Source organism: Cornus florida, unplaced genomic scaffold, assembly GCF_030987335.1.
Source record: "Cornus florida cultivar Cherokee Brave unplaced genomic scaffold, ASM3098733v1 CherokeeBrave_3.0.0_Hap2_Chr03, whole genome shotgun sequence".
In the NCBI taxonomy this organism is placed as follows: Eukaryota; Viridiplantae; Streptophyta; class Magnoliopsida; order Cornales; family Cornaceae; genus Cornus; species Cornus florida.
The window spans coordinates 66,303,312-66,375,400 of NW_026775573.1; the positions used below are offsets into that span (position 1 = coordinate 66,303,312).

The 72,089-nt window shown below is 36.0% G+C and overlaps 1 non-coding gene and 2 pseudogenes across 1 annotated transcript; 1 reads left to right on the forward strand and 2 right to left on the reverse strand.

The window, feature by feature from the left end:
• Window positions 1-269: 269 nt before the first annotated feature.
• LOC132301702 (protein NRT1/ PTR FAMILY 8.3-like) lies at window positions 270-35,709 on the forward strand (annotated as a pseudogene).
• A 27,904-nt stretch (window positions 35,710-63,613) lies between these two features.
• On the reverse strand, window positions 63,614-63,764 carry LOC132302128 (U1 spliceosomal RNA; annotated as a pseudogene).
• Window positions 63,765-65,126: 1,362 nt separating this feature from the next.
• On the reverse strand, window positions 65,127-65,287 carry LOC132302127 (U1 spliceosomal RNA). Its single transcript, XR_009480756.1, has one exon. It is a non-coding gene; the product is annotated as a U1 spliceosomal RNA (small nuclear RNA).
• Window positions 65,288-72,089: the final 6,802 nt, after the last annotated feature.

Below are 72,089 nucleotides of genomic sequence, written 5' to 3' on the forward strand. Positions count from 1 at the left end.
AAACCCAAAGACTTAGCCCTAAAAGCTTCAAAGTCTGATTCTTCCAAGTCTGAGGTTAGGTATGATAGTGATTCTGATGAAGTAATTGCTCTCATCAATAGGACGTTTAGAAATTTGATCAAGTCTGAAAAGATGAATGCATTTAAGAAAGGGGGAGAGTCAAGGTTTAGGAATAGAGATTTTTCATCTAGGGGAAGTGAGAGACAAGATAAAAGGAGAGAAGATGAGTCTAATGTTGGACATGTGGTGGTATAGGTCATACATCAACAATGTGTCCAAGTCCTAAAAATAGCTTTGTTGCTAGGAAAGAGTCCAAAGATAAAAAGAAGGGTAAAACAATGAATGTTTCAGTTTCTAAAGATAAAAATGCTTCTTTTTCTGATGATTCTTCTAATGATGATGATAATCCTCTTGCTTTTGTTGCTTTTGTGAATAATGATGCTTCTAAAAAATTGTCTTTGTCTGACACAGATGACTCAGATTTTGAGGGCATAGCAAAATCTAATGATGAAGATTGTTACAAGGAAGCAACAAAGAAGAATTATAATAAAGCCTTTAATGAATTGTATGTTACATATGTTCAAATGAAGAAAGGCTTCAATAAGCAAGCTAAAGAATTAAAAGAAGTTGAGAAGGTGAGGTAAGTCAAGTTAATTCTGCAAATGAATCTCTTGTTTCTAAATTGAAATTTCTTAAAATTGAATCGAAAAAGTCACAAGAGAAATTGATTGGATTTGAGATGATTAATGTTGGTAAGAATGTGAATGACAAAACTGGCTTAGGTTTTAATAAGGCTTCATGTAGTAAAGAGGGTAAAACTGTTTTTGTGAAACCCAATAACTTGAATGTGCCTAAAAATAAATTTGAGGTTGTTGATTCATCACATGCTAATATGTCTTATGTGTCTACTATTTTGCATTGCACTTATTGTGGTAGGAATGGACATAACCAATATTATTATTTTAGGAAGAGAAGAGAATCTTTTTCTGAATTTCATACATTTGGTTCTTATACTAAGAATAGGGTTGATGCTAGAAAGCAAAATTTTGTGAATCAACCCAAAAATTCTCATGCTAAAAATTACTCAAACACGAAAAAGGTTGAAATTGAAAAGTCTTTTCAAAAGTTGAATGTAAAGACTGTGTGGATCAAAAAGGAAGACTTGGTCAATTATGTGTCTGTTGATGCTATGGGACTTGTTCCTATTAGGTCTATGGGTGCAAACCCCCCTAACTAAGTCCTAAAGGGTTTCTATGGTCATGGACTATGCTTTGATGAATATCTTGTTTCCATTGGACCATATCTTGTAGTTTAGGATTTAGGTTGTTTTTCTTTCATGAGAAAGTGATGATCATATTTTTCTTGTCAATGCATGAGTGATAATTATTTCTCTTGAATTAATTATTTTTGAATGCAAATTGGGGACACATGATTGTTTGATGAAAAGGTTCTTGATGTGTAATCTACATGTTGAAAGACAATTTGCTTTGTTTATTTCTTTTTAGGGATGAGTCTCTTGAGTTCATATTTTTCATGTGCACTAGTCCAACTTTGAGAAATTTAATTGGAAATCATTGTGAAGTTGACTAGGTCATATTGCTGATAAAAGCTATAAAGGTTGTTGTTTTAAAAAATATATATAGAGAGCATGTGTTTGAGAAAAAAAAATGATGAAAACTTTCAGCATAAAAAGAAAAGAAAAATCAAAAGAATGCTGAAAATCTTTACTAAGGAAAAGGCTACCTATTGAGACTAGTTCAAAAGCTCATACTAGACTTTGAAGAGGAGCTAATTGAGTAAAAAGAAAGGAGAAGACAAGTCGAAATAGGGAATTGCTATCTACTCTTTAGAGTGAAAGCTGCCTAGAATAGAAAAGTTTGCTCAAAACAATTTTAACTTGATGTTTTTCGATCAATATGATTTAGACAGTTAGTCAATGTGATTTGATTGAAATTTGATGAGATTGGATTACGCGCACACACATGTGAACTTGCTAGACAAATTTCTAAATTTTTATAAAAATTGCAAGTTGAATTTCATGTTGTGATTGCATGCTTGAGAATTGATCTGATTGAATAATTTGTGAGGTCTAAAAATTGTGTTTTTAAAATTCTCTTGAATTCTTCAGAAATTTTTGGATCTCATATATGCATGAAATTGATGGAAATTGTTATCTTATATTTTTTGTTACAATATCAGAAAAATGAACAAAAATTGAAAAATGAAAAAAATCCAAAAAGATTTTCCTTTTAGTTTTTATTAGGAATTTTTGTTTTTAATTGGATGGAGATATCAAGTGTGTGATTTTGAACTTGATTAGTTCTATTTATCTAGTGGATGGAACATGTGTTATTTTGGATAGTTGTCTTTGGTTCCATTGCTACTATATATCATCATGTTTTTGTGTTTTTTGCAATATCTTATGCATGGATGATAGTTTCGATCTCTTTTCTAGTTAATTCTCCCACATTAATTCTTTTCCTTCTTTGTTGAGCTTTATTTGTCAATTTGTAACAAAAAGGGGGAGAATGTGCATAATTAAGGGGGAGAGTTTCTAGAATTGAGTTGGAGATACATATACATTGATATTCACATATTGATATATGTTAATTGTTTATCTTTCATGATTAAGCTTCATGGGTAGTTTTGTTGAGCTAATGTGCAGATTACAGGTTACTACATGTGTTGAAGCTTCAAGATGTTCAAGAAGTGTTCCATTGTATTTATTTGACAATTCATTGTAATTTGCTTTTTCTGCTTAGGTAGATTACATGTTGTTTTTAGGGTTTTGTCACGAAATTGCCAAAGGGGGAGATTGTGAGATATTGGGAAGATTGTAAAAAATATATATTCTGTAATTGGCAACTTTCGGTGTCAAAACAAGTCCTTGTCGAGTTATAATTAAAGTTACTATATCCGGATCGACAGCGACCGCAGAAAGGAAAGGTTGTTCAAAGTTACTATAACTGAGATCTTTCGAAGAAGGTAAGAACAACACATTAGGAAGAGTTCTAAAAAGGTTAGGACACATTTTATATTTGGTAAGTTTCAGAATATACCAAAAACAGCACCTAACACCTTAGGAATCAAGTCTGGCAAACTTAAACCTGTTCATGCTTCTTGGAACAGGTTCAAGCCATTTGAATTTGGCCTAGAAAACATTCCGTCATTCTTGAACCTATTCCTAATTCTTTAAATAGGTTCAAGTTTTCTACATTAGCCTCGAAATACAATCTGCCATCCTTGAACCGGTGCCCAATTCTTTGAACAGGTTCAAGAATCCTGATAACCTATGGAAAGTTTAGTTTCCTATTCCTGATTTCTTTCCTAGTTGGTCTAGAATTGTTTCAAGTCTTATGTACGAATTTTATCATATTTTTAAAGGGACTAGGATATTCTAAACTCTATACAAACCTTGTCATATACATAGGTTTATTCATGGCTTTAAGGAACATCAATTATATATTTTGAGAAAGCCTTTTGAGAGATGTTTTTATTTACGGCTTTTGCATAGAAAATTCAGATCCAATTGAGAGCCATCTTTAAGAGATATTTTTATTCAGAAAATCAATCTTATTTTACCTGATTTTATTTTTGAGAGCACACACATAAACACAAGAGTGATTTAGTAGTATTGTTCTCTATCTTATCGGAATTGGAGCATAATCGAAGATTCAAAAATTCCAAAAAAGCAAAATTCATTCGTTCTTCATCAAATTCAGATCTAAAAGAAAATAGGTGAAGCAATTACACTTTGAAGGGGTTAGAGCATTCGTGGAGTGTTATATGAGGTTTACAACTCTTAGTTCTTTATTGATCCTGGAGGAAACATGATGCCTTACATAATGAAGCAGATGATTGGAGGACAGGCAGGAGGAGGGACACAATGAGTTTGTCTCAAAGTCTGATATCTATTAGATAATTCAGATGGACCATCAGAGATCGTTAGATCCTTGCAGCCATTTCTTATACTAGAGTGGGAATGACAGAGTAGTTTCCATGGAATTAGTCGAGAGATTTTTGATTCTACACATGGGTCAGGATTCTGATTGGGATTTTTCTTGACTAATAAAATTATATCAGTTTCTTGTTTTTTTTATTTAGAACTGGTAAGATATCCGTTCATACAAATAGCACGGCTCACGAGACGGCTTAGATGGATGGATGTGGTGATTCACACTTTGTATTAAGTTTCATCTAATAGAAGTTATTGGGAGGATCATAATCTTATTAACCGATTTGGTAATTGAACCTTCGGTGCTTAGTGCAAAATTAGTTGAGTTTTAGCATGTGTAAACATAACACTTGTTATTATTAAGGAAATTGGAAAGGTCAACTTGGAGTGTTGGAGTTAACCCTGGTTAGCAAGATGGAAAATTGATACTTGGATGTCATTGGAGGTTTAGCCACTTCTTATATCAAAATGGGAGTAGGACTCGGAAGGAGTGAATGGTTGTTAGAAAGTATCGACATTGGTTGGAATTTTAATTCCATATGGATTAAGAGTCGTGGATCAAGCAAGTTCGATTGTGGACATCATTGTTAGTCGGGTTGTTTTGGCGTGTCGTGTCAGTTCTACATTGCACTGATAACGAAGTGTTATAGTATATGGTTATCTCTTATAGGAGTTAAACACTGCTATGTCAACGGAGTTTTTAAAGGTGTTGGAGCAACAACTACGCTCCGCACCTCTAGACGGAAAATTTGATCGCAATATACTATTGGATCATGGCAAATATGCTTAGGATATATATCCTAGGTTGGCATGGGTAATTGAAAACGTTACTTAGCTTTTCAGTATTATCTGTGTTATTGTTGGCACAAGGAGGTTAGTGCGACAATGTTTGGAATTTTGGATAGTATGTTTTACAGATCTCTTACTGGTTGGTCTGGTGTGGAAGCGCAATTATATAATAAGACCTTGTCTTTATTTAAGGATACATCGGAGAGAAATACTCTCTTTTATAAAGAACTGCGCGTGGTTTGGATGCGGGAGTCGGATTTTGTAAATAGTTGAACTCGTGCAGTAGAGTTCTTATCAGGAAATGGTTGGTTGGAATGTCTTCCGTGTAGGAAACAATGCGCTGTTGGAGGAAGGCCAGTTTTAAATATTAAATTGACTTTTCACGGATTTTGTTTCTCAGTTTAGGCAGTAGCCTATAGTTTAGCGTTACCAATTTGTTAAGCGCTGCATGCCTAAGAATTTTGTGCGTATATTCTATGGCACTTGGAGGACTATGGATTGGTACCCTCATATAAATATTGGGTAAGGATAATTTGTTGTGCAAAACAACCTATGTGTAGTTTGTGGTGTTTTCTTAACTAATGGAACCATAAATTTCTTAAAGGATTGGGAATTCAGTGGAGCCCATAAACAGAGGAAAAGTCTATAACGGAATGGAAATGAATTTAAAATAAAAGAATTCAGAATTTCATGAATTCCGAGGATGGAATTCCTTTTGTTAGGGGGGAAGAATATAATACCCCTAATTCTCAAAAGGATATAACTGGAATATAACTGGAATTTAGTTATTTATTTATTTTATGTGCATTTTAATTGATCAATTGATTGTTTGATTTGTGTGCATTTAAATATGATTATCTCACTATGTGTTTAATGGTTTTATTTGCTTAATTGGTAATTGTGCTTGTTTAAATTAATTATAATTGTTTTTAATTTAATTATTGGTTAATTTAAATATTTGATTATTAGTGACTTAATTGACATGTAATTTTGGTAGCTTATATAATTTATGTGTATTGTATTTATAGTTTAGGTTTAGGGTTTTATTTTCATGTAGTCGCTAACTTAAATTAGGTTTTAATTAAATCTTATAAATATATGGTTATAATCTGACTTAAGGTTGGGACGCCTATACAGATATTCTTGTATACGTCTGCTAGGGTTAGAAAACCCTATTCACGTAATAGTGTCTTGAGAGGACAAACAGAGAGGGTCCGGAGAGGAAAGCAGGGATGGTTTTGGGAAAAATATAGAGAGGCTCAAGGAGGAAGAAAAGGGGTTGCTTCTGGATGGAACCAAGAGCAACGGAGGTTTTGAACGGCAGTCGGGAATTTGACGAAAAATACAGAGCCGGTGGTTTAGGTTTCAAAGCTAAAACCGAAGGCAAGTTTCATTCTATTTCCTTCCTGTAAACTTGTGTTCTGTGCATTCTATATAGTCTTCAGGAAGTTAATTAAACTTTAAAATGGAATTTTGATGCATGCTAACAGACTTTAAACTGTTCGTATGTTTAGTTGAACTGAAATTGTGTTTCTCGCATAAATTGTTTGGTTCAGTTTTTAATTTTTGTCAAGCAACACTTGTAATGTTTGAGGAGTCTTTAGGATGGTTGGGACTTAACTGAACCCTAAGAACTTTAAAAAAATTCTGGAGCAGAGGGTTGAACTTCGCCGGAAGCGAAGAAGACAAATAGAGGAAGCATAAACTGTTTCGATTATGGTTTATGTTTTTGTCAATTAATTCATACTGGAAGTGGAGAAGTTTCTAGGATTTAAATTGAACCTTAAATTTTTTTATCAAAAGTGGGACAGAGGACTGAAACTTTGCCGGAAGCGAAGAAGGCAAACATAGGAAGCGGAGAAGGAAAAACGGAAGCTGGGTGAGTGAAGTTGGCTCCACCCTTCAAAGGAGGCGGCTCCATTGAAGTGAAGCCAGCTCCACAAGGTGTTGAGGTGGCTCCAAGGTGGGTGGAGCCGGCTCAACCTAAAATTGGAGCCGGCTCTACCTTTTGTAATTGCCGAGAAATTATTTTCAGGTAATTTTCTGAGTCCAGGGGCTTAAATGGAATTTCTGAAAAATGTTGTGGGGTTTTAAATGTTTAAAACTAACTTGTTAAAGCCTTAAAATAGTTGGTTTACACTAGGGTGCTAATATGAAGGGGCATCATAAAACAGAAACGGATAATAGGCATGCTGTCAAGGGAGGAAGAAGGTTTAAATTTGCTAGTTTACTTTAGGAATTTAAACGGACTGGTATTAAATTATTTATGGGAGGTTATATAAATAATATATATAATTTAATGATGGCCAGGAAGGTTGGTTTACTGAGTTAATGGACTTCATGACATTTTATAATAGTTTGCATGTAGTCACGGAATATGGAAGTTATTTCTAGTGGTCGTTGTAATAAATTAAACGGACTGATAGGAATGTATTTTAGGATTGGAGTGTAGGTGCTCAGTATATACTTTTGAGCATCAATATATCTTGCTTTAGATTCATAATTGAGAATTTAATGAACATCATGAAATTTATATAATAAGTTGTTTGCTCTTAAGGATTGTGGAGGGTTTAAACTACTAGCCTTGTTTAGTAAACTTAATGCACTGGTAAGAAAGTATCTTTGGGATTTCGCTTTGTTATGCTCAGTTGATACCGCTGATTATCATTGTAACATGCTATGGATGTAAATTGATCAACTATTATATTTTATGTTTTGTCAATTAGATGGATATGATGGTTTAAATTGTTTTTCAATACTTTAGCAATTTAAACAGAAGTTCTATGATTATAATCATATACTGGATGCATGATAGGATCTTAATAATATCAAATTTCTATTATTCTGGTTTCTGGATATACTTGGTCTTCATTTGAATGTGCATCATTTGTGGATCATATGCATTATATGCACCGGTATGGGACGGTGGCATATCGGAAATGGATTTGATCTAAATGCTAAGGCTACCTCTTCATACATACGGAATGGATTAACTAAAACAGTTAAATCCTACATGGATGCATGTCTTGTCAACTAAAACAGTTGAACGACATAATGGATGTTTGCTTTACTTTTCTATATTATGAAGGAAATGGATTATGAATATAAAATCATACTTGTATTTAGTCTGTGCCGTTGAATAAGCTGAACGACTATCTGGTTTTCTTACGGATGGATAGGATAGAACTTTAAATATATATCATTATGGTACCGTGATATGAGCTTAAGTCTCCTTATTACAGTTAGGGTGCGTATATCTCCTAGGATGGATAACTAGGCCTGATGATGTTTCCCTGGTAGTTCTACTCAGGTTGAGACAGATTATGTGGGCTGGTAAGCGTCCTATAGTGTGTATCTATATCTATATGGACTATTTTTAGCTATTGCTGAGCTGTCTAGGATGTATCTGCGTATCGGGTTTATGTGTGGATTGTAGTAGGATGGAACTTGCATGTGGGCCTTATCTACTCTTATTTTTCAGGTGTTCGTCAGTCCCAGGCTTTGAGCTTGATCATGATGATGCAGATACAGTCACTCACTCTTCCGACTACATAAGATTTTCTTTCTTATTTTAGTTTTGGATTTTGATTTTGTAAATTTATTTATCGTTTGGGATTATTAGGGGTCCACTAGATGAATTCCTGAGTTGTACGGATTGGAAGATTAAGTTATGTTAATGTTTATTCTTTCGAGGATGTTTCATATTAGAATTCTTTTCAGCTTTTATATTTTATCTTTTAATTCTTTCGTATTCTTGCTTGTTTACATATTAATTGTCTGATATCCCTCGGATCTGTGCTCGGAGTTGATCACCCGTGGCTCTAGAATTGAGGGGTATCACAGTTGGTATCAAAGCACTCCAGGTTCTAGTGTCCTTAGGAGCGTCTTTCGTTAGATGACTTCCGCGTTGCGTCTTTTAAAAACTTAGAGCCATTAGGATTCATCGTACTCTTTTACGTTTTATCAGGAGCAGCAGCTAGTGTCAATTATATTTCATAATTATGGAATATTTGACACTAAGAGAAGGATGGGGTCCACGGGGATAGCGATTCAGACCCAACGAAGTAAAGGAGTATGTTATCGAGTTCTTTGTCAAAAGTAGAACTTGGGATTGAAGGTTTGGTTCCGGTTGGCGCTACTTTTAGAAGTATAAGACAAGGAAGGATTAAGGCGTGTGTTTTAGGTTACCGCATGAAGGGACCTACACGATTTCAGTTGTTCTCATAAAGGAGACAACCGAGGAATATGAGTCTGAAGAGGATTCTAGTGGAGGAGAGTTCAACATACCTAAGAAAGAGGGTATTAAATCTTGAAAATCAAGGATCGCGCGAGGGTGCTTTAGCTGGCTAATAGTATAGTGAACGATACTTGTAGAGTTGGTGTGGATCGACCTACATAAAGTTAAATTTTTGTGTTACCTTAAAAGTGGTAGATAATGAGGACTCTTCAGGAGTTTAGGATCGGATGAAGTTCTTATCGGAATGCAGGAATGATTTTATATCACGTTCCGGGGTGTATGGGGATCAGGTTGTGACGGTCTAAGTGGCTTTATTAAGCTACTTTAGATGGTTTGCATTCAGCGTATAAGGAGGATGAAGGTTAAGCCTTTGGAATTTGTTGAGGCAAAGAGATTTTGTTTTGAGCTATGGTTTGAGCTTATGTTTCGAGGTTGGTTTATTACCTCCAAAACTGGAAAAGGAGATTGTGAACCAATCAGGTAAAGTTGATTTCTAAAAGAGATTTTCTTTCAAGGAGGAACAATGTTTTACATAGATTTTATTGTGTTTTATTGTGTGTGCATTATGATGTTTGACGTAGATTTTATTGTGTTTTATTATGTGTGCATTATGTGTTTTCTTTTTGTTAATTATTCAAGATCGAGAATACGGTTTTGTTGAGGACACAAGTGAGTGATCAGTCAACTACCATTTTGGAGCAATAGTGTTCATTACGCTAGGATTTTTGGGGCATATGGTCATAGGATTTGGTAAATATACCTAACTTGAGGCAACCTAAGGAACCTAGATATCCGTGGTCATAGTATGTGTTCAGGATGGGATAATTAAACCCGCGGTATGAGTCAAATAATCTAGATTCATTTAATATACTTTAAAGCCACGATTTATCGGAGGAACTGACTTTGCTAAATAGGTTCTGGGGAATTTTAAAAGGTATTCCCAAGTCAGCAAGAGGATCTTGCAATGGTTCAACTACTTATTGGAACGCCACCGACTGAGGATAGTATATGGATTAACTATTCATCAGTTTATCCTTAATCAAGAATTTTCTTTCATGAGCGGGTGTCGTTAGGAGGCGTTGCTGGAGTTGCATATCAAGGAGGACGCAAGTCTCTTCATTTGCACAAATAATATGGAAAAAAAAAAAAAAATTTAGGCCCCAGTTCGCAACAAATAGTTGTTGCTGGGAATTGTTGACTAGTTGGAGGATGGAAAGATTCCATATTCTTTTGAAGTTAGACAGGAAGACTAATCGACACTTACTTGAGTTAGAGAAGTAGGATGGTAAAGACTTAAAGGTGAGACTGAATATCTAAATATGGAAGCTGGTGCTACCAGACTAATGGTACTTTCGTTAGACAAATTGGGAGGAGGATGTAAAGACTAAGGTTCACGACTCTTAGTTCTTTATTGATCCTTGAAGGAATATGATGCCTCACATAATGAAGTAGATGTTTAGAGGACAGGCAGGAGGAGGGACACAGTGAGTTTGTCTCAAAGTCTGATATCTATTAAATAATTCAGATGGACCATTAGATATCGTTAGATCCTTACAGCCATTTCTTATACTAGAGTGGGAATCACAGAGTAGTTTCCACGGATTTAGTTGAGAGATTTCTGTTTCTACAAAAGGGTTAGGATTCGGATTGGGATTTTGCTTAACTGATAAAATTATATCAGTTTCTTTTTGTCTATTTAGAACTGGTAAGATATACGTTCATACAAATAGCACGGCTCACGAGACGGCTTAGATGGATGGATGTGGTGATTCACACTTTGCATTAAGTTTCATCTGGTGGAAGTTTTTGGGAGGATTATGATTTTATTAATCGATTTGGTAATTGAACCTTCGGTTCTTAGTGCAAAATTAGTTGAGTTTTAGCATGTGTAAACATAACACTTGTTATTATTAAGGAAATTGGAAAGGTCAACTTGGAGTGTTATAGCTGACCCTGGTTAGCAAGATGGAAAATTGATACTTGGATGTCATTGGAGGTTTAGCCACTTCCTATGTCAAAATGGGAGTAGGACTCGGAAGGAGTGGATGGTTGGTAGAAAGTATCGACATTGGTTGGAATTTTAATTCCATATGGATTAAGAGTCGTGGATCAAGCAAGTTCAATTGTGGACATCATTGTTAGTCGGGTTGTTTTGGCGTGTCATGTCTGTTCTACATTGCACTGATAACGAAGTTATAGTATGTGGTTCTCTCTTATAGGAGTTAAACACTGCTATGTCAACGGAGTTTTTAAAGGGGTTGGAGCAACAACTACACTCTGCACCTCTAGACGAGAAATTTGATTGCAATATAATATTGGATCATGAAAAATATGCTTAGGATATATATCTTAGGTTGGCATGGGTAATTGAAAGCGTTACTTAGCTTTTCAGTTATTATCTGTGCTATTGTTGGCACAAGGAGGTTAGTGCGACAATGTTTGGAATTTTGGATAGTATGTTTTACAGATCTCTCACTGGTTGGTCTGGTGTGGAAGCGCGGTTATATAATAAGACCTTGTCTTTATTTAAGGATACATCGGAGAGAAATACTCTCTTTTATAAAGAACTGCGCGCGGTTTGGATGCGGCAGTCGGATTTTATAAATAGTTGAACTCGTGCAGTAGATTTCTTATCAGAAAATGGTTGGTTGGATTGTCTTCCGTGTAGGAAGCAATGTGCTGTTGGAGGAAGATCAGTTTTAAATATTAAATTGACTTTTCACGGATTTTGTTTCTCAGTTTAGGCAATAGCCTATAGTTTGGCGTTACCAATTTGTTAAGTGCTGCATGCCTAAGAATTTTGCGCGTATATTCTATTGCACTTGGAGGACTATGGATTGGTACCCTCGTATAGATATTGGGTAAGGATAATTTGTTGTGCAAAACAACCTATATGTAGTTTGTGGTGTTTTCTTAACTAATGGAACCATAAATTTCTTAAAGGATTGGGAATTCAGTGGAGCCCATAAACAGAGGGAAAGTCTACAACGGAATGGAAATGAATTTAAAATAAAAGAATTCAGAATTTCATGAATTCCGAGGATGGAATTCCTTTTGTTAGGGGAGAAGAATATAATACCCCTAATTCTCAAAAGGATATAACTGCGATATAACTGGAATTTATTTATTTATTTATTTTATGTGCATTTTAATTGATCAATTAATATTTTGATTTGTGTGTATTTAAATATGATTATCTCGCTATGTGTTTAATGGTTTTAATACTTAATTGGTAATTGTGCTTGTTTAAATTAATTGTAATTGTTTTTAATTTAATTATTGGTTAATTTAAATATTTGATTATTAGTGACTTAATTGACGTGTAATTTTTGGTAGCTTATATAATTGATGTGTGTTGTATTTATAGTTTAGGTTTAGGTTTTTATTTTCATGTAGTCGCTAACTTAAATTAGGTTTTAATTAAAGTTTATAAATATATGGTTATAATCTGACTTAAGGTTAGGACGCCTATACAGATATTCTTGTATACGTCTGCTGGGGTTAGAAAACCCTATTCACGTAATAGTGTCTTGAGAGGAAAAACAGAGAGGGTCCGGAGGGGAAAGCAAGGATGATTTTGGGAAAAACATAGAGAGGCTCAAGGAGGAAGAAAAGGGGTTGCTTCTGGATGGAACCAAGAGCAACGGAGGTGTTGAACGGCAGTCAGGAATTTGTCGGAAAATACAGAGACTGTGGTTTAGGTTTCAAAGCTGAAACCAAAAGCAAGTTTCATTCTATCTCCTTCTTGTAAACTTGTGTTCTGTGCATTCTATATAGGCTCCAGGAAGTTAATTAAACTTTAACAAGGAATTTTGATGCATGCTAACAGACTTGAAACTGTTCGTATGTTTAGTTGAAGTGAAATTGTGTTTCTCGCATAAACTATTTGGTTGGTTTTAAATCTTTGTCAAGCAATGCTTGTACTATTTGAGGAGTCTTTAGGATGGTTGGGACTTTATTGAACCCTAAGAATTTTAAAAAAATTCTGGAGTAGAGGGTTGAACTTCGCCGGAAGCGAAGACGACAAACAGAGGAAGCATAAACTGTTTCGATTATGGTTTATGTTTTTGTCACTTAATTCATACTAGAATTGGAGAAGTTTCTAGGATTGTTACGACTTAAATTGAACCTTAAAAATCTTTAACAAAAGTGGGACAGAGGACTGAAACTTTGCAGGAAGCGAAGAAGGCAAACAGAGGAAGCGGTGAAGGAAAAACGAAGGCTGGGTGAGTGGAGGCGGCTCCACCCTTCAATGGAGGGGGCCCCATTGAAGTGGAGCCGGCTCCATAAGGTGTTGAGGTGGCTCCAAGGTGAGTGGAGCTGGCTCGACCTAAAATTGGAGCCGGCTCTACCTTTTGTAATTGCGCAGAAATTCTTTTCGAGGAATTTTCTGAGTCCAGGGGCTTAAATGGAATTTCTGGAAAAATGTTGTGGGGTTTTAAATGTTTAAAACTAACTTGTTAAAGCCTTAAAATAGTTAGTTTATGCTAGGGTAATAATCCGATGGGGAATCATAAAATAGAAACGGATAATAGGCATGTTGTCAAGGGAGGAAGAAGGTTTAAATTTGCTAATTTACTTTAGGAATTTAAATGGACTGGTATTAAATTATTTATGGGAGGTTATATGAGTAATATATATAATTTAATGAAGGCCAGGAAGGTTGGTTTACTGGGTTAATGGACTTCATGACATTTTATAATAGTTTGCATGTAGTCACGGAATATGGAAGTTATTTCTAGTGGTCGTTGTAATAAATTAAACGGACTGATAGGAATGTATTTTAGGATTGGAGTGTAGGTGCTCAGTATATACTTTTGAGCATCAATATATCTTGCTTTAGATTCATAATTGAGAATTTAATGAACATCATGAAATTTATATAATAAGTTGTTTGCTCTTAAGGATTGTGGAGGGTTTAAACTACTAGCCTTGTTTAGTAAACTTAATGCACTGGTATGAAAGTATCTTTGGGATTTTGCTTTGTTATGCTCAGTTGATACCGCTGATTATCATTGTAACATGCTATGGATGTAAATTGATCAACTATTATATTTTATGTTTTGTCAATTAGATGGATATGATGGTTTAAATTGTTTTTCAATACTTTAGCAATTTAAACAGAAGTTCTATGATTATAATCATATACTGGATGCATGATAGGATCTTAATAATATCAAATTTCTATTATTCTGGTTTCTGGATATACTTGGTCTTCATTTGAATGTGCATCATTTGTGGATCATATGCATTATATGCACCGGTATGGGACGGTGGCATATCGGAAATGGATTTGATCTAAATGCTAAGGCTACCTCTTCATACATACGGAATGGATTAACTAAAACAGTTAAATCCTACATGGATGCATGTCTTGTCAACTAAAACAGTTGAACGACATAATGGATGTTTGCTTTACTTTTCTATATTATGAAGGAAATGGATTATGAATATAAAATCATACTTGTATTTAGTCTGTGCCGTTGAATAAGCTGAACGACTATCTGGTTTTCTTATGGATGGATAGGATAGAACTTTAAATATATATCATTATGGTACCGTGATATGAGCTTAAGTCTCCTTATTACAGTTAGGGTGCGTATATCTCCTAGGATGGATAACTAGGCCTGATGATGTTTCCCTGGTAGTTCTACTCAGGTTGAGACAGATTATGTGGGCTGGTAAGCGTCCTATAGTGTGTATCTATATCTATATGGACTATTTTTAGCTATTGCTGAGCTGTCTAGGATGTATCTGCGTATCGGGTTTATGTGTGGATTGTAGTAGGATGGAACTTGCATGTGGGCCTTATCTACTCTTATTTTTCAGGTGTTCGTCAGTCCCAGGCTTTGAGCTTGATCATGATGATGCAGATACAGTCACTCACTCTTCCGACTACATAAGATTTTCTTTCTTATTTTAGTTTTGGATTTTGATTTTGTAAATTTATTTATCGTTTGGGATTATTAGGGGTCCACTAGATGAATTCCTGAGTTGTACGGATTGGAAGATTAAGTTATGTTAATGTTTATTCTTTCGAGGATGTTTCATATTAGAATTCTTTTCAGCTTTTATATTTTATCTTTTAATTCTTTCGTATTCTTGCTTGTTTACATATTAATTGTCTGATATCCCTCGGATCTGTGCTCGGAGTTGATCACCCGTGGCTCTAGAATTGAGGGGTATCACAGTTGGTATCAAAGCACTCCAGGTTCTAGTGTCCTTAGGAGCGTCTTTCGTTAGATGACTTCCGCGTTGCGTCTTTTAAAAACTTAGAGCCATTAGGATTCATCGTACTCTTTTACGTTTTATCAGGAGCAGCAGCTAGTGTCAATTATATTTCATAATTATGGAATATTTGACACTAAGAGAAGGATGGGGTCCACGGGGATAGCGATTCAGACCCAACGAAGTAAAGGAGTATGTTATCGAGTTCTTTGTCAAAAGTAGAACTTGGGATTGAAGGTTTGGTTCCGGTTGGCGCTACTTTTAGAAGTATAAGACAAGGAAGGATTAAGGCGTGTGTTTTAGGTTACCGCATGAAGGGACCTACACGATTTCAGTTGTTCTCATAAAGGAGACAACCGAGGAATATGAGTCTGAAGAGGATTCTAGTGGAGGAGAGTTCAACATACCTAAGAAAGAGGGTATTAAATCTTGAAAATCAAGGATCGCGCGAGGGTGCTTTAGCTGGCTAATAGTATAGTGAACGATACTTGTAGAGTTGGTGTGGATCGACCTACATAAAGTTAAATTTTTGTGTTACCTTAAAAGTGGTAGATAATGAGGACTCTTCAGGAGTTTAGGATCGGATGAAGTTCTTATCGGAATGCAGGAATGATTTTATATCACGTTCCGGGGTGTATGGGGATCAGGTTGTGACGGTCTAAGTGGCTTTATTAAGCTACTTTAGATGGTTTGCATTCAGCGTATAAGGAGGATGAAGGTTAAGCCTTTGGAATTTGTTGAGGCAAAGAGATTTTGTTTTGAGCTATGGTTTGAGCTTATGTTTCGAGGTTGGTTTATTACCTCCAAAACTGGAAAAGGAGATTGTGAACCAATCAGGTAAAGTTGATTTCTAAAAGAGATTTTCTTTCAAGGAGGAACAATGTTTTACATAGATTTTATTGTGTTTTATTGTGTGTGCATTATGATGTTTGACGTAGATTTTATTGTGTTTTATTATGTGTGCATTATGTGTTTTCTTTTTGTTAATTATTCAAGATCGAGAATACGGTTTTGTTGAGGACACAAGTGAGTGATCAGTCAACTACCATTTTGGAGCAATAGTGTTCATTACGCTAGGATTTTTGGGGCATATGGTCATAGGATTTGGTAAATATACCTAACTTGAGGCAACCTAAGGAACCTAGATATCCGTGGTCATAGTATGTGTTCAGGATGGGATAATTAAACCCGCGGTATGAGTCAAATAATCTAGATTCATTTAATATACTTTAAAGCCACGATTTATCGGAGGAACTGACTTTGCTAAATAGGTTCTGGGGAATTTTAAAAGGTATTCCCAAGTCAGCAAGAGGATCTTGCAATGGTTCAACTACTTATTGGAACGCCACCGACTGAGGATAGTATATGGATTAACTATTCATCAGTTTATCCTTAATCAAGAATTTTCTTTCATGAGCGGGTGTCGTTAGGAGGCGTTGCTGGAGTTGCATATCAAGGAGGACGCAAGTCTCTTCATTTGCACAAATAATATGGAAAAAAAAAAAAAAATTTAGGCCCCAGTTCGCAACAAATAGTTGTTGCTGGGAATTGTTGACTAGTTGGAGGATGGAAAGATTCCATATTCTTTTGAAGTTAGACAGGAAGACTAATCGACACTTACTTGAGTTAGAGAAGTAGGATGGTAAAGACTTAAAGGTGAGACTGAATATCTAAATATGGAAGCTGGTGCTACCAGACTAATGGTACTTTCGTTAGACAAATTGGGAGGAGGATGTAAAGACTAAGGTTCACGACTCTTAGTTCTTTATTGATCCTTGAAGGAATATGATGCCTCACATAATGAAGTAGATGTTTAGAGGACAGGCAGGAGGAGGGACACAGTGAGTTTGTCTCAAAGTCTGATATCTATTAAATAATTCAGATGGACCATTAGATATCGTTAGATCCTTACAGCCATTTCTTATACTAGAGTGGGAATCACAGAGTAGTTTCCACGGATTTAGTTGAGAGATTTCTGTTTCTACAAAAGGGTTAGGATTCGGATTGGGATTTTGCTTAACTGATAAAATTATATCAGTTTCTTTTTGTCTATTTAGAACTGGTAAGATATACGTTCATACAAATAGCACGGCTCACGAGACGGCTTAGATGGATGGATGTGGTGATTCACACTTTGCATTAAGTTTCATCTGGTGGAAGTTTTTGGGAGGATTATGATTTTATTAATCGATTTGGTAATTGAACCTTCGGTTCTTAGTGCAAAATTAGTTGAGTTTTAGCATGTGTAAACATAACACTTGTTATTATTAAGGAAATTGGAAAGGTCAACTTGGAGTGTTATAGCTGACCCTGGTTAGCAAGATGGAAAATTGATACTTGGATGTCATTGGAGGTTTAGCCACTTCCTATGTCAAAATGGGAGTAGGACTCGGAAGGAGTGGATGGTTGGTAGAAAGTATCGACATTGGTTGGAATTTTAATTCCATATGGATTAAGAGTCGTGGATCAAGCAAGTTCAATTGTGGACATCATTGTTAGTCGGGTTGTTTTGGCGTGTCATGTCTGTTCTACATTGCACTGATAACGAAGTTATAGTATGTGGTTCTCTCTTATAGGAGTTAAACACTGCTATGTCAACGGAGTTTTTAAAGGGGTTGGAGCAACAACTACACTCTGCACCTCTAGACGAGAAATTTGATTGCAATATAATATTGGATCATGAAAAATATGCTTAGGATATATATCTTAGGTTGGCATGGGTAATTGAAAGCGTTACTTAGCTTTTCAGTTATTATCTGTGCTATTGTTGGCACAAGGAGGTTAGTGCGACAATGTTTGGAATTTTGGATAGTATGTTTTACAGATCTCTCACTGGTTGGTCTGGTGTGGAAGCGCGGTTATATAATAAGACCTTGTCTTTATTTAAGGATACATCGGAGAGAAATACTCTCTTTTATAAAGAACTGCGCGCGGTTTGGATGCGGCAGTCGGATTTTATAAATAGTTGAACTCGTGCAGTAGATTTCTTATCAGAAAATGGTTGGTTGGATTGTCTTCCGTGTAGGAAGCAATGTGCTGTTGGAGGAAGATCAGTTTTAAATATTAAATTGACTTTTCACGGATTTTGTTTCTCAGTTTAGGCAATAGCCTATAGTTTGGCGTTACCAATTTGTTAAGTGCTGCATGCCTAAGAATTTTGCGCGTATATTCTATTGCACTTGGAGGACTATGGATTGGTACCCTCGTATAGATATTGGGTAAGGATAATTTGTTGTGCAAAACAACCTATATGTAGTTTGTGGTGTTTTCTTAACTAATGGAACCATAAATTTCTTAAAGGATTGGGAATTCAGTGGAGCCCATAAACAGAGGGAAAGTCTACAACGGAATGGAAATGAATTTAAAATAAAAGAATTCAGAATTTCATGAATTCCGAGGATGGAATTCCTTTTGTTAGGGGAGAAGAATATAATACCCCTAATTCTCAAAAGGATATAACTGCGATATAACTGGAATTTATTTATTTATTTATTTTATGTGCATTTTAATTGATCAATTAATATTTTGATTTGTGTGTATTTAAATATGATTATCTCGCTATGTGTTTAATGGTTTTAATACTTAATTGGTAATTGTGCTTGTTTAAATTAATTGTAATTGTTTTTAATTTAATTATTGGTTAATTTAAATATTTGATTATTAGTGACTTAATTGACGTGTAATTTTTGGTAGCTTATATAATTGATGTGTGTTGTATTTATAGTTTAGGTTTAGGTTTTTATTTTCATGTAGTCGCTAACTTAAATTAGGTTTTAATTAAAGTTTATAAATATATGGTTATAATCTGACTTAAGGTTAGGACGCCTATACAGATATTCTTGTATACGTCTGCTGGGGTTAGAAAACCCTATTCACGTAATAGTGTCTTGAGAGGAAAAACAGAGAGGGTCCGGAGGGGAAAGCAAGGATGATTTTGGGAAAAACATAGAGAGGCTCAAGGAGGAAGAAAAGGGGTTGCTTCTGGATGGAACCAAGAGCAACGGAGGTGTTGAACGGCAGTCAGGAATTTGTCGGAAAATACAGAGACTGTGGTTTAGGTTTCAAAGCTGAAACCAAAAGCAAGTTTCATTCTATCTCCTTCTTGTAAACTTGTGTTCTGTGCATTCTATATAGGCTCCAGGAAGTTAATTAAACTTTAACAAGGAATTTTGATGCATGCTAACAGACTTGAAACTGTTCGTATGTTTAGTTGAAGTGAAATTGTGTTTCTCGCATAAACTATTTGGTTGGTTTTAAATCTTTGTCAAGCAATGCTTGTACTATTTGAGGAGTCTTTAGGATGGTTGGGACTTTATTGAACCCTAAGAATTTTAAAAAAATTCTGGAGTAGAGGGTTGAACTTCGCCGGAAGCGAAGACGACAAACAGAGGAAGCATAAACTGTTTCGATTATGGTTTATGTTTTTGTCACTTAATTCATACTAGAATTGGAGAAGTTTCTAGGATTGTTACGACTTAAATTGAACCTTAAAAATCTTTAACAAAAGTGGGACAGAGGACTGAAACTTTGCAGGAAGCGAAGAAGGCAAACAGAGGAAGCGGTGAAGGAAAAACGAAGGCTGGGTGAGTGGAGGCGGCTCCACCCTTCAATGGAGGGGGCCCCATTGAAGTGGAGCCGGCTCCATAAGGTGTTGAGGTGGCTCCAAGGTGAGTGGAGCTGGCTCGACCTAAAATTGGAGCCGGCTCTACCTTTTGTAATTGCGCAGAAATTCTTTTCGAGGAATTTTCTGAGTCCAGGGGCTTAAATGGAATTTCTGGAAAAATGTTGTGGGGTTTTAAATGTTTAAAACTAACTTGTTAAAGCCTTAAAATAGTTAGTTTATGCTAGGGTAATAATCCGATGGGGAATCATAAAATAGAAACGGATAATAGGCATGTTGTCAAGGGAGGAAGAAGGTTTAAATTTGCTAATTTACTTTAGGAATTTAAATGGACTGGTATTAAATTATTTATGGGAGGTTATATGAGTAATATATATAATTTAATGAAGGCCAGGAAGGTTGGTTTACTGGGTTAATGGACTTCATGACATTTTATAATAGTTTGCATGTAGTCACGGAATATGGAAGTTATTTCTAGTGGTCGTTGTAATAAATTAAACGGACTAATAGGAATGTATTTTAGGATTGGAGTGTAGGTGCACTGTATATACTTTTGAGCATCAATATATCTTGCTTTAGATTCATAATTGAGAATTTAATGAACATCATGAAATTTCTATAATAAGTTGCATGCTCTTAAGGATTGTGGAGGGTTTAAACTACTAGCCTTGTTTAGTAAACTTAATGGACTGGTATGAAAGTATCTTTGGGATTTTTCTTGGTTATGCTCAGTTGATACCGCTGATTATCATTGTAATATGTTATGTATGTAAATTGATGAACTATTATATTTTCTGTTTTGTTAATTAGATGGATATGATGGTTTAAATTGTTTTTCAATACTTTAGCAATTTAAACAGAAGTTCTATGATTATAATCATATACTGGATGCATGATAGGATCTTAATAATATCTGATTTCTATTATGTTGGTTTCTGGATATACTTGGTGTTCTTTTGAGTGTGCATCATTTGTGGATCATATGCATTATATGCACCGGTATGGGACGGTGGCATATCAGAAATGGATTAGATCAGAAAGCTAAGTCCTACCTCTTCATACATACAGAATGGATTAACTAAAACAGTTAAATCCTACATGGATGCATATCCTGTCAACTAAAACAGTTGAACGACATAACGGATGTTTGCTTTACTTTTCTATATTATGAAGGAAATGGATTATGAATATAAAATCCTACTTGTATTTAATTTGTGTAGTTGAATAAGTTGAACGACTATCTGATTTTCTTATAGATGGATATGATAGAACTTTAAATATATATCATTATGGTACCGTGATATGAGCTTGAGTCTCCTGATCATAGTTAGGGTGCGTATATCACCTAGGATGGATAACTAGGCCTGATAATTTTTCCCTGGTTGTACTACTCGGGTTGAGACAGATTATGTGGGCTGGTAAGCATCCTATAGTGTGTATCTATATTATATGGACTATTTTTAACTATTGCTGAGCTGTCTAGGATGTATTTGTGTATCGGGTTTCTGTATGGATTATAGTAGGATGGAACTTGCATGTGGGCCTGACCCACTCTTATTTTTCAGGTGTTCGTCAGTGCCAGGCTTTGAGCTTGACCGTGATGATGCAGATACAGTCACTCACTCTTTCGACTACATAAGAGTTTCTTTCTTATTTTAGTTTTGGATTTTGCTTCTGTAAATTTATTTATCATTTGGGATTATTAGGGGTCCACTAGATGGATTCCCGAGTTGTACGAATTGGAAGATTAAGTTATATTAATGTTTATTCTTTTGAGGATGTTTCATATTAGAATTCTTTTCAGCTTTTATATTTTATCTTTTAATTCTTTCGTATTCTTGCTTGTTTACATATTAATTGTCTGATATCCCTCGGATCTGTGCTCGGACTTGATCACCCATGGCTCTAGAATCGAGGGGTATCACAGTTGGTATCAGAGCACTCTAGGTTTTAGTGTCCTTAGGAGCGTCTTTCGTTAGATGACTTCCGCGTTGCGTCTCTTAAAAACTTAGAGCCATTAGGATTCGTTGTACTCTTTTACTGTTCATCAGGAGGAGCAGCTAGTGTCAATTATATTTCATAATTATGGAATATTTGACACTAATAGAAGGATGGGGTCCACGGCGACAGCGATTCAGACCCAACGAAGTAAAGGAGTACGTTATCGAGTTCTTTGTCAGAAGTAGAACTTGGGATTGAAGGTTTGGTTCCGGTTGGCGCTACTTGTAGAAGTATATGCCAAGGAAGGATTTAAGCGTGTGTTTTAGGTTACCGCATGAAGGGACCTACACGATTTCAGTTGTTCTCATAAAGGAGACAACCGAGGAATAGGAGTCTGAAGAGGATTCTGGTGGAGGAGAGTTCAACATACCCAAGAAAGAGGGTATTAAATCTTGAAAATCAAGGATCGCGCGAGGGTGCTTTAGCTGGCTAATAGTATAGTGAATGATACTTGTAGAGTTGGTGTGGATCGACCTACATAAAGTTAAATTTTTGTGTTACCTTAAAAGAGGTAGATAATGAGGACTTTTTAGGAGTTTAGGATGATGGAGTTCTTATTGGAATGCAGGAATGATTTTATATCACGTTTCGGGGGGTATGGGGATTAGGTTGTGACGGTCTAAGTGGCTTTATTAAGCTACATTAGACGGTTTGCATTCTGCGTGTAAGGAGGATGAAGGTTAAGCCTTTGGAATTTGTTGGGGCAAAGGGATTCTGTTTTGAGCTTTGGTTTGAGCTTATGTTTCAAGGTTGGTTGATTACCTCCGAAACTGGAAAAGGAGATTGTGAACCAATCAGGTTAAGTTGATTTCTAAAAGAGATTTTCTTGCAAGGAGGAACGATGTTTTACGTAGATTTTATTGTGTTTTATTGTGTGTGCATTATGTGTTTTCTTTTTGTTAATTATTCAAGATTGGGAATACGGTTTTGTTGGGGACACAAGTGAGTGATCAGTCAACTACCATTTTGGAGGAATAGCGTTCATTACGCTAGGATTTTTGGGGCATGTGGTCATAGGATTTGTTAAATATACCTAACTTGAGCCAACCTAAGGAACCTAGACATGCGTGGCTATAGTATGTGTTCAGGATGGGATAATTAAACCAGCGGTATGAGTCAAATAATCTAGATTCATTTAATATACTTTAAAGCCACGATTTATCGGAGGAACTGACTTTGCTGAATAGCTTCTCGGGAATTTTAAAAGGTATTCCCAAGTCAGCAGGAGGATCTTGTAATGGTTTAATTACTTATTAGAACGCCACAGACTCATGATAGTATACGGATCAACAATTCATCAGTTTATCCTTAATCAAGAATTTTCTTTCATGAGGGGGTGTCGTTAGGAGGCGTTGCTGGAGTTGCATATCCAGGAGGAAGCAAGTCTCTTCTTTTGCACAAATAATATGGAAAAAAAAAATTTTTAGGTCCAATTCGCAACAAATAGTTGTTGCTGGGAATTATTGACTAGTTGGAGGATGGAAAGATTCCATATTCTTTTGAAGTTAGAAAGGAAGTCTAATCGACACTTACTTGAGTTAGAGAAGTAGGATGGCAAAGACTTAAAGGTGAGACTGAATATCTAAATATGGAAGCTGGTGCTACCAGACTAATGATACTTTCGTTAGACAAATTGGAAGGAGGATGTAAGGGCAGAGGTTCACAACTCTTAGTTCTTTATTGATCCTTGACGAAACATGATGCCTCACATAATGAAGTAGATGTTTGCAGGACAGGCAAGAGGAGGGACACAGTGAGTTTGTCTCAAAGTCTGATATCTATTAAATAATTCAGATGGACCATCAGAGTTCGTTAGATCCTTACAGCCATTTCTTATACTAGAGTGGGAATGACAGAGTAGTTTCCACAGATTTAGTCGAGAGATTTTTGATTCTACACAAGGATCAAGATTCTGATTGGGATTTTGCTTAACTGATAAAATTATAACAATTTCTTTTTGTCTATTTGGAACTGGTAAGATATCCGTTCATACAAATAGCACGGCTCACGAGATGGCTTAGATGGATGGATGTGGTGATTCACACTTTGCATTAAGTTTCGTCTGGTGGAAGTTATTGGGAGGATGATGATCTTATTAACCGATTTAGTAATTGAACCTTCGGTGCTTAGTGCGAAATTAGTTGAGTTTTAGCATGTGTAAACATAACACTTGTTATTATTAAGGAAATTGGAAAGGTCAACGTGGAGTGTTGGAGCTGACCCTGGTTAGTAAGATGGAAAATTGATACATGGATGTCATTGGAGGTTTAGCCACTTCCTATGTCAAAATGGGAGTAGGACTCAGAAGGAGTGGATGGTTGGTAGAAAGTACCGACATTGGTTGGAATTTTAATTCCATATGGATTAAGAGTCGTGGATTAAGCAAGTTCGATTATGGACATCATTGTTAGTCGGGTTGTTTTGGCGTGTCGTGTCAATTCTACATTACACTGATAACGAAGTTATAGTATGTGGTTCTCTCTTATAGGAGTTAAACACTGTTATGTCAACAGAGTTTTTAAAGGTGTTGGAGCAACAACTACGCTCCGCACCTCTAGACGGGAAATTTGATCGCAATATAATATTGGATCATGGCAAATATGCTTAGGTTATATATCCTAGGTTGGCATGGGTAATTGAAAGCGTTACTTAGCTTTTCAGTTATTATCTGTGCTGTTGTTGGCACAAGGAGGTTAATACGACAATGTTTGGAATTTTGGATAGTATGTTTTACAGATCTCTCACTGGTTGGTCTGGTGTGGAAGCGCGGTTATATAATAAGTCCTTGTCTTTATTTAAGGATACATCGGAGAGAAATATTCTCTTTTATAAAGAACTGCGCGTGGTTTGGATACAGCAGTCGGATTTTGTAAATAGTGGAACTTGTGCAATAGAGTTCTTATCAGGAAATGGTTGGTTGGAATGTCTTCCGTGTAGGAAGCAATGTGCTGTTGGAGGAAGGTCAGTTTTAAATATTAAATTGACTTTTCACGGATTTTGTTTCTTAGTTTAGGCAATAGCATATAGTTTAGTGTTACCAATTTGTTAAGCGCTGCATGCCTAAGAATTTTGTGCTTATATTCTATGGCACTTGGAGGACTATGGATTGGTACCCTCGTATAGATATTGCGTAAGGATAATTTATTGTGCAAAACAACCTATGTGTAGTTTGTGGTGTTTTCTTAACTAATGGAACCATAAATTTCTTAAAGGATTGGGAATTCAGTGGAGCCCATAAACAGAGGCAAAGTCCACAATGGAATGGAAATGAATTTAAAATAAAAGAATTCAGAATTTCATGAATTCTGAGGACGGAATTCCTTTTGTTAGGGGGGAAGAATGTAATACCCCTAATTCTCAAAAGGATATAACTGGAATATAACTGGAATTTATTTATTTTATGTGCATTTTAATTGATCAATTGATTGTTTGATTTGTGTGCATTTAAATATGATTATCTGGCTATGTGTTTAATGGTTTTATTTGTTTAATTGGTAATTGTATTTGTTTAAATTAATTGTAATTATTTTTAATTTAATTATTGGTTAATTTAGATATTTGATTATTAGTGACTTAATTGACGTGTAATTTTTGGTAGCTTATATAATTTATGTGTGTTGTATTTATAGTTTAGGTTTAGGGTTTTATTTTCATGTAGTCGCTGACTTAAATTCGGTTTTATTTAAAGTTTATAAATATATGGTTATAATTTGACTTAAGGTTGGGATGCCTATACAGATATTCTTGTATACGTCTGCTAGGGTTAGAAAACCCTATTCACTTAATAGTGTCTTGAGAGGAAACACAGAGAGGGTTCGGAGAGGAAAGCAGGGATGGTTTTGATAGAAACATAGAGAGGCTCAAGGAGGAAGAAAAGGGGTTGCTTCTGGATGGAACCAAGAGCAACGGTGGTGTTGAACGGCAGTCGGGAATCTATCAGAAAATACAGAGACAGTAGTTTAGGTTTCAAAGCTGAAACCGAAGGCAAGTTTCATTCTATCTCTTTCCTATAAACTTGTGTTCTGTGCATTCTATATAGTCTCCAAGAAGTTAATTAAACTTTAAAATAGAATTTTGATGCATGCTAAAAGACTTTAAACTGTTCGTATGTTTAGTTGAACTGAAATTGTGTTTCTTGCATAAACTGTTTGGTTCATTTTAAATTTTTAGGATGGTTGGGACTTAATTGAACCCTAAGAACTTAAAAAAAATTCTGGAGCAGAGGGTTAAACTTCGCCGAAAGCGAAGAATACAAACAGAGGAAGCATAAACTGTTCCGATTATGGTTTATGTTTTTGTCAATTAATTCATACTGGAATTGGAGAATTTTTTAGGATTTTTAGGACTTAAATTGAACCTTAAAAATCTTTAACAAAAGTGGGACAGAGGACTGAAACTTTGCTGGAAGCGAAGAAGGCAAATAGAGGAAGCGGAGAAGGAAAAACGGAGGCTGGGTGAGTGGAGTCGGCTCCACCCTTCAATGGAGGCGGCTTCATTGAAGTGGAGCCATCTCCATAAGGTGTTGAGGCAGCTCCAAGGTGGGTGGAGCTGACTCAACCTAAAATTGGAGCCGGCTCTACCTTTTGTAATTGCCTAGAAATTATTTTTGGGTAATTTTCTGAGTCCAGGGGCTTAAATGGAATTTTTGGAAAAATGTTGTGGGGTTTTAAATGTTTAAAACTAACTTGTTAAAGCCTTAAAATAGTTGGTTTATGCTAGGGTGCTAATCCAAAGGGGCATCATAAAAAAGAAACGGATAATTGGCATGCTGTTAGGGGATGAAGAAGGTTTAAATTTGCTAGTTTACTTTAGGAATTTAAACGGACTGATATTAAATTATTTATGGGAGTTTATATGAATAATATATATAATTTAATGAAGGCTAGGAAGGTTGGTTTACTGGGTTAATGGACTTCATGACATTTTATAATAGTTTGCATGGAGTCACGGAATATGAAAGTTATTTCTAGTGGTCGTTGTAATAAATTAATTGGAGTAATAGGAATGTATTTTAGGATTGGAGTGTAGGTGCTCAGTATATACTTTTGAGCATCAATATATCTTGCTTTAGATTCATAATTGAGAATTTAATGAACATCATGAAATTTATATAATAAGGTGCATGCTCTTAAGGATTGTGGAGGGTTTAAACTACTAGCCTTGTTTAGTAAACTTAATGGACTGGTATGAAAGTATCTTTGGGATTTTGCTTTGTTATGCTCATTTGATACTGCTGATTATCATTGTAACATGCTATGGATGTAAATTGATGAACTGTTATATTTTCTGTTTTGTCAATTAGATGGATATGATGGTTTAAATTGTTTATCAATACTTTAGCAATCTAAACGGAAGTTCTATGATTATAATCATATACTGGATGCATGATAGGATCTTAATAATATCTAATTTCTATTATGCTGGTTTCTGGATATACTTGGTGTTCATTTAAGTGTGCATCATTTGTGGATCATATGCATTATATGCACCGGTATGGGACGGTGGCATATCGGAGATAGATTAGATCAAAAAGCTAAGTCCTACCTCTTCATACATACGGAATGGATTAACTAAAATAGTTAAATCCTACATGGATGCATGTCTTGTCGACTAAAACAGTTGAACGACATAACGGATGTTTGCTTTACTTTTATATATTATGAAGGAAATGGATTATGAATATAAAATCCTACCTGTATTTAGTCTGTGCAGTTGAATAAGCTGAACGACTATCTGGTTTTCTTATGGATGGATAGGATAGAACTTTAAATATATATCATTATAGTACCGTGATATGAGCTTGAGTCTCCTGATCACGGTTAGGGTGTGTATATCGCATCGGATAGATAACTAGGCCTGTTGATGTTTCCCTGGTTGTTCTACTCGAGTTGAGATAGATTATTTGGGCTGGACTATTTTTAGCTATTGCTAAGCTGTCTAGGATGTATCTGCGTATCGGGTTTATGTATGGATTGTAGTATGATGGAACTTTCATGTGGGCCTGACCTACTCTTATTTTTCAGGTGTTCATCAGTGTCAGGCTTAGAGCTTGATCGTGATGATGCAGATATAGTCACTCACTGTTCCGTCTACATAGGATATTCTTTCTTATTTTAGTTTTGGATTTTGATTCTGTAAATTTATTTATCATTTGGGATTATTAGGGGTCCACTAGATGGATTCCCGAGTTGTACGGATTGGAAGATTAAATTATATTAATGTTTATTCTTTTGAGGATGTTTCATATTAGAAATCTTTTCAGCTTATTATTTTATCTTTTAATTCTTTCATATACTTGCTTGTTTACATATTAATTGTCTGATATCCCTCGGATCTGTGCTCGGACTTGATCACCCGTGGCTCTAGAATCGAGGGGTATCACAACATGAATGTCCAAGAAGTTTGGATAGATTACGCATAGATGAGATATCATCGACTTCTATATGGAATACCTCTCTTAGTCCTTGGTGGAGGAGTAAAGGGAATCAATTCCCTATGTGGACATGACAATCATTAATTCTCCTATAAAGGAAAAGTCAAGCAACTCAAAAGGTATGCCAAAAATTCAATATAAAGTCTTCTTTTGACTTATAATGGCTCAAGTACTAATTTGACCGTCGGAGTGTGCCCGGCCGGCACCACGCCGGTCGTCACTTCTCTCTTGTCTTGCAGGAAACACTCCCTACTCCGGACCGCGTAAATTTTTGCATCAACAGTTGGTACCGTCTGTGGGAATGTTTACATCCCAAGAAATCAAGTTTCGTACAAGGGAAATCGTCTTTTACCCCTTCTATCTCTAGAAATCTTAATGTCAAGTTTGGTGTTATGACAAAACTTAAAAGCAATTCAGTCCCTTTACAATCCGGCCGTCTCTAAAAGAAAGAGAACAGTGATCTTCTCTCTCCTCTTTAACAAGAAATCTGATCTCAAGATCCCCTTGAATGCAATGGGTTGACGTGAGCAGTTTTGTGTTGATGAAAAAAGACGTTTTGAACTTCAATGACTTCTATTAATCGGGTTCATGAATTACGTGGCCAAAAGCAAGGTACAATTGCTCAATCCGGTAAAATTGTTGGAAAGCCCTGCCCGACCGCTGGCAGTTGTTTCATCATCGCTATATATTAACCGGGTAAGTAAGTTTCATGCATTACGTGTATATCAAAATATATGCCTACCACTTCCTCACATGATTTAAAGAGAAACAAATTTTTATGTGTTTCCAATTGTCTGCAAAATATTGTTCATTGTAGTTCACCTGGGAACCCTTAGATAGAATACTACGCTTTGTGGATCCATTGTAATTAGGGTCGATGATGACTTGATAATTAAAGTCTCAAAAAATGAAACCCCATTCAAATTCAACCTTCCATATTTCTGAAAAAAAAATAATAATAATAATAAAGAAGAAGAGGATAAAAGTGGTTTGGAGTTGTCATATCTGAGAATGATTTTGATACTCTCTGTGTACAAAATCTCTTCCATTTCAATGGATTTTTAGATTGTATCAGTAAGAAAAAATCATAACCCTCAATATTTTCCTTTAATAATAAAACAGTCCAACTCGATCATGAGAATTTTATTCGACATCAAGCACGGACCGGAACTTAGTGGCCAGTGGGCAAGCCAAATAAGATAAACGTGGAGTCTAAAAAATATATTTAAAAAAAAAAAAAAAAAAATGATGCCAGCACAACTCCACTATAACTCACCACATGACGGGACCATTTTGGTTCAGTTTAGTTAATAGAATCTGTCAAAGAGTCCGGTTTTATTTAAGATGGGTCCCGGTCTAGCCATTCAGGTATGTTTATTTATTCAACTATTGCCCAACTATCGATTTTGGTTGCCTAAACAACCCTGAGCTTCAAAATATATTGCCCATGTAGCTTAAATAGCGGTTGTACAGTGACGCGAGGTATACCCCAAGGAAAAATAGAAGTTTGTTTGATTCCAAATAATTTTGGAAAAAGTTAATTGATTTTAGTTGAGTTGAGAACTATATCATGTTGAATGTTGAGTTTTGGCTACATAATTTGTTACTATAATACTCACTTACACCAGATGTAAGTATGTGTGTATTAAAAATATAGTATTATGTTCCTTGAACTTCATTTTAAATAATGTTCAATGGCCAAGGGAAAGACAAATAACCTTTTAGCTCAAATGATGTTCTTCTACATGAGCCTGATCACTGTTAATAGTTCTTTCCCTATCAATTTGTCATTTATGAGAGAAGCCTACTCCATTGAATATAAATGTTATAGCAAAACCTTTTGATGCGGAAAACTTGGTTACTTTGATTCTGAGTGGAGTTAAGTATCACTGGTTACAAAACGAGTATAAAATCCAAAATGAATAACTAATAATTTTTAGTTGCAGTTTATTTTCATTGTTGAGTAATACTACTTTTCAATTGCATACTTGCATTCATGTCTGTATGCAAAAGAATTTTCACAACTGATGCTCCAATAATTGCAAATGTGTTCCAAGTGATCAATTTATCGCCATCTTTGTTGTTATGTTTTGGTTCATGCCATCCTCTTATAAGTAAATTTGAGCAAATATCATGGAGAATGCATTTCATAATTGTTGTTTAAACTACACTGAACCTTCCACTTTTACATGGGAATTTTTTCATAATTGTTGTTAAAAGGATCGACCCATTAGTCTTGAAGGCGAGCTGAAAGTATATCCCTTATTAAAGGGTGAGCTAAGTGAAGCTCGTATTAATCTACTTACCTTGTTAAAGGGTGAGTTAAGTGAAGCTCATAGTAATCTACTTCCCTTATTAAAAGGTGAGCTGAGTGAAACTTATAATAATCTACTTCCCTTATTAAAGGGTGAGCTAAGTGAAGCTCATAGTAATCTACTTCCCTTATTAAATGGTGAGTTGAGTGAAACTGGTATTAATCTACTTTCATTATTAAAGGGACGAGAGGCCGACTACACCTTATTAAAGAGACCAGGGCCAACAACACATACTTCCCTCGTTAAAGGGACAAGAAAACGATTACTCCTTCCATAGAGAAGGGTAAGCCAATTAAAACTTCCTTCCTTTACTAAAGGGACGAGACAACTACTTCCCTTTAATAAGGGTGGAGGCAATAGAGGCAGACTAAAGACTCTCAAATAAAATGGCAAATCAGACACACTATCTAAATAGTGCACAGTTATTGGGGGCAGAATACGGTCTTCAAAATAGATAAGTAAAACTATCTACTACATTATATTTACAGTATCTCAATGCCTTTATTTTATTATCTACATATATGTGCACGTAAATGAGAAAACTCAGTTTGACGGAACAAAGTTCAAGGCACTACTCACGAACATACATCATTTGCTTGATAAAGCTAGTCGTGTTGTTTTTTTGGTTTATCATCATACCTTTAAAATAGTTTACCATTATCATGTGTATGTCATATACACTTCGTAAATTATTTCATCATTTGTTTGCAAAATGGATACATAAAAGAAATGATTTTGCCATGCGCTAGTCACAAGGCCTAAGTAGTTTTGCACAAGATATTGATTATGTCCAGTACATGATTCAATCTCGATTTCGGTGCATGGATTGTTTTGTAAAGGAAACATGGTGTATTGATCCACTCACCATTCTTGCATGCACTTATATATATATACACACACACACACACACTTCTAGTTATTGGATAAAAATTACATATCAAGTTTGCACAAGTCTTTTTATTCTTGAATAAATTGATGACAAATGAAAATATAATTTCAGTAGTTGATTTACAAGCCGCTTCTGCAAAAATATAACAATAGGCTTGAAAATAAGCAAGGATGGAAGCGGCTCACATTCCCTAACCTTGACAAGCAAACACGGGAATGGGGGGCAACTGATAAGGAATATTAGCTCAAGTGGAAGACTAGCCGACACGAAAGTCCAAGAAGTTTGGATAGATTACGCATAGATGAGATATCATCGACTTCTATATGGAATATCTCTCCTAGTCCTTGGTGGAGGAGTAAAGGGAATCAATTCCCTGTGTGGACACGACAATCATTAATTCTCCTATAAAGGAAAAGTCGAGCAACTCAAAAGGTACGCCAAAAATTCAATATAAAGTCTTCTTTTGACTTATAATGGCTCAAGTACTAACTTGATCGTCGGAGTGCGCCCGACTGGCACCACGCCAGTCGTCACTTCTCTCTTGTCTTGCAGGAAACACTCCCGACTCTGGACTGTGTAGATTTTTGCATCAACAACAGGTTAGTTTCTACCTTTTCCTCAGCTTCTCTCTCTATACATATACTTGAATGTTTTGTAACTGTACTTGCTATTCACGTAGATCAAATCTTTAGTGCTTAAATGATATACAGATATACAAGTGGTCATGGAAGAAGATTTAAGTCTTTTATCTGTAAAATTGAGAAATCAGACTCTGTTTTTACTTCATTTTACTGAGAATCAGTCGGTTCTTTTGTTTTACTTGACTTTAGCACATTTGGTTTATTTTTTTAATGGGTGCATACATTGCAATTTGAATTGAAAGTCTGGAGTCCCCCCATAGGAGAGGAGAAAACTTGTATAACTAGCATGAATTTTGATCTTTGATTGAAGAAGCAATAATTTAGGGTTCTAACTATGTTGTAGGGGATAAAGGCGGATGGAAACCTATGTTGAGGCTTGAAATGAGAGTTGGTGTTTAGGGCAGATTTCTTGTTTTGAAGCACATTATTGGAGTGGGTTCAAACTAGGAAGTGAAAAAAAAAAAAAAAAAACAAAAAAAACAAAACAAAAACAAAAACCATTGACCCTCGGTGTATTACATTGAAAACATACAAGGCTCTACATGGAACTATTTCCTGGAAGATCATATTTGCTTTATACTTGTGTCGCTGCTCTTTGTAAAAATGTGGTATTTTTCTCCATCGAGATAGTAAAGCGGGGGTGGGATAGAATTGGAGGAGAGTCGTTGCAAGCAGAAAAGAGTGTGGCCACTTCATATGGGGGAATTGATGTAAAATCTGAATTTTAAAAAGCTTCAAAATTTCTTATACCTCATTGTGCTTCTATCAGCAGATAGAAGAGAATGTGATTCATTCAACTATATAGTTGTAGGTGCTGAACAAATTCTGTAGATGCGAAAAATTATATTTATTCTCACGCTTGGAGGAGCATATTAAGCAGATCATTTGCTTCTTAAATACCATAATATATATGTGCCTTCTTGTTGACCAAAGGATTTATATATATATATATATATATATATATATATATATATATATATATTTATATAAGTTAGATTTTTGGGATGGGGATGAGGATGAGGATGGATGTGAAAATTACCATACAAGAGATTGGGGTGCATTCCTTTGCAGAGTTGCCTTATATTGCGGCGAGCAGTTGGGAGAGAGAAAATATCAAAGATTTAGATATACAAACAAAGCAATTAATGTTTGAGGTTGAACAACTAATTTATGACATGTATTCATTCTTGGTAGTTTACAAGCATGCGTTCAGCTCTAAATTCTAATGGACTTGAATGCCAAATGGGATTATTTCCAAACACTAACTACTTGTTACTAGTAGTTGAAGCAGCAACAACCGTGGCAAAGTAGGGTTGGAGTAGGGCGGATTCAACATTTTTGAATGGGGTGGTCTAACTTTGGATTGGGCTAATTTAGAGTAGGCTACCATTAATAATTTTTTTTTTTTTTTTTTGGGCTGGGCTTAAAGTAGTATGGTTTTTTTGGGGTGGGCTGAAGCCCACCTTCGCCCACCCTCTAGGTCCGCCTGTAGGACCAAAGCGGAGTGTTATGTTCACACATATACTACCATATAAGGTTGTCAAAAGCTAATTATAGGTCAAAGAAACTGTTGAGTTATGGCCTGAATTCTGAATGCAACCTGACCACGAACCGAGAATGTTTTTATTTATTTGGTTTTTTGGTGTTCGGGGTGAGTTTTGACCCGATTCTTAGTCTCTACAGTAACCCGGTATATATAAGGGGTTCTAGGGTTTGTGTTGCTCAGGTTGAACAGCTAAAATCCAGAAATAGAGAGAGATAGTCAAAGAGTGTATTGGGGTTAGGTTTGAGAGATTTATGCATCTCCTTTCTTCTTTGCACAATGGATTTATTTTGCCGTTTTCATGACATGGGTTGTAAACCAAACCATGTTAAATCTCAGTGTTCAATGTGGTGTGTGATTTTCGTTTCTGTTATTTCTTGATTTTATTATTTAACTATTATATATATGTATATATATATATATATATATATATATATATATATTTGGTGCTTTGCCGTGGCTTATCACAACAGAAACCAACTTAATATCTAGACTCTTTAGTGCTAAATTGATACGTAACTTATGTGAAATTGCCCTTGATATAAAAATACATTAGTTATCTTTTACTTTACTAGAATTAGTATAGATTTGTTCCTTTGTCTCTACTATGATTTAGCTCCGCAAGTTTAGCATTCCAAAAAGATCGGATTATCTGCCTTACCCCACCTATTTTCTGTCTTCAGAATGAATGCAAGGGACTGTACACGGGAGATGGTTCAGTAGACATTAAAGGGAAGCCCATTTTGAAGTGCAACACTGGAAATTGGAGAACATGCCCCTTCATTCTTGGTAGTCACTAGTTTGTCATCATCTTTACATTTTTTCGTGCATCTGATATCCCATCTTTTCTTCTAACAGTTATAGAATCGAACAACAGGTACTGAATGTTGTGAACGTTTAGCCTTCTACGGGATTTCTATGAATCTTGTTAGTTATCTCATAAAAAATTTAGGTGAAGGAAATGTCTCTGCTGCAAGAAATGTTATTACTTGGGGAGGCAATTGCTTCCTTACACCCCTTATTGGAGCCTTCTTGGCAGATGCATATTGGGGACGATATTGGACAATTGCAGCCTTCTCCACAATTTACTTCATCGTATGTGATCCGAAGTTTTCAGTTTTTTAGTTTACTGTTTCTTGAAGAGTTGAATGATTATACGTATTCAACCTCTACTTTATCATTCTTATTTGATCATATTTTCTGTTGGACATGCAGTATATCACTTACCAAATAAAGGATGTGCAGTTGTACTTCATCTTACAATTTTATACTCAACAGCTCTTTATATATGTATATACTTTTTATTTTTCAATGGTACCTAACACTTCTGTCGTGTGACGACCTTTAACTTCCAATTCATAATGTTAAACTTAATGTTCTAAAATGGATTCCCGCCAAATTGAGTGTCAAAACTTTATGGTAACTCTGGTTTATACAACTTTGTTGGGAAATGGTGGCTAGGGCATATTGACTGTCTCAGCATCAGATTTTTTGTTGCTTTGTACAGGGAATGTGCATGTTGACTCTCTCAGCATCAGTCCCTGCTCGTACGCCTGCTGAATGCGTGGATTTAGAATGCCCTTCAGCTACTCCTGCTCAGAATGCAATATTCTTCTTTGATTGCACTTGGAACTGGCGGGATTAAACCATGTGTTTCACCCTTTGGGGCAGATCAGTTTGATGGCACCGATCCTAAAGAGAGAGTAAACAAAGGATCCTTCTTCAATTGGTTTTATTTTTCTATCAACATCTGTGCTCTTGTATCTAGTACTTTAATAGTGTGGATTCAGGACAACATCGGGTGGGGCCTAGGATTTGGCATTCCTGCAATTTTTATGGGCATTGCTATTGCAAGTTTGTTTTCAGGCACAGCTCTCTATAGATTTCAAAATTCAGGGGGAAGCCCCCTCACAAGAATGTGCCAGGTCTTGGTTGCATCAATCCGCAAGTGGAAATTCAAAGTCCCCAGTGACAATAGTATCCTATATGAGACACCCGACAAAATCTCAGCAATTGAAGGAAACCGGAAACTAGAACATACTGATGAGTTCAAGTAATTTTCTTTTATATTTTCCTAATTTCTTATTTATGGATAATTTTTCATTTTACGTAGTTCAGGATCATTCTTTGCATTGATATTCACAAACTAGTTTTGTAAAACAGGGTCATGATTATAATTACTACTGTACTATACTGCTAGTAAAAAAATTATTGTATGGCCTTCTATTATCAAAATATAATAGGTTCATTTCAATTACAACATGAAGTGAAAATGTAAATTTTAATTTCCATAAGATGCTTAAATACCCTCCCTCTTTTTTTCTTTTCTTCAAATCATTCCTTAGTAATGGTTATGTAAGCTTAAGCTGAAAAAGATGCCTTTCATTCAAATGTTGATGTGTTTAATACAAGCACCTATCTTGTTTTTTTATTTTTATTTTATTTTATTATTATTATTTTTTCTATTGTTGTAGTTATGTATTGAATTACTAACATCATTGTTTCCAAAAGAATTAATTTCATATTAGGAAGACACTACAACATTAACTTTCCATTTGGTTTGATATGTCTGAACATAAAATAATTTTATTAAGGTAGAGGACTTCTGTAATTTGTGGTCAACTGGAAAAGAAAATTGAAGGACTTTTGATTGTGTGGTCTTTATGGACTTCAGTTAAATGTGTCCTTAGCTTTATTGTTTTGGTCTTACTCTTGTATGAATGAATTTCTTTTTGGTCCCTACCACCTATGTTATGCAACGATCCAAAAAAATACCAAAATAATAATAAAAAAATATATATAATTTCGGCATGATCTCCGCAGAAAAAGTCCTTCCGCAGAAAAAGATAGCAAAATAAAATAGATCTCCAATCTCATCTAAACTTGTGATGGATCGTCATCCGCCACCTCTTTTCCATATCCTGAAAAATGTTTAAAATAATGGGGTGAGTATAAACTCAGTAGGAAGCTTCTAAGACACACTTCTTATATCCTCGTGAATTCCACACAAAGAATGAATAAAAAGGAACAGGGTCATACCATGAGGAATACATATTCTCAACCACAACAACAAGTGTGCAGCAAACCACAATGTCATGAAGTGCAGTGTTATGCAAATGTCGCTCCCCATTTCCGAAACATTTCCGTTTCAACTTCCAAACTGTTAGTGTAATCCGACCCAAAGCATCTCCAAGGCGTCACGAATGGAAGGTTGACTAACTATCCACGACCACAAGGCACCTCCAAGGCGTCGCATCTGGCCTAGTTAGCTCAACCATACTCATTTCTAGACTACACTAACAACACGGACCACTAGGCGCCTCCTAGGCGTTCGGTTTTTCGCAAACATTTTTAGAAATACTTTCCCAAAAATTTATTTCCTTTGTTTGGAAAACATTTTTCCATTTTCTCTTCCCGATGGATGCAAGAATGCTCCATGTTTCAAATCATCAACTCAACAATAAATTTTTTTACACATACTACCCAATATAAATTTCTAAAACATATAACTCATACTTTCAATCAATCATCAATTTAACATGGCTTACATTTAAGACATGAATTTAACTTCATATACGAATATATAATCTCTACACAACAATTAACAAGTAGTCTTGTGTTGCATTTCCAACATATAAACAATCCTTGCAAAGATTATATAAATTAAGCATGCTTAACATCAAATTAAGAAAGAAAACTCACAAATGTACAAGAATTTATGCATTAGAACACCCCTACCTTAAAATGGGTCTCAAATTCGAAATCCTAAGGGAGGCCAAAAGCTGAAATCGTTTGTACTCGCACATAGATCTCGCCATGCTCTCCGTTTTGCTGCAAACGGCTCCCAAAAACTCCAAGAGATGAGAGATTAATTGAAACTTGAATTTTGTAGAAGAAAAAAAAAAGAAAAAAAAAAGAGAAATGAAGCTACTGGAAGAGAGAGAAATACGTAGAGAGAGAAAACTAATGAGTTCTGTAAACTCATAAGTCATTTGTAATGACTTATGTTCGTGGTGGGTCCCAGGCCAAATAAATTTTTTATTAACTTAACTTTATATATATATAAATTACAAACATTACATTCTCCCCAACTTTAAAAGATTTCGTCCCCGAAATCAAGCCATACCTGAGGAAAAAAACAACTCTGGATACTTGGAGCGAACCTCCTGTTCAAGCTCCCAAGTAGCCTCCTCAACTCTATGATGCCTCCAAAGAACCTTTACCAACGGTATCGTCTTGTTCCTTAACACCTTCTGCCGTGGTCGTCTAAGTGCACTATGGTAATTTCTAAGGTCGATACATAATGTACGTGCCATCCCAAGACTTATACAAAACAAATGAAATCACAAATATAAAATATGATAAACAGTCCACTAACCTATTCAAACCTATGGAGGAACGTCGTTCGCCACTTCTTTCCCGTGACCACCTACCCTAAAACCATGAACTCACCAACATTATTGCCTTTGACACCGGACGTCACTAGGCAATCACATACCATTGCCACAAAAACACAATGCTCACCACCCTATGAGAGTACTCATTACTCATGACATTAGAACACGAGACCAACTAGGCCCTACATCTGACTCTCAACGGACATCATTTTACTCTATACTGCTACGTAAGACTCCGAAGCCCGAAAGAAGAATGGTCTCTAGACCACCAAATATGACAATATCCAATCTCAACTCCTCCCTAAAAGGACACACAAAACTCCTGACAAAGAACCCCGTTCATCTCCCAATCAAGCTCAACTCTAATATACACATCTCTGTCAGTCCGTACACTCACTACCTAACACTTAACTACACCATTACATACCCGTACAACGACTACCAACCACACCAAGCGGCAATCACTAAACTTATCATCCTCAAGATGACTAAACAACAAATTTCCCAACGACTGTATAATCATGAGTCACCAGAGCAATAAAACGTACTATCTGTACCTAGAACCCAAATCCTTAAAACAAGATCTTTAATAATCAATGATCATATCGTAAACCCTTTACCAAACACTTGGTACTACCTAACACACTCCGTCACCCAAAACAAACCGACCGAATCCACACTATCATATTGACACAACGCACCACACCATGCTCTCACTGTCCCTGACAAATCAAAACAATCATTGACCTTTGACCCGACATCGTGCTCAAGAGGGACTGATTCAAGAGAAATGGTTGGCTAGGCCATTCTCATCATCGATCCGATCTCAACACAGACGTCATTCCTGTCCTCAAGTCTAAATCTCAAACACAATCTCACACAGTCCACAAGACAACCATGAGATCTATTTACTATCAATCCATCGCTCTATATAACCTTTATAACTATACAGTCACATTCTTACTTTAAAAATCCCAATCATGCCTTAATCATAATAGGCTAAAAACGACACGGCACCAAATACCATAATCATCAACCAGCCTAAAAGCTTTCCAGTCCGCTCCTAATAACCCGTACTAGAGATGAACTCCATAACATCATTCAATCCTATTCTTACTTCTTCAAAACACACAATATGACCGTCTCATGCCTGAAACCTCAAAATCAAAATCAATCATTCCCATTATTCCTTAACAGAGTCCCCACATTCACTTTCTTTAATCACGTAGTTCTAAGGCGACATCGACATTTGTCCTCAAGACACTGTTCGAATCAAACGCCTATAAAAACATCCATGTACATGAATCACATCACATCACCTAACCATCCTCAAGTTTACAATTCACGACACACCCCTAGCCATCACCAAAAGTACCAGACACCGGGAACACAATCCTTATTCGGCAACTCGTGCCATCAAAACCACCCTTAAAACAAGCACCACTAAACCAAAGACTCCACTTTCCCCCGTGGGAGTAAATCGACCCATTCAACCAAACCTTTACCAGTGAATTCTAAGTAGCAGAACACATCACACACGGGTCAGTCCATCCGCGGATGCGCACAACTCCTAGATGGAGGATGAGACATAAGACAAACGATGTCCTTGCTAGGACCAGAACAAATGGAAGGGTAATGAACCCTACACTTACCAGAGACTAACGACTCATACCCGAATGCACCCGATACCCCGTCACATGCTACTCACCAATCGTCCAACTGTAGACACCCAATCTCACCGAAATGAAATGAACTCCTTACACATAAGGAGGAGAACCAAATGGATACCCATTCGGAACTATGAACTCAATTCTAGGTGACCTCGCCACAAAGGGACCATCATACACTATCAACACAGAAACCTCGCATACGATACCCTGCAACACCTATGCTAACCAAAACCAATCAAATCCTTACCACCCATTCATTTTGTATTAAGATACAACTCACAACACAACCATCAGACAAGAGCATCAATGCTCACAATATACCAACACTAGAAATGATCACAAGCCATCGGACACCGCATCCAATCACTCCCAAATGACAACCCATATGCCATAAAATGACACTTTACCACTCGTTCCATCACTACCTTCCCAGATAATACTGCCTCGATCACCGTGCACACCCAACTCATGACTTCAGTCACAACAACCCATTGACTCGTCAAAAGAAAAAAGTGCCTATCTGGCAACATTGTCCTCACTGGCTCTAAAGACTAAGCCAACAACAATCGCCTCAACTGGCACACAATCCCATCACTTACCCGACAACATACAACAACAAATCATACTTTCCAATCCATCCTCTGATCATATCCTAAACCATTCTGCTCATCAATACTAAACATCATGCCATAACGCCTCTACTACCATCATCCTTGAATGACAACTCAAACCTCTCATCTCACCGGATCACCAAGTCACTACCAAGCAATTCTTCCTATGACACCATCATAATAAAAGAATAAGCATTACTTTCGATACCTCCCACAACAACCACTACTTGTCACTAGAAAAGAATCTCTATACGGCAATACCATTCTAACAAATCCCAAAGGAAAAATGAGCGCAAAAACCAAAATGTTTAACATCCAAATGTCTCCTCAAACCATATACAACACAATCAGTCACCAACACTTAATCGACTACTCCGACCATTCTTCCCAAGATAATCTACGTGCCTAAGGAAGATAACTTCACTCCATTGGTTCAACATCATTACTTCTCCTCTTCAATATTCCTCAGAACACTCTTGATCCTGACAAAAGTCAAATGGGGCTACAAACTAGACCTACGGGATCACCCTCGTCCTAATCATTCAAATCATTAGTCTATCTCTTTGAATCCTTAAACAACAAGCATTACCTCCTCATACACCATACGCAACGTATAGTTCAACTCCAGTCCACAGCTTACAATTTCTAAAACACAGTTCATTTGGTAACACAGTACCTACCATCTATCATTTCATCTACAACCACCAAACATATCGATGACTACATAATACCTGCCTTATCATGCAATCCTACACTACACAGCTAAAACTGACCAATATAACTCACCTCGTGACTCTTTCGACAACTATGACAACATATAACTCCGCTCATCCACCAAGCCATGCAATCGACCCACCGAGAGTCGATTACCTCTAGCATACTCCCGCAACTTATTGAAATGGAAAATCACCCCTCAACCAACCGTAACCAACACACTTTCTTAGACCGCACCAAAACACCAGCAATACACATCTACAACATATGGACTACATTTGTGACTCAAACAACTTCTATCACACCTAAAAACCTTCGCACCAAACTGTGACCCAAGTCACAAACACTAACCTCCTACGGTTATATCTTTCTCCCTCGAAACCCTCACTCGCACACCTGACCTCCATAGTCACAGGAATCCATCCACCAATACATGAAACTCACACACAACAAAGACACCCTGTCATGAAATATGAACCCGTTTTAAAGTCGTGCCCTAAGCACTGCACAAAATGTAACAAAAAAATCATGATGACTACACACTGAATAGCTCAATCCACGAACTAGAAATCAACACCTGTAGTTCGATAAGAACCAGTACCCAACAACCCTGGAGTAACTGAGCTCCTCTCATACTCAGGTCAAAACTTACACAACCCTCAATGCCGTGACAAGTACTTTACCGTACTAGTAACCACCCCAATGCTCAACGGCATAAACATATAGGAATATAGATATATACGTATACAAAATGAATGAAACCCACAATACTATACGAAACATGCTTGCATAAATCAGGCTCATTACTTATCACATTAGCATAAAAGAAAATTATACCAACCGTGCCTACTGCTTGCCACCGTCATGTATCACATACTTTCCACCTTATCATGTATAACATGCTTTCAAATACTTCCACATTTCATTTACATATAACGGCAATTTAAACACGTAAGCACTTAACAAATAGGCATGCCTTCAAAACTGTAAAATAGCAAGTACATAAACACCAACACGAAATCAACGCTGGTCAATATTCTACCCCTCTAGGCAAGCCACTACCCGTCATCCTTAGGTTTTTGAACCTAAAGTTCTGATACCAAATTTGTAACGACCCAAAAAGATACCAAAATAATAATAATAAAAATAAAATAAAATTTCGGCACGACCTCCGCAAAAAAAGTCCCTCTACAACCTGTTGAAATACATAAAAAATGCAATGGCTTCACTAGGTCTTAAAACTAACCTATCCTGTCCTAACACACAATTCAATTATTATATCACATTCCCAAAATGATTACATTCATATAAAATGTCTTGTTCCTCTATCTCATCCAACAAGGAACACACTTTAGTTACATCAAGTTACAGTCCATAAATGTAACTAAAATTTAAAAATCCATAGCTTACAACATTATACCAATTAAACTAAAGTTTCACAAAATAGTTAAGATTACATTTACAAAATATTAGAGTTCTAATACAAAAGATAGCAAAATAAAATAGATCTCCAATCTTATCTAAACTTGTGGTGGATCATCGTCCACCACCTCTTTTACGTATCCTGAAAAATGTTAAAAATAATAGGGTGAGCATAAGCTCAGTAGGAAGCGTCTAAGACACACTTCTTATATCCCCGTGAATTCCACACAAAGAATGGATAAAAAGGAACAAGGTCATACCATGGGGAATAAATATTCTCAACCACAACAACAAGTGTGCAGCAAAGGTCAACCAAACACAAATTTCCCACAATGTCATGAGGTGCAGTGTTATGCAAATGTCGCTCCCCATTTCTGAAACATTTCCGTTTCAACTTCCAAACCGTTAGTGTAATCTAATAAGTGCTTAAATGTTGCACATTTCAGCACCTAAGTTAGGGTATTTAAGTCTTTGCATCTATCTTAATTTCATGTTTTAGTCATAATTTATGTTTATGTGTATTTCAGGGTAATAAAGTTAAAATGAGCTAATTTTGGTTCACTAAATCCTTTTTGGAGTCAAGCAAATATATTCAGAAAAAGCTCAGAAAACGGCAAAAAGGAGGTCGCAGCCCATTGCTCGTATAGTGTGTTTATTCTTCAAAAGCTTTCAATCTCAGGCCTTTGATGATGTTCCCAAACATGAAGAAGCAAACTAATGAGCTCAGGGCCAAAATGGAGCTAAATAGGGCTTAAAGGAAATTTCCAACTCTTGGGGGATCGATCCTCCAGGACTTGGCAACATTATAGGATTTTCTTATTGTTTGGGCTTATTTTGTGAACTATTGGGCTTTAATAGGGTTATTACTTATGGCCTAGTGAGCCATTAGTTTAGGGTTAGTTTTTATTTTATTGAGGTGGAGATTTTTATTTTAATTATTAATTTTTATATTTTTTTATGATATTTTCTTTGGAAAAACACGAAGAGTAGAAAAGCTAGGGTTTTGGAGAAAAGTTCAGAGAAGAAGAAAAGGAGCTAGATGAATCAAAGGATGGGGCTTGTTGACAACTTGCATCCATCAACCATGAGCGGCTGATTCTTCTACTTAGGGTTGGATAAACTCTAAGCATGTAACCGAATCTCTCTCTCTTTTCACTTTTTGGGGATTTATTTGTGTAATTTTTGTATAGCCTTGAAATATAAATTAATTCTTTCATTTGATTATCTATGTCAATTTCATATTGTCTTATATGTTTTTAATTGATAATTAATCTCTACACTTGATTTCTTTGTGAATTGAATCTTGTGATGGCTATGCATTGTGTTAATTAGATGTAATTGTGTTTTAATTTGATGAAATTTGCTTCTACTAGATGGGTTGTACTACATTGTTAATTTAATTAGGTTAAATTCTTGTTGAATTTAATTAATTTCAAGCTTAATTAGTTTAATTGCACTTTCGTTCTTAGGAAAGTAGACAATCTATACTTGTGTTTGATTTCTATGCTTGTTGCCACAATTTACATTATCTTTTAGATTAATGTGTGTTGAAATTGTAACTTAAATTGATGAATCATGCTTTGAATTGGTGAATTACACTACACTTAGTTTAATTGTCATTAGGTAGTTGATTCATGCTTGAAATTGATGGTTTACACTTTTCATTGCAATTGTTAGTCACATATAGATTACATAGTATTATTTCCCCAATTAGTTGAAAGTTAGTGAGTTAGGGAATGTGCTTAGTGGTGAATCCTACACCCTAAGTCTCTTTCCAATCTCTTAAACTCTATTTCTTTATAGCAATCATTTAGTTTAAAATTAGTTTTAATCACAAACAAAACCCTTTTTAGCAATCACATAAGCACTAAAGTAGAATTCAATTCTGAAAAACCTATAATTGTTTAGATCTCTTGGGACGATCCCTGCTCACTTCATACTCCATGGTAGAAGTGTTTAGTGGCTTTATAAATTTTAAAATGTGGTGCCCACTTGACATTATTTCTAAACCTAAAGTGTTGTGCATTATTTTGTGCACACGCTCGGGTCGCATCATAATCCGACCCAAGGCACCTCCAAGGCATCACGAATGGAGGGTTGACTAACTATCCACGACCACAAGGCACCTCCAAGGCATCGCATCCGGCCTAGTTAGCTCAACCATACTCCTTTCTAGACTACGCTAACAACACGGACCACTAGGAGCCTTTTAGGCGTCCGGTTTTTCGCAAACATTTTTAGAAATACTTTCCCAAAAATTTATTTCCTTTGTTTTGAAAATATTTTGCCCTTTTCCCTTCCCGATGGATGCAAGAATGCTCCATGTTTCAAATCATCAACTCAAGGGAATTATAATATTTTGGGGCTTTCTTATTGGTTGGGGCTTAAGCGGCAGCCTAACCTGTTGGTCATAGCACTAACTGAATTTATTGAAAACCACACATCTTCAATTCCTTATGATAGGTTAGTGTTGATTTTAATGTGATCTCAGCAGCCCATATCCTACTACTGTGCTACATGTCAAAAGATAAAACAAAACCTTGATATTTTTCTTAATTTGGTAATGATAACTCTAGATTCATTAGTTAGATTTAATGTGATTATTTAGAATGCCATATTTATAATAATGGCACGGCCTGCACGGGTGACAAGTATTTATTTATTTGAAATTCACTTTGAACTGAATAGAATCCATTTAAGATAGCCATAACACAAAGGAGTTAGAATAGTTCACTTCAAATAAATCATGATATTTTCACTTCAAAATCCCACATCAGTCTCACACCAATCACAAATGACCTTCATATTAATTATCAATAATATTTCCTACCACAAAAACACAGGGCTACACTGCTAGTGCCAGAAGTTAGTTGCCGTTAGGAGGTAAACAATTCATTTCTAAGAACCAATAGTGGTATGGAAACATGGAGAACTATTGTACATCAACAAATATGGGTTAACTTCAGTTATACTCCCTGTGATTTGGAGACATTATCGGCTGACAAAAACAAATAAATAAATGTAATGACTAAACAACATATTTTATAACTCCCACCAAGATTAGTTTTATATGTTGTACCAAACAACTAATCTTCTATCATCCCTCGTATCTTAATAGCAAAGTCAAGTTACAAAATTAGACTCATTGCTTTGCAGTTCAGTTTAGAGTCTCAGTGACTCAATGTCAAAGTTTCAGCGACCTACTGATATGAGCATAGAGCTTGAGAGACTAGGAAGAAAACGGAGATACATCGACCCAACCGTGAGCTTTAGTTTTGACAAACTTCAATTTCAGTAGGCTACAGTCCGTTAAGCTATAGTCAGACGTACAACTTCCGATACCAAGATTGTTGAGGGTACAAATTGAAGTGGACGAAACTGCAATAGTCACTGGTGAGTTTTCCCCAATTATTCGTTAAATTCAGACACCCAATACCGGAGAATGAGCACCAGACCGAGTATGCTCTCAATCAGATCCGCGAGCTTGATGGATACATATGGTTGAATTGATGATTTTATTAGATTATTTCAATGATATATTGATGAGAATGGTTGAATTGATGAGTTAAATTAAATTGTTGTGGGTCGGATTTGAAGAAACGGTGGGATGGAGGTCATGAAACTCAGAAATTCTCTATTTTCGTGATCTCATCGGCAGCAAGAAATTCGCGATCCGAGCCAGCGAGGACGACCCAGGCCTCAAATATGCCGACCGAATCCTTACCGTTGTCAACACACTCCTCGTCACAGAGAGTCGGTTCAACAACCTGGCATCAGAGATGAGCTTGAAGGCTTTGTCAGCGAAGGCGAACTTATTCCTATTAGGGTTCAAGAGGAGTGCGAGTCAATGGTACTGAGTGGTGATCCTGAATATCTTGCTGCCAATGAGTCGCGGCTGGTGAGGAGCTTGTCAGCGATGAAGATCATCGCTCGACCTCTGCTGCAGCTACTATTGTGGGTGCTCCATTATCTTCTCTCTGTAATAAGTGTTTTTTCTGATTTATTTTCTTTTGGATTTGTATATAAAACGTCTACCTAAGGTATCTTATGGTGGAACAAGCTGGTCATTAGCAGAGGCATTGAGTTTTCATCGATGGGGAAGAAGACTCAAACGACACCGTTTATTTCTTATCTAATATATAGACTATAATCAAGTCTATAGCCAAACACGACCTTGGAGGGCAATCTGGCCATTTAATCTACTTTTTTTGTTGATGTCAACAAAAAGTATCTCTGACCAGCTTTGACCGTTGACTGAGGTGGAAGACTGATGTGTGTCAGAAAAAGTTGGGGGTTTGACTGAATTTTTGTAAACGTGGGGGGGGGGGGGGGGGGGGCATCCTTGAAGATTGGACAAACCACAGGGGTTGTAACTAAAGTTAACCCATATCAGTCTCATATCAATCACAAATGACCTTCATAATAATTATTGACAATATTTCCTACCACAAAAAACATAGGGCCACACTATTAGTGCCAGAAGTTAGCTGCTGTTAGGAGGAAAACAATTTCCTTTCCAAGAACCAATAGTGATGTGGATACACTGACATGGAGAACTGTTGTACATCAGTGGTGGCTGGTAAGGGAAACTCTATCGTCTCTGTGATGACCTTAGATTTTTACAAACCCAGTGTATCTTGTGATGACCCAAAATGGATCAAAAATGTAAAAGTGAAATTTTCAAGTCTACAGAGATGTACATCATCCTTAAGACACCAGAATGATCTTCCGAGGAGTCCAGTGACTTAACGGAAGCAAGAACGGAATTAAGGTTTCAAAACCCTCCAAAGAATGAACCAGGGGCAAAATGGTCATTCCAAACTGAAATGGGTGCTACCGTGCACACCATTGAAAAGACAACAAAAAATGAATGAAGTTAGACTCAAGAATCACCTGATTCGGAGTCCAAATAGAAAAGTTATGAAATTAAAACAAAGTGGCCTTCTCCGTTTAAGAGTTACCATGAACTTATCTTACTAAAACTGGAATATCTATCACTACAGTTAGAGTTTTGGTGTGTGGTTGGTACCATTGGAAAGACAACTTCAAGCTCTTGAATTTAGACTTAAGAACGAACTAATTTGGAATAGAAATGAAGGAGATATGATCCCCCAAAGTTAATGCAATAAAGCTATCCAAGAAAAGCTAAAAATAGAAGGCTCCAGGAAGGGTCGGTCGACCGAAGCCCAATCGTCGACTGGCCAAAATGAGGTTTTTCACAAAAATCCTACTAGAATGGATCCTCGAGGCTTGTCAGCTGGCTGATGGCCCTCATCAGCTGACTGACACATCTACTGCAGAAATGAAAAGCTGCTGCAATAACTGTGGAAAGTGTCCGGTCTATCTCTAAGGCTATGCATGCATTCTACATGATCAGAACAAGTTTCAAAACATTCCCTACCCTCATGCAAGCATCTATAACATGCTAAAACAAGAGAAAACTTAAAATAATACCCCAATGCATGAATTTTTCATAAAACTTCATAAAATCGCCCAAAAATAGTTCCAAAGTTGAAACTTAAGAGTTTATTTAAATGTGGATATACACGCAAACGTAAAAAGACATTTAAGACACGTCCCAAAGGTCCGCGGCCTCAAAATGTTCTCAATGCAAAATATGATCCCTCAAACCTCAATTTTAAATAAAAATGCCTTAAAATGCAATAATGAAACAAAAATGCAAAACCTAAAACAAAATGGTGTTTGGCCCTTGGCCACACCTCATAAATGATCATAGAGACCCTATGAAAGAAAAAGAATGGAATTCCCACACCCGATGCAAATATGGCGAAGCAATAACTTGCGATTTTTTAATATTTTCATAGTGAACCTTGAAAACAAAAGTGCATAGAATACAAATTAGATATCATTGGCCTATGGCCTCATCTCATACATGTCAAATACATTATAAAAGGTGTACTTATGTACACATTACATATATAGAATCAAGGATACAAGTTTTGATACATAAGGCTACAAAAATAGCATTTCATGCTAACATTTACATGAAATAGAAACTTAAAAGCAACAAGTCATCCAAGGAATGATGAACATCATGAACCAAGCTTTCATACCTGAAAAATATCTGTGGTAACTTTGGGGTGAGTAACATAAAGCTACTCGTAGGAAATGAGCATACATCGATCTAGCATTTTACAATTATATCACCTTAAGGTGAAACAAGTTAAAGGGGCTCATGCCACCTAACGTCAATGTCAAGATGAGACTTAGGGAGCATCTTAAGCTACTTTAGATCATTTCTAGCATAAATAACATCATTCATGCAATTTAAACAACATAGAAGCATGTTATACGAAGCAACAAGATATAGATTCTCAAAGTCCTTAACTTGAAATCTAAAACACGAAAACAACTAAAGTGGGTTATACCACCTAGCGTCTATGTTCCAAATGAGTCTACATTAGAACAATAAAACACAAGTCACTATATCGATGCAATTTAACCAATATTGGAACTTCCAATACAATGCATAAAGCATGATTTCTCAAAGTTAACAACTTGAATCTCAAAATGGGAAATCAAATAAGGAACAACAAGTTACGATATCATCTAGTTATCAACTTGAAATTAAATGCGAAATCGAACCAAGTGGATACTTGGACGTCACGCCGGATCAGACCGACACCATAGTTACTTTAGGGTTACTAGCCCACGGGTAACCTCCCTATGTGTGCACTAGACTGTAGGAGGATAATCCCCCGTACTAGAACCATGTCCTAGCCGTAGTCAAACAACAATATCCACAAGTTTCCAAAATCAACAAGTTATGCAACAACGTATATATCAATATGTATATACAAGATAATCAACTATCTACCATGCACAACCGAATTTGGAAACGCATACAATACATGCACTAAGTCTACAACTACTATGGCATGACAAATGTCGAATCTTCAATGCGCGATTCGTTACATGCTGTGACAATCTCATTTAATATTGAAAACATGTACTCATGAATCTAATACAAGTCCAAAATCATGATTTAAACATATAACCAACGTCAAATACATGATTATCTCATTAATGCAATAGAAACAGAAATTAATTAAGTAAACTAATTAATTCCCTTAGGTTTCAAATCTCCACCAAATAATCCCTAATCAATATATGTTAAACAACATAGCATGGTCATCACAAAAATCAAGTTAATAACTTAATTAAGCCAATGGAACTTTTAAATAGATTATAATTAATCCTTTTAATTAAAATCTCTAGATTTTCATACTCATCCAAATGCCCTCAAATTAAAGTATGTTAAAGAACATGCCAAGACTTAATTTAAAAGCATATCACAAGTTAATTTCATGCAAGGTCCGTCCATGAGAATTAAACTTTCACAAAAGATAATTATTAAATAAAAAGTGCAATACTTATTCAAGTAATCCCAATTTAATATATGTTAACAAACATATCAAAGTCATATTTTCTAGCATACCATAATTTAATTCTAAGTTATCTATCCACATGAGAATTAAATCTTAACCATAGAAATTAAATAAATTAAATTCTAGAACTTAAACCCAAGCATGCATACAAGTTCTATAAGCTTCTAAAATCATCAATACAATATAAATATAAACCTAAGACACCCCTACCTCAATTTAAGATGAAAATCTCAAAAGCCGCCAAAATGAAACCGCTCCGAATCTGACGATACTTCGGGGTTTTGTCGGAGACAACGCCGTGATCATTAAACCCCATGGAAGACATGCCAAAATCCTAAATTGGCCTCAAACCTGAACTAAAAAATTGGCCAAAAACGGATTCTAATAAGGGGGAAAGATGCGCGTCGTCAAGACAAATACAAAACGCAAAGGCACTACGGCATTTCACTGAAGAGAAGAAGCTCAAAAGAGGAGAGAGAAGGTGGCAGCCCATGGCTGCCATGGAATCCGGCCAAGAGAGAGGAAAGAGGGAGAAAAATCTGATTTTTCTTTCTAAGACCCCCTATATATAGAAAATCTCAAAAAGTGCCCTGAACGGGCCCCATCGGATCCGGAAAATTAGAATTTGAGCATACACGCTCAAACGGTAAAACTTTGTGAACAAAAAAGAACCGAAATGAGAAAATATGAACAATGGAAGAAACAGCATCGAAAATCGAGTTCCGAGCAGAAAGTTATGCCCTGAACAAGTTCGGTGGCAATTGGGGCCAGAAACCCTAAAACTGGGGAAAAAAGACTAGAAGGGAATTCTAAGAGTACATGACTTGACGAAAAGTGAAAATGAATCACGTACTAGGATCCAGGCTCAAAACGAGGCATCTTTGCAGTAACTTTCGTTAATTGCACAATAGCCCCTCCAAAATGGGTTAACTGCACTAATGACCCAGAATGAAAATATTTTCCAAAAATATTTTCTTAAAAAACTCCTGAAATAAAATATTTTCAAAAGATATTTACGAAAAATACCCCAAGAAAAGAAAAAGTTTCCAAAGAACTATGCATCTATGCCCCTATGGACACCGGGAGCAACCAGAGTACTTTCTTACAAAAGTAAAGATATGTATTTCGTGGAAACCACTTAGAATGAAGGTATTTGAAGTTGGAAATCAACTCTGAGCACAAAAAGTGAGGCAATGTCAACAAAGTGACAAATGGGGAAAAGACAAAATAGGAAGTTGTCAATCCAAATGAAAGAGTCTCAGAAACCATTTCCGAGTACTCAAGATGACACTAAGTGATGAGAATCCAACCACAGAAAAGAAAAGACAACGGAAAAAATTTATTCGTAAAATTCGAGGAAAAAGGAAAGGAAAATGAAGAAAATGACCGGGTCATTACAACCTCCCACCTTAAAAGGATTTCGTCCCTAAAATCCAGCCCTAAAAACAAAAGGCGAAACCAAGATATCTACGGAGTACATCTCCGAGTATCCCACACAACATGCTACAAAAGCAATCCCAAAATTGAAAGACAACGCATAAACCAATGTCATTCGCACCCACGTGCTTACGATAGGATAACCTCTTAAAAGGAAGTGACCACACGGCCACACGACAAGTCTAAAGTCACACACAAAACCCATTGTCAGACAAAGGAACGGAAGGCAACAATCGTAAGCATTCCTCCTGATGAATCATCATGCTGATCCAAAAACAACCACCAAAAGAACTCTAAGATCATCACATATCAAATCAAGGTATCGAACAAGGACAATGTGGCAGTACGAATAGCGACCAGAACCCGCCCACGACGTACTCAAATGTGTGGTAGCAATGACAGTGCCTAGTGCCTGCCTACACCTACTCGTCAGTATGGTAGCATCGACGACAACTAACACCCGCTTACAACGCACAACTTTGTACGGTTGCATGATAGTACTAGGTACTAGTTCATAACCTGCCCCCCACTAGGTCTACCCATGAAACCTCTCGATACAAATGACATCAATGTCATGAATCATCATTACCGAAAGCACTATGGGTACCAGGCATCTTGTGAGAGTTAGGGTAGCAAATCCCAAAACTCTGACACCAATGTCATAGGCACCGCTACACTTAAGGCCTTAATTCCTTAATACAACAAAACCTATAACTCCAATGCCTCAAAATCCCAGATATCATCCTGAAACAGATCAACTACTAGACTACACCATAATCAAACATCAGATCCACATCCCTATCACTGATAACTAAATCCTTAAAAAACAGGTCCACCATGTGGCACACACATCAAATTCTGACAACCAAAGTCACAAAATAATCTCTCGAAACCATGCTTGGCATCACCAAGCTAAATTAAAATTCCTTACTTTCAATCCACGACCAATCACTGGAATTTTGATTCCTCAAAACTATGCCTAGCCATAACTAGGACGAGAAAGCTCCACAAATAAGCCATATCCAACAGCGATCCTGTAAAACTTCTCCTATGAGTCAATCACATCCAAGTCTCCAAAAGACATCCTCAAAAGAGCATCGAGCTCACCTTACAAATCAAACAAATCCTCAATAATATAGACACAAGTCCCCAAAAAATGATCTCACACAAATCAACTCACTTTGAACACCACAACTTCATCAACAACCATGGCAAAAACTCCCCAAGGAAGGACATGAAGGAAAGGGAACCACCAGTCCTAAGAAGGACAACACCACGACTCCACCTCTGAAACGAAAGACAACAAGGTCAAAGACTCCACCCCCTACATGGAAGTAAGTCGACCAAAATCTATTATACCCTTACCAAGGACTCAAGACAACGGTGATCCTCACGGACCAACCAACCCCAAAACCGTGCAGAAGGCGACGAAGAGAAAAGACTCACTCCTTGTGAAGTCCCAAACACGAACCAAGAAAAAAAGGAGAAACCCTATTCTCCCACAAGTGTCAACACGACAACACAAAAATGGAAGCATTCTTCCCACCTTAGGGAAGTGGACAGCTCAAGACAAAACAAATGTGATAACTCCTCTACAAGGAATCTCACAATGAAACCATACACATTACGTGCGACTGAGGGAAACAAAAAGGAAAACCAAACATGGAAGTCATGCATATGACAAGGAATGCAACTACCGAATAAGTAAATCTACTCACATAGATAAAATCAAAGGTACATGCGCACGTCTCCACGTAAACACAAAAGCATGTCATTAAAGTACAATAACAACATGACATCTCTAAGCATATAAATAAGGCATGCTAATGTCACATAACAAGAAGACAAATGTGGACACACTTCTACCTACTTATGCATCGTAATAACATGAATCATACTACTAACATGGTAGTAAATGAAAGTGTAGAAGATAAAATGATGCAACAATGAACCCTATGTTCATCGTGTCCTAGAATGTCTAGGTAAAAAGAGGACCAGTCCTAGCCATAAACTGACTCCAAAAATCAATGCGACATTAACCTATCTTAAAACAAACGTGAGCCCTTACCACAATGGTAAGACTCTAACAATCCATCTTTGACCTAAAGGTGACATTACAAGTGACACTAACAATACAATGCTCTCTCTCTACCCAAAACATCGATCAATCGACTCGACCACAAAAACGTCGTCACACAAGGAGAACTCAAACGAAATGGCTACTCTAGCCATACAATGAATAACCAAATCAATCACCAAAATCGTCCCCAAAATGACCATCAATCACTGACCAAAAGGACTACACCTATCGGAACAAAAGCCCTCACTAACCCTATTTGAGCTGACAATAGCAGGCCAGCACGGTAGCATGACAGTGCCAAGCACCCACCCATAACGTACCCGCCTACAAAATTACAATCTCAGAGGAATCGGTCCCAACCAACGAAGGAGCCTAAGAGGTTCAAAACCTCATCATGACCCGAAACCAATGAATCCAGCACTACGGCTGTGCCTAATGGCTCACCCCACGAGAGCCTAAACAAAAGGTGACTCCCCACCTATCCAAAGCCAACGCTAGGTTAACAATGGCCTAAACTACCGTGAAACCAAACTAACAAATGCTAACAGCATGTAAGAAGAGTGCCTAAACAAAACCAAAACACACCAAACATTGCACTAAGTGCAAACTCACCAACCAACCTAACCTCAACTCAAAAATCCATGACTAATCCCAAGTCCTGTCAAATATGCAAAATAATCATACATATATAAATCAAATCTAGCATACATCATATGTCATGCTATTTACATTAGGATAAAATTATGCAAAACAAACGGCATACCACATGTAGCATATAAGCACATAAACATGTTATCAGACCAAAACATGTTATCATGAAGCATATAAACATATAGAGTATGGCAACACAAGCATGATATGCACCCAAAACCCGTCGTCCTAAGGTATTCAAACCTAGGAGCTTTGATACCACCTGTGACAACCCTGGATTTTTACAAACCCAATGTGTCCTGTGATGACCCAAAATGGATCAAAAAAGCGGAACCGAAATATGAACAAGTGTATAGAGATGTACGTCATCTCTAAGACACCAGAATAATTTTCCGAGGAGTCCCGTGACTCAACGGAAGCAAGAATGGAATTAGGGTTTCAAAACCCTCCAAAGAATGAACCAAGGGTAAAATGGTCATTCCAAACTGAATTGGTTGCCACCGTGCACACCATTGAAAAGACAACAAAAGATGAATGAAGTTAGACTCAAAAATCACCTGATTCGGAGTCTGGACGGAAAAGTTATAAAATTAAAACAAAGTTGCCTTCTCCGTTTAAGAGTTACCACGAACGTATCGTACTAAAAATGGAATATCTCTCATTATAGTTGCAGTTTTGGTGTGTGGTTGGTACCATTGGAAAGATAACTTCAAGCTCTTAAATTTAGATTTAAGAACGAACCAATTTGGATTAGAAATGAAGGAGATATGATCCCCCAAAGTTGATGCAACAAAGTTGTCCAAGAAAAGCTGAAAATAGAAGGCTCCAGGAACAGTCGGTCAACCGAAGCCCAATCGTTGGCCAGCTAAAATGAGGTTTTTCACAAAAATTCTACTGGAATGGATCCTCGAGGCTTATCAGCCGGCTGATGGCCCTCATCAGCCGACCGACACATCTACTATAGAAATGAAAAGTTGTTATAATGACTGTGGAAAGTGTCCAGTCCATCTCTAAGGCTATGCATGCATTCTACATGATCTGAACAAGTTTAAAAACATTCCCTAGCCTTATGCAAGCATCCATAACATGCTAAAACAAGAGGAAACTTAAAATAATACCCCAATGCATGAATTTTTCATAAAAATTCATAAAATCACTCAAAAATAGTTCAAAAGTTGAAACTTAAGAATTTTGTGAAATGTGGACATGCACACAAACGTAAAAAGACATTTAAGATGCGTCCCAAAGGTCTGCGGCCTCAAAATGTCCTCAATGCAAAATATGACCCCTCAAACCTCAATTTTCAATAAAAATGCCTTAAAATGCAATAATAAAACAAAAATGCAAAACCTAAAACAAAAACCTAAAACAAAATGGTGTTTGGCCCTTGGCCACACCTCATACATGATCATAGAGACCCTACGAAAGAAAAAGAATGGAATTGCCACACCCGATGCAAACATGACGAAGCAATGACTTGCGATTTTGCAATATTTTCATAATGAACCTTCAAAACAAAAGTGCATAGAATACAAATTAGATATCATTGGCCTATGGCCACATCTCATACATGTCAAATACATTACAAAAGGTGTACTTATATACACATTACATATATAGAATCAAGGATACAAGTTTTGATTCATAAGGCTACAAAAATGGCATTTCATTCGAACATTTGCATGAAATGGAAACTTAAAAGCTACAAGTCATCCAAGGAATGATGAACATCACAAACCAAGCCATCGTACCTGAAAATATCCCCGGTAACTTTGGGGTGAATAACATAAAGCTACTTATAGGAAATGGGCATGCATCGACTTAGCATTTTACAATTATATCACCTTAAGGTGAAACAAGTCAAAGGGGCTCATGTCACCTAACGTTTATGTCAAGATGAGACTCAGGGAGCATCCTAAGATACCTTAGATCATTTCTAGCATAAATCACATCATTCATGCAATTTAAACAACATAGAAGCATGTTATACGAAGCAACAAGATATAGATTCTCGAAGTCCTCAACTTTAAATCTAAAACACGAAAACAACTAAAGTGGGTCATGCCACCTAGCGTCTATGTTCCAAATGAGTCTACATTAGAACAATAAAACACAAGTCATTATATCGATGCAATTTAACCAACATTAGAGCTTCCAATACAACGCATAAAACATGATTTCTCAAAGTTAACATCTTGAAACTCAAAATGGGAAATCAAATAAAGAACAACAAGTTACGATATCATCTAGTTATCAACTTGAAATTAAATGTGAAATAAAACCAAGTGGATACTTGGACGTCACGCCAGATCAGACCGACACCATAGTTACTTTAGGGTTACTAGTCCACGGGTAACCCCCCTATGTACGCACTAGACTGTAGGAGGACAATCCCCCGTACTAGAACCATGTCCTAGCCGTAGTCAAACAACGACATCCCCAAGTTTCCAAAATGAACATGTTATGAAGAACGTATATATCAACATGTATATACAAGATAATCAACTATCTACCATGTACAACCGAATTTGGAAACACATACAATACATGTACTAAGTCTACAACTACTATGGCATGACAAATTTTGAATCTTCAGTGTGCGATTCGTTATACGCTATGGCAATCTCATTCAATATTGAAAACATATACTCATGAATCTAATACAAGTCCAAAATCATGATTTAAACATACATCTAATGTCAAATACATGATTATATCATTAATGCAATAGAAACAAAAATTAATTAAATAAACTAATTAATTCCCCTTGGTTTCAAATCTCCACCAAATAATCCCTAGTCAATATTTGTTAAACAACATAGCATGGTCATTACAAAAATCAAGTTAACAACTTAATTAAGCCAATAGAACCTTTAAATAGATTTTAATTAAAATCTTTAGATTTTCATACTCATCCAAATGCCCTCAAATTAAAGTATGTTAAAGAACATGCCAAGACTTAATTTAAAAGCATATCACAAGTTAATTTCATGCAAGGTACGTCCATGAAAATTAAACTTTGATAAAAGATAATTATTAAATAAAAATTACAATTCTTATTCAATTAATTCCAATTTAATATATGTTGACAAACATATCAAAGCCAAATTTTCTAGCATGCCATTATTTTATTTTAGGTTATCTATCCACATGAGAATTAAATGTTAATCATAGAAATTAAATAAATTAAATTCTAGAACTTAACCCAAGCATGCATACAAGTTGTATAAGTTTCTAAAATTATCAATATAACATAAATATAAACTTAAGACACCCTCTACCTCAATTTGAGATGAAAATCTCAAAAGCCACCAAAATGAAACCGCTCCGAATCCGACGATACTTCGGGGTTTTGTCGGGGACAACACTGTGATCGTTAAACCCCAAGGAAGACATACCAAAATCCTAACTTGGCCTCAAACCCAAACTCAAAAATTGGGCAAAAACAGATTCTAATAAGGGGAAAGATGCGCGTCGTCAAGATAAGCATAAAACACAAAGGCACTACAGCGTTCAATTGAAGAGAAGTAGCTCAAAAGAGGAGAAAGAAGGTGGCAGCCCATGGCTACCATGGAATCCGGCCAAGAGAGAGGAGAGAGGGAGAAAATTTCGATTTTTCTTTCTAAGACCTCCTGTTTATAGAAAATCTTAAAAAGTACCCTGAACGAGCCCCATAGGGTCCAAAAAATTGGAATTTGAGAAAATATGAACAATGGAAGAAACGGCATCAAAAACCGAGTTCCGAGCAGAAAGTTATGCCCCGAACAAGTTCGGCGGCAAACGGAGCCAAAAACCCTGAAACTAGGGAAAAACGACCAGAAGGGAATTCTAAGAGTACACGACTTGACAAAAAGTAAAAATGAATCCCGCATGAGGATCCAAGCTTAAAACGAGGCATCTTTGCAATAACTTTCGTTAATTGCACAATGGCCCCTCCAAAAAGGGTTAACTGCACTAATGACCCAGAATGAAAATATCTTCCAAAAATATTTTCTTAAAAAACCCTTGAAATAAAATATCTTCAAAAGATATTTACAAAAAACATCCCAAGAAAAGAAAAAGTTTCCAAAGAACTATGCATTCATGCCCTTATGGATATCGGGAGCAACTAGAGTACTTTCTTACAAAAGTAAAGATACGTATTTCGTGGAAACCACTTAGAATGAAGGTATATGAAGTCGGAAATCAACTCCGAGCACAAAAAGTAAGGCAATGTCAATAAAGTGACAAACGGGGAAAAGACAAAATAGGGAAAAGGACGAAAAGTGAATAGTATCGAAAAACGAAAAATGTGGAAATGACTCGGTTCTTAAAGGAAGTTGTCAATCCAAAGGTAAGAGTCTCATAAACCATTTCTGAGCAGTCGAGATGACACTAAGTGAAGAGAACCCAACCACAGAAAAAGAAAAGACAACGGAAAAAATTTATCTGTAAAATTCGAGGAAAAAGGAAAGGAGGAAAATGACTAGGTCATTACAGTCTCAACAATTAACGATAAAGTTTACCAAACTGTGTCATGCCAAGAAACTCTATTCATTTTAGTTCTGAAGACCTCCTAAGCTGATTTAATAGAAAAAAAATTCATCATTGTCTTCTTTCCACCGCGGACAGACAAATCAGCAATTACTAGTGTATTGATTTAAACAAACTTCAGATAGACAAATCAACAGTTACTGATTTACATTTCGATCAGCAGCATAGAGGTTCTTATAAGGATCAAAACTTGTGATTCAGGCTCCATAACCTCAACAAAGATATGGGTGTTCACTAGCAATTGCTCTTTCTTAGTGAAATCAGCTTATAAAGTGGCATTTCACCTCTAAGAAGATCGTCCTACTCATCATTTACATGGTGCTCCTCATCATGTTTTTTTGTAATGTGTGGAAAAGCCTTTGGAACATTCGAGCAAAGGAAAAAATACTGCATTTTTCGTGGACTTCTTGCTATGGCAATATTCAAGTTTATTCTAAAATGAAGAAAAAAGGATACCGGAGGATGAGGGTTGCAAAAGATGTGGGCTTGACATTAAAAGCGTTGACCATCTTTTGTTGTTGTGTCCTTCTGCTCAAAATGTGTGGAGATTGAGCCCTTTGAGTCTGATTGACCAAATTCTTAGTCTACTGTGGCCTTCACGGTTTTCACACACACACACACACACACACACACACACACACACACATATATATTGTTGAAGCTGTTGAACATTGGGAAATGAGGGTGGATATTTTGAGCTTGATTGCTTACATAGTTATGAATTTATGGAAAGCAAGAAATTCACTAATTTACAAAAACAAGGTTATAACTAAACATAAGGTTTTTCATTATGCTTTGGAGTATTTGGAAGAGTTTAAGAACATCAGGATGATCAGTCCATGAGTTGTAGCAGTCTGGTTGAGGATAAAACAGAGGCATGGCAACCTCCACCCATATAAAAAAGGGTAGAAAATCACCTCCAGTGAAATAGTAGTCCATTTGTTCCATTTTGAAATAAGTAGAAGAGAATTGGCCACATCAATTAAAAATATTGGGTAACTAAATTTTTACCACCCTTGTATTTTATATATAAAACCTTTAAATATTGTATTCTATATATATAAATGCATTTAAATATTGTATCCAAAATATGTCGTCTTCTTCAAAAGTACGTCGTCTTCTTCCTTTCCCTCTCTAAAAGCTTCATTAGCTTCCATTAATGGACTCTCCAAGGACTCACGACAACTTTTGAACTTCAAAACCCAAACACTCCAAAAACCCATGTAATTATATGTCGTCTTCTTCCAAAATACGTCTTCTTCTTCCTTTCTCTCTCTAAAAGCTTCATCAGCTTCCATTAATGGACTCTCCAAGGACTCACAGTAACTTTTGAACTTTAAAGCTTCACTTCAAGACCCAAATACACTCCAAAAACCCATGTAATTTCACTGGACTATTATGCAGAAATTCTAAAGTATCATCCATAGATCTAAGCTTTGTTCATCTAAATCTCGATTTTGGGTTTGTTTTTTCTTATCTGATTAAAGAGCACAAACATGACTGGTTCACACTCTCTTTAGTAGAATTTTGTTGGGATTTCACGTATAACATAAGTATGAAATAAAATACGTACTGCTTGGGATACAAAATACGTACTGCTTCGGATGTTAAGGAGGATTATGTTGCAATGTTATGTACAACTTATACTGACTTAAATTACAAACTGTTGGGATGTTATGTAGGTATTGCTTGGGATGTTAAGTAGGATTATGTTGGGATATTACGTACAACTTATACTAACTTAAATTACAAACTTTTGGGATGCTATGTACAAATAATCTATTAGGATTATGTTGGGATGTTGTATACAACTTATAATGACTTAAATTACAAACTTTTTGGGATGCTATGCAGTACACAAATAATTAAACAAATAAATTACAAACTGCTTGGGATGTTATGTAGTACATAAATAATTAAACAAAAAAACCATGCCAGTCCAGATGTTGCTCAGTTCCAATATTGCTATGTTAATTTGGACTAAAATGACCTAATATACGAAGAAAGGGAAGGAAAAATTTATGGAAACAAATGAATGGAGAAATAAATTTGAGAAATTTATGGAAACAAAGGAATTGAGAAATAGATGTGTGATTTGTTTTAAAAACAAATCAAAGAGAATTATCGAGATTTGAAAGAAGAAGAAGATAATAAGTAAACAACGATCTCTTTCTCTCTCTAACTTTGTTTCTCTGAAACCTTTGGGCAAATATAAGCAACTAGCGGGATTTAGGTTGATTGATATTTTTTGTGAAAATTAACGAAAAGACTCATAGCAAATAATATTTTGGAAAGAAATCAAAATCTGGGTTGCTGAAATGGCGGGATTTTGGAAAGAAATCAAAATCAATATTTTGGGAGAGAATAAACTGACAGGATTTGAGTTACCAAAATGGGTAGCTGAAAATAAGGGAGGGAAAAAGAAATAGTATTTGTGAACAGTGTATATATATAGATATATATGGAAATTGTGTATAAAACAAATACACATTTTTACCCACCTTAGTAACTACTGTTCATTAACAAAATAGAGGAAATGGACTACTGTTGGACTGGAGAAGATCCTGGTAAAAAAAAAAAACATGCTAAATTGATAATCTCAAAACCTTGAGTTGAATAGTCCGCGGCTATCCACTAATGGCTGGGATTTGCCTTCCTTGAGTAAACATGTTAATTTATAAAATAAGTTAGGTGGTTAGTTTCAATTATTGACTTATGAGTAGCTGTGTAGTAATTTTTTTTTTTTTTTTTAACAATCTGAAGATATATATATATATATATATATATATTCTTAATTTTAAAGTATCTATATTCATATAGGTTTTAAAAAAACAAAGCGTTGATGCAGGAATGAAGTTGTTTGGTATAATATCAAATTAAATGGCGGAGTAACCATTCTTTCACTTAAATATGAAAAGGCAAATAACTCGGTGTGATTAGGGTGATGTTCAAGTTTCAAATATTTAAAATATTTATTATATATTCACTAAACAATAAAAAATAAATTGTTTTACTGAAACAAAATATTCTGCGGAATATCATGGAGGCAAAGTAAAACCCTTGATATTTCATCTAAATTAATCATTAATCTCTAACATAGATTTGAGTTGATGTAACTTTTTATTAATTTCCTCCCATTCCACACCTACCGATTTTTTTTTTTTTTAAAAAACTAAATTAATTACATTCCCCATTTTTGTTAATGTCACAAACGTATGATATTCTAAATATAAAAAAGCCACACAAAAATTCTGTGTGATTCGTTCCAACTAAACTGCATGTTCAAAATCTTTCTTCATACAAAATGCATTAAAAATTGGACAACACTTAGTGGGTAGGACATTTATACTTATAGTTAATGTGGTCCAATAACAAATGCGGAAATAATTTTTAATTACAAAATAAGAAAAATGATAAATAAAAAAATTAGAGAGGGTGACATAATTTATTCCAAAAAAGTTATTGTTCATATTTATCACTTTTCTCATTTTACAATTAGAGATTATTTTTGGTCCAATCACAAAATTAAAGCAAGTCTTGTCCTTAAAAATTAAAGCATACGTACGTGTCCTATTGGGTCTTCAACACCGCTACTCAAAAAAAGTTATTGTTCATATGGTTTAGTCATATTATGCCCTTTTACTATATCCATGCCATGTTGTTTAATTATGGTTTAGTCATATTATGCCTTCTTACCATATCCATGCTACACCACAAATTAATAATAATATTAATTATGTTGTTTTGAAATATTATAGGCAAAGGTTATAAAACCATGATTGTTTGGAGTGATAATTTTTATTTATTTATTTCTCTAAGAGAGAGATATATACAAAATCAAAGAAACATGTACAACTTGGAGTCTTGGACATACTAATATTTATTTATTTTAAATTCACTTTCGACTGAGTAGAAACCATTTAAGACAGCAGGAACTCGTGGGAGCATGATTAATTCAATTCAAATAAATTATGCTATTTTTTCTTCAAAATCCCATATCTTCATATTAATTATCATCCAATCACAGGACCACACTGCTTGTTTCTTGATGAATAAATTATGATATTTTCACTTCAAAATCCCATATCTTCATATAAGTGGTTTGTATGAACCCTCCTTATTAATTGATTTCAAGACAGAAAATCAATACCAGCATCCAAAGGTCCCATGTGAGCCTACCAGCACATGGCTTTGCATAAGTCCCAACCAAATAAAAGCTACAATTGAAAGACTGTCTGCAACCTTGATTATATAAATAACACACTTCCATTTGAATTCCAATCACCACAGCAATAGTACCTCCGTTTTTTAAGCTCTCCACATCCTTTTCTTTGCTCATGTCAGTTGCTACGATTTGCTGATCATCATTGTCTTCTTTTCACCAAGGACAGACAAATCAGCAATTACTTGTGTATTGATTTATAACAAAATTTGACTTTGTATATGATGGACAAAATTTTGGCATGATACATTCTAGGGAACTTCCAAGACATTTTGTTCATTTATAGCCGACTTTATTTTCATAGAAAAGTACATGTTGCCGTGAAATTGTGTTGAGAGCTCTATATTGTCCAGGTCATGCCAGAGGATACACCCTCAGGAAAATAAGTCCTTGCTCAAAGCAGAGACAAATACATAAAGAATCAACAGCAACCAACTAGATAAATTATAAAGAACTGAAAGCCATTAAAAGAAAATAACTTTAATCTCATATTGAAATCTTCTCCCCTTTTATGTATGGGCTAACATTCATGCAAACGATTGCTTGTCCTTCTTGTGCCCTTGCATGTAGAGGCCAATCTTGCTTGGGGGAAGGAGAATTCATCCAAACTCCTCTTGGGTCATCATTCCTGGTATTAGAGTATTTTCATCCATCAGTTTTGGAATAAAAGTTCAAAAAAATAAAATAAAATAGATAATAATAAAAAAATACCTAATAAATCTAATGTCAGTTTTTTAAATATATTTACCAAAAAAATTGATTTTAAAAGCCTAAAAGGCCCATAAATTAGTTTCACTTTTAAACCATATAACAATAACAAGCGCAGCCTCCCACTACTACAAATTATGACGTAAGCTCCACCACTTGAGTAGACCTTAGACACACAACCTTCCTAAGTGCAATAGAGGTCACCAACCTAGACCATTGGCCTCTTTGATCACCCATTGATCCCGTCCAGGTAAGTATATTGCTACATTAACCTCCCATGCTTTATATAGACACTCTACAACTGTCTCGCTTTTGTATGTTTTCGATGTGGGATCATAAAATGCATTTCACAACCCCTTCAAAAGAACTGAACCAACCTAGACCATGGGCTACCATGACTAGCAAATGGTTTAAAGTTCAAAACTTTTCAGCTGAATACTCCCTTACTTCCTCCTCCCTCTTTGTGGTGATTAAAATGAAGATTGAATAAGAAGATGAGAAAATAGTTAGACACAAGCCTCTTAGGCTAATGGATTGATAAATTCTTCGTTCAAATTCTCACAAGACTAAATGGTTTATCTCTCCATCTAATCAATATGTATGTTTGATATAATAGAATTCATCCAAACTCCTCTTGGGTCATCATTCCTGGTATTAGAGTATTTTCATCCATCTATGGAACTTACAAGACATTTTGTTCCTTTATAGCTGACTTTATTTTTATAGTAAAGTATCTGTTGCCATGAAATTGTGTTGAGAGCTCTATATTGTCCGGGGCATGTTGTTTGAATTCTAATGAAACCTCAAGTGGCTTTACTTTTACAAGTGGGACTTGTTTCACATCGAATTTAGATGAGAGTTGAAATGTGTATAAATGGGTGGATATGCAACACTACCCAATAGCTTAAGCTTTTGGGTAAATGGACAAGCGTCCACCCGTTTTAGCTGGTATTAAAGACATACCCAGTCTTTGATTCGGTGTCACGCTAAGCGCCTGGCCCGGAAGGCGTCCAGGTCTGGACCCTGGTAGGCAGGGTGGCCTAACTACAACAAGGGCGTTGCCCAAGTTTGGGTGGGGAAGAATGTTACAAGTGGGACATGTCCCACATCGAATTTAGATGAAAGTTAAAATGTGTATAAATGGGTGGGTATACTGAATTAGCCAATATTGCTTAAGCGCCCACCCGTTTGACTTAGTTGTACATTATAATTTGATATTGATATATGATGACAAAAGAAACTTTAGTGTTTCACCATTACATGCTATATAATGAATTTTTTTATTTTTTAATTTTTTTTTATTATTATTATTTTTTCTAATGAACAACTACAAAGAAATAGAATAAGTATCCTTGCCCAAAGCAGAGACAAATACATGTAAAGAATCAATAGCAACTAACTAGGGCTAACATTCATGCAAATAAACTATTGCATCCTGATAAATAATCTATATAAACTGAGACCTCTTAATTTAAAAATTCATCCAAGCTCAAGAAAAATCAGCCATCAGATTTAGAGAGCAATGAAAGAATAAGTTCCAAAAAAAATTAGATAACACAAAAACAAATAAAAAAACCAATTTTTATATATTTACCAAAGAAGATGAATCCTAGAAAAGCTTTTGCACGTACACGAATGCAGGCCTCTACTACAACAAATTATGACGTAGGCTCCACCATTTGGGTAGACCTTAGGCAGGCACCCCTCTTGAGTGCAACGGAGGTCACCAACCTAAACCATGGGCCTTCTTGATCACTGATTGATCCCGTCCAGGTAAGTATGTTGCTCCATTAGTTTCCCATGATTTATATACACATTCCACTGCTGTCTCACTTTTCTAAGTTTCTGATATGAGATCATAAAATGCATTTCACAACCCTTGAGCTTCAAAAGAAGTGAACCAAAAAAATCAAAGCCACACTTGCTTCTCTCTCAGTATTGCTGCTGCTATGGGTAAATGACTAAAGTTTAAAACTTTTCAGCTGAATACTCCCTTACTTAGTCCCCTCTTTCTGTGAGCATAAAACCAAGAAATGCTATAATGAAGACTCTGGTGCATATTGTTTTTCAAGTGCCTGTTCCTTCACCTGAATCCTACTACTAATTAAGTTAAAGAGAAAGCCATGCAACAATAGGTTAAAATATTTGTAACATTGAAGAAATTCCATTTTTGTTATACATGTGATAAGAAACAAACAGGTCTTTTAATTCAAATTCTCATTTTCTATACATACAAATTTTTTCCAGCATATACTAATTGAAGGTTAACAAATGATGAGTACAAGCTCTAACTTATAAGGACAAAAAGCTATATTGATAGAATTATCATGTAAGAAATGTTGGCTGGTCAAACTCAGCCTGACGAAATCAAATACTGTTCCACTTTGAGTTGAGCTTGGGTTGGTTGATGCTCACCAAGCTCGAGTTCAAGTTGGTTAACAACCTCAAAAAAAGTAAAACATACATTCACACCTCCAAATCATGTATCTGATAAATCTAGTCTATCAAAATTAAGTTAATTATGAGTTTGATGGAAATGAGTGTGGATAATCAATAAAAAGGTGTGAATTTCTTCTTTAGTTTGAAATTTTTTAACATAAACACACATAATTGAAACATTTTAGGGATTTCAAACTTCAAATTACCATGGAATGATATCAACGCACACAGACAAATGCCAGCTTCATTTCAAATTCCAAATTCGCTTCAAAATTACCCTTGATGAAGGTTGTAGCCTTCTAGGTGTCCTTTAATGCCAGTTACATGGCACAATGAAAAGTCAAAATAGCTTACATGGTGCTTAGTCGTAGGGCACGATAGTGCATACGTGGCCAGTTGAAAAGTCAACAAGGCATAGCTTGAGACCTTACCATATCACTAAAAACACTGACATCAAAGTTAGGTCAATGGGATCTTGAGAAAATAATTTGTGAGCACAAAGGCTTAGCACCACACTGGGTCACTAAGCCTCGAAGGCAAAAGACTTGAGCCCCAAATAACCCTAGCAATAGGCTAGGTCACCAAACTTCAAGGGTACAATTCTCGAGTACAAAAATAAACTCTAGGAACAAGCTAGGTCATCAAACCTAGAGAATATAATTCTCTGAGTACAAAAATAAACCCTGGGAATAGGCTAGGTCATCAAACCTTGAGAATATAATTCTCGCGTACAAAACTAAAAAACCTAGTAACAAGCTAGGTTATCAAACCTCGAGAATGACATTCTCAAGTACAAACTAAACCCTATCAACCAGCTAGGTCATTGATGAGCGCTGAAAAGTACACTTTTAAACCCCTTAACCTTGAGTATTCTAGGACCTTTATCTATCTTATTTTCCCGTTTTAATAGTTATTTGTGTTTTTGTCTATTTCAGGTCAATAATGTTAAAATAGGCTAAAAATGGTTTCTTAAGGCCTTTTTGGAGTCAAACTAAGTCTTGGTGAGGATCTGGAGCAAAAGGAGGCTGATTGTAACGACCCAAATGGGATACCAAAATAATAATAAAAATCTATAAAAAATTTCGGCATGACCTCCGCAGAAAATGTCTCTAAACAACCTGTTGAAATACAAAAAAATAATTACAATGGCCTCACTAGGCCTTAAATCTAACATATCCTGTCCCAACGCAATATACATATATTATATCATATCTCCAAAGTGACTATATACATACAAAATCCCATTCCTCCATCTCATCCAACAAGGAACATACGTTGGTTACATCAAGTTACAGTCCAAAAAGCGTAGTTAGAATTTAAAAGTCCATGGCTTACAACATTATACTAATTAAACTAAAGTTTTACGAGTTAGTTAATATTACATTTATAAAATATTAGAGAGTTTTAATACAAAAGATAGCAAAAAAAAATAAAATAGGTCTCCGTGCTCGTCTAAAATCATGGTGGATCGTTGTCCGCTACCTCTTTTCCATGTCCTGAAAAATGTTAGAAATAATGGGGTGAGCATAAGCTCAGTAGGAAGTGTCTAAGACACACTTCTTATATCCCCGTGAATCCATACAAGGAATAGATTAAAAGTGAAAGGGATCATGCTATAAGGAAACACATACTCTCAAATACAATAACAAGTATGTAACAAATATCACCCAATTACAAGTTTACCACAATGTCATGAAGTGCAATATGCAAACGTTACTCCCCATTTTCCGAAACATTTCCGTTTCAACTTCCAAAACCGTTAGTGTAATCCGACCCAAGGCACCTCCAAGGCGTCACGAATGGAGGGTTGACTAACTATCCACGACCACAAGGCACCTCCAAGGCGTCGCATCCGGCCTAGTTAGCTCAACCATGATCCCTTCTAGACTACACTAACACCACGGACCACTAGGCGCCTCCTAGGCGTCCGGTTTTCGCAAACTCCTTTAAAAAAATATTTTCCCCAAAATAATTTCGTTTGTTCAAAATATATATATATATATATATATATATATATATATATATATATATATATTTCCTTTCTCTTTCCCAATGAATGCATGAATGTGCATGTTTCGATTTATCAATTCAACCATAGGCTCTCACATATTTCATTTACATCATTATCACAATTTAATAGAAATTTCTAAGCAATCATTTCTTTTATTTATTTATTGACCATAGCATCATTTTCTTTCAAAGCAATAAATAAATAAAAAATACATAATCTTAGGACATACAATATGTCAACACCAAACATGCTCAATCACCGTAATAAATCTAGTCATATATATGAATTCAAATAACACATGGAACACATTTAGCATTTTAATTAAACATACTTCAACCACAAACTAGATAATCAAAATTAGCATGTATAGGATCAAATTTAAGGGGAACAATTCACAAAAAAACTAAGAAATTGTAGATTAGAACACCCCTACCTCAATGGAAGTGAAAACTCCCAAAATCCCCAAATCCAAGCCCAAGAACCCTAGAATTTTGAACTCCCTAGAGTGCACCAAATGATGATTGGCTCCTATCAAATTGAAGGCCTTGACGAGCTCTCCAACTTTGCTTCACAATGCTCTACCAAAATCCAAAAGTTTAGAGCTAGATCAAGCTTTGAGATTGCGAAAAGAAAAAGAAGCAGTGAGATGCCGAGAGGGGAAAGATGCAGCAGAGAAAGAGAGAGAAAACAGTTGGGTCGTGGGTCGTGTAATGCCTTATACACTTTTTGTGTGTTTTAAAACATGGGTGGGGCCCACTTGTTTTATTTCTTTTTCTTTTAGCATTAAATATATATATATATATATATATATATATATATATATATATATCACAACATTACATTCTTCCCAACTTTAAAAGATTTCGTCCACGAAATCAGGCCATACCTGAGGTAGAAAACAACTCTGGATACTTGGAGCGAATCTCCTTTTCGAGCTTCCAAGTAGCCTCCTCAACTCCATGATGCTTCCAAAGAACCTTTACCAACGATATCATCTTTTTCCTACACACCTTCTGTTGTGCGTCAAGAATCTGAACTGGTCCCTCTTCGTAGGAAACATCCTCATCAATGTCCACATCAACCCAACTCAAAATATGAGACGGATCTGGCTCATACTTCTGTAGCATCGACACATTAAATACATTATGAACCCTGTCCATCTGTGGTGGCAATGCTAGTCTGTAGGCAACCTCTCCTACGCGGTCCAAGATCTCAAAAGGTCCAATAAATCGTGGCGACAACTTGCCACTCTTCCCGAACCTTACATGCCTCAAAAACTTAGATCTAGTGCTTAAGAGATGTCATGAAACCAACCTTGTACTTAGCTGGGAAAAGAGCCATTTCATGGTTCAAGAAGGTATTGTTTTGGGTCACGTTATCTCAAGGAGAGGAATAGAGGTAGATAAAGTGAAGGTCGAGCTTATTTCTGAATTGCCTCCACCTTCAACGGTGAGAAAGGTTCGCTCTTTTCTAGGTCATGCTGGCTTTTACCGCCATTTTATCAAAGACTCTAGCAAAATTACTTGACCTTTGTGCAATTTTCTTGCCAAGGAAACTCCTTTCGTCTTTGACCAAGCATACCTAGACGTTTTTCATAAATTACGTGAATTATTATCATCTGCTCCTATCATGCAACCTCCCAATTGGTCATTGCCATTTGAAATCATGTGCGATACTTCTAATTATGCCATGGGGGTAGTTTTGGGACAAAGAGTGGGTAAGCTTCCTTGTGTCATATACTATGCAAATAAAACTTTCTCGGGAGCTCAATTGAATTACTTCACTACTGAGAAAGAATTACTTGCCGTAGTAGATGCTTTTAATAAATTTCGTTCCTATCTCTTAGGATCCAAGGTTATCATTTATTCTGATCATGCCGCCTTGAGGCATCTATTGACAAAAAGGGAAACAAAACCTAGGCTAATTAGATGGATTTTGCTTCTTCAGGAATTCAATTTTGAAATCAAGGACAAGAAAGGCACCGAAAATGTGGTTGCCGATCATCTGTCCAGGTTATCGATAGAGCCTTTTCCCAGTCTACCAATCTGTGACTCTTTTTCGGATGAACAACTCTTTCAAATTTCTAATGGAAAAATACCGTGGTTTGCCGACATTGTGAACTATTTGGAAGTAGGCAAGCTACCAACTTTTTGGTCGAAGAACAAAAAGAATCGTTTCTTTGCCAACATCCGGAATTACTATTGGGAAGACCCCGTCTTGTACTGATATTGTCCGGATCAAATTGTGAGAAGATGCATTCCAGAGAGTGAAATTCCAAGTGTCCTAGTGTTTTGTCACACTCTTGCATGTGGTGGGCATTTTAGCGCAAAGAAGACCGCCTTGAAGGTTCTTCAAAGTGGGCCCTTTTGGCCCACTATTCATAGAGATGCCTACAATTTTTGCAAATCATGTGAGAGATGTCAAAAGATGGGGATAATGTCTAGAAGAGATATTATGCCCTTGACCAATATACTTGTTGTTGAGATCTTTGATATATGGGGCATTGATTTTATGGGTCCATTTTCTATGTCCTATAGTTTTCAATACATTCTTCTTGTAGTTGATTATGTTTCCAAGTGGGTGGAAGCATGTGCTACCAAAACAAATGACCACTTCGTGGTCATTCAATTCATCAAATCCAATATCTTTGTTCATTTTGGTATGCCAAAGGCTATAATAAGTGATGGAGGAAAACATTTTTGCAATCAATTCTTGAGGCACTTATTTCTTAAGTACTCCGTCACTCATAAGGTAGCCACTCCCTACCATCCTCAAACAAGCGGGCAAGTTGAAGTGTCTAACCGGGAAATTAAGCATATTCTTGAGAAAACGGTTAACACCACCCGGAAGGATTGGTCAAGAAAGCTAAATGATGCTTTGTGGGCTTATCGGACGGCATACAAGACTCCCATTGGCATGCCTCCCTATAGACTTGTATATGGAAAGCCTTGCCATCTTCTAGTTGAGCTAGAGTATAAAGCCTTATGGGTAGTTAAAAAGCTCAATTTTGACCTTGATAAAGCCAGAGAGAATAGGTTACTCCAATTGAGTGAGTTAGAAGAGTTGAGACATGAGACACAATGCTTATGATAATGCCAAAATCTACAAAGAACGAACCAAAGCCTTTCATGATAAGCATATTGTGAAAAAGTCTTTGAAACCCAGTAAAAAAAGCTTGGTTTTTCAACTCTAGACTGAAACTCTTTCCTGGGAAATTGAGAACCAAATGGGAAGGTCCTTATGAAATCATCTCTGTCGCACCTCATGGGGCGGTTGAAATCAAAAACTTGAAGAAGGGCAACATTTTCAAAGTTAATGGTCAAAGATTGAAACCTTATATAGAGGGTCAAATCTTTCAAAGACATTTTGAAGCTGTACATCTAGTTGACCCAGTGTATGAGCATATAGAAGATTGCATTGACAAGGAACCAAAAGCTCCTTTTGAGCTTAAACCAACAAGTTCTTCAAAGAACCATTTGTTGGGAAAAGTTCAAAGAACTATTCATCACCCAATAAGGAGGGGATGTATAACAAGATCTTTGATCCAGGCTAAAAGAGCCCAACGTCTTGCTAGAGATGTTAAAGACTAGCAAAGGCATTCGTAGGGTATCAAAACCCCATTCCTCCCTTATTTGTATCTTTCATTTCATTTCATGCAAAGTCTAGATACTTGTTTTTGGTTTTCATATGCATTTCAAGTAACTTTGGTGAGGATTGTAGGAGCTTTCATGTCATTATTGAGCATTCTGCATAGTTCAATCGATCTCAAACCTGAGTTTGATCGATTGAACTCCTCTCTGCATCCAACACTTAGAAAATTTTTCGACCTGCAGAAACCTGCATCCAAATCACCTCTCTGTCCCATCGTTCGGACTAACTCTTAGATCGATCAAAAGACCTTCGATCGATCCAACTTCCAAGTTCGATCGATCTTATGTTCCAACACTTAGCCAAATTTTTGAACCAAAAACCTGCATATTTTTACTCTCTGTCTGATCGATCGAACTCTTGTTCTAATCGATCTCAATTCTCCATTTCATTGTTTGACTTTGTTTTGACTTTTTAAATTTCAAAAGTCCAAAAATATTTTCATTTTTATTTTTATTTTTTATTTTTTATTTTCTTGTTTATTA